The 72,089-nt window shown below is 47.1% G+C and overlaps 1 protein-coding gene across 2 annotated transcripts; it reads left to right on the top strand.

Annotated features, from left to right (window-relative positions):
- Window positions 1-42,904: 42,904 nt before the first annotated feature.
- On the top strand, window positions 42,905-48,097 carry KLHDC7A (kelch domain containing 7A). 2 transcript variants are annotated; one of them, XM_023219860.1, is made up of 2 exons: window positions 42,905-45,265; window positions 46,049-48,097. In XM_023219860.1, the coding sequence occupies exons 1-2, from the start codon at window positions 43,035-43,037 to the stop codon at window positions 46,092-46,094; spliced, it is 2,277 nt and encodes a 758-aa protein (XP_023075628.1). In that variant the 5' UTR covers window positions 42,905-43,034; the 3' UTR covers window positions 46,095-48,097. The 2 variants fall into 2 exon arrangements, with proteins under 2 accessions (XP_023075628.1, XP_023075627.1); XM_023219859.1 differs by having other exon boundaries at window positions 42,905-48,050.
- The last annotated feature ends 23,992 nt before the right edge of the window (window positions 48,098-72,089 follow it).

The following is a 72,089-nucleotide window of genomic DNA, read 5'->3' as shown; positions in this document are numbered from 1 at the left end:
GCTCAGACCCAGATCTGAGTGCTCCATCCGCTTCATCCTCCCAGAGGCAAAGAAGGCTGGAGGAGAACAACTGAGATCCACCCCCCCAGAGCAGCCAGTGAGGAGGAAGTTTCATTTGCTGGAATTGGAGCAGCGCCATCCACCTGCTTGAGGAGTTCCTAATAATGGCTGAGTTTCAATGAATTAGCAGTGACAATATTACAGATCCAAGGGTGCCCCTGGAACTGAGTGCATTAGCCAGAGATGGTATCCTGAGCATCTTTGCCTCGGGGCTGGGGAGAGGAGGCAAAAGGAGGGAGGGAGAAAAGACACTCCAAGGGTGGAGGTTTGTTACAAACTGGGGAGAGATCTGAAAAGGAATCACTGGGCACTGAGACGTTTATGCTAAGGGAAGCAGGACAGCAGAGAACCACACGCTCAGATTCCCAGCCTGCCACTTGACCTCAAACTGATATCCTCCATGTAGAATAAGATTAGCTAACAATAACAACAACGATGAAATAGTAATAATGACTGGCTTTTAGTGAGCAATTATTAGATGCCAGGTGCTGCTCTCAGTGCTTTCCATACGTTAACTAATTTAACCTTCACAACAGCTCTACAGGTGAGTACCTGCAGCTGTTATAAAACATGACTGCAGTCCAGGCACAGTGGCTCAAACCTGCAGTCCTAGCACTTTGGGAGGCTCACTTGAGCCCAGGAGGAGACTGAGGCTGCAGTGAGTCATGATTGCCCTATTGCACTCCAGCCTGGGCAATAGAGCAAGAAGCTCTCTCTAAATAAATAAATAAAACATGACTACAAGTCCTTTGTCCTTCAGTCCACTGGGAGATATGGTCTCTGTAATTTTCCCTTGAGTGTGGGCAGGCCTATAACTAGTTGAATACAGTGGAAAGTGATGTCATGTGACTTTCAAGGCTGGACAAGCAAAGGTAAAGCAGTTTCTGCCTTGTTTATGGGAGCACTGGCTTTTGGGGCCCTGAGTTTCCACATGAGAAGTCTCACTACTGTGAGGCCACCATGCTGTGAGGAAGCTCAAGCTACATGGGAGGCCCTATGTGAAGATGCTTCTGTCCACAGTCCCCCAGGTGAAACTGCAGACTACACAGAGCAGAGACAAGCCATCCCCACCATGCCCTATCCAAATTCCCATCCTGAAGAATCGTTAGCATGATAAAATGGGGGCTGTTCTATACCACAAAGTTTTGGGGTGGTTTTCTACACAGCAGTAGATAATCAGAACAGTATTATTGTCATCTCCATTTCCTGGTTGAGGAAGCTGCTGCACCACAAGTGATAAAGATGACATCAAGCCCAGGTCTGGTCCCAGAATCCATGGGCTTAAAAGCCCTCAATAAATGATAGTGGTTATAATTACTACAGCCCTGTCATTATTCATAATACTTTTGTGGCCTAATCACAGAACCTATGTTGACTCCAAAAACCCTCTTCGGCAGCCAGAGATAATTAAAAGTAATTACATTCTTTACTAAAAGTCTCTCAAGGTGACTCAAAAATGTAGTCCCCAACCTTATTAGTATCCCTTTCCCTCTCTCGTTCACCTCCCTCATAACCCACTCTCTCAGCACGCTTTTCAGATTTACTCCCCGCAAACCCTCCTCCCCCGCAGGCTGTGTCAGTCTCAGCTTCTCCTCCACCCAGCCCTCAACACCTTATTTCCCAGGTAGAAAGGATTCTTCTGCCTTAAAAAGGGGGTCCAGGACACATCGCCTGACAGTTCTAGAGTTCTCCACTACAAACAGGGGAAGTGTAGACAGCCTGGCAATGCTCCCACTTCTCACTTGGGCCATTTTTGTCCCCCTCCCCCATTCCTGGAAGCTCCCTGCCCTTTCTGGTAATTTCAGAAGCTCTGATTAATATTAGGAGTTCGGCCGGGCATGGTGGTTCATGCCTGTAATCCCAGCACTTTGGGAGGCCGAGGCAGGTGGATCACCTGAGGTCAGGAGTTCGAGACCAGCCTGGCCAGTATGATGAAACCTGTCTCTACTAAAAATGCAAAAATTAGCCAGGTGCGGTGGTACACCCCTGTAATCACAGCTACTCAGGAGGCTGAGGTGGGGGAATTGCTTGAATCCAGGAGGTGGAGGCCACAGTGAGCCGAGATGGTGCCACTGCACTCCAGCCTGGGAGACAGAGTGAGACCCCATCTCAAAAAAAAAAAAAAAAAGAAAAAGAAAACTAAGAGTTCCCCAGAAGCTCCCAGTTTTGGGTTAAAGAAGCCCCAGTATTCCAGGAAGGCAGTGGCTTTCGAAAGATGACATCTTTACCTGGATGTTCCCAGACGGATGAATGTTCAAATGTCCAAAATTGGAACTCCTCCCACCTCGTATCTGACCAACCTCTCCCATGTCCCATCTCAGGGATAACGGTACCCCTCCACCCAGTCAATAACAGCAGCATCCCAGAGTCATGCCAGGGGCCTCTTCCTAAGCCAAGGTCCTGTGGGTTCTCCACCCACACATCTCTCGGATTCTTCCCCAATGCTCTGTCCCCTCTGTCCCCAGCATCTGCTCACCCTTTCCACAGGTGCCCAAGCCAGGAACTCAGGTGTCCTCTTTCTCTCCTTCTCCATCACAATTCTGGTTGATTCTACACCCTTAAAATCCTCTCCTTCCAACCTCTTCTCTCCATCCTTGCTGTCCAATTATCTGGGCCCTCACCTTCTCTGGCAGGTCTCCCAGCCTCTGGTGTCTCCCCTCCTCTGAGCCTTGCTTCAGGCCACTGGAAGGTGAGCACCCTGCTTGTCAGTTTATTGTTGTCTTCCTGGTGACTAGGACAGCCTGCCGTGACGAAGCTGTGACTCTGCAGTCAGCTCTGGTCCCATCCCAAGCCTACCATAGAGAGGTTGTGGTTCCCATCCCTAGAGCAGCAGAATCTCCATTTCCATGTCTTCTGCATTTGTGGATGCAGAAGTGCCTCAGCCTTGATGCCACCCTGATTCCTGGGTCCTGGACATTGGGACCTTTCCCCAGAGTCCACTTCAGCTGCCTTTGCTCTTTGGGAGCTTGACGCACACCTCGACTGGCCACCCCAGTTCCAGCCCTCCTGAGTCCCCTCCTCCACAACAATCTAAATCAGTTACAGCTCACTGAGTTCACCACATGCCCCCAGGAAAAACTCCCAATCCTTTCTCTCCACTTGCTTAATGATAATCCCTTCTGTTGGCAAAGACTGTTGTTTACAGGTCTGTTTGGTGCACTGTTCTTTTTTTTTTTTTTTTTTTTTTTTTTTTTTTTTTTTTTTTTGAGACAGGGTCTCACTTTGCTGCCCAGACTGGAGTACAGTGGCACAATCATGACTCATGCAGCTTCCATCTCCTGGACTCAAGCAATTCTCCTGCCTCAGCTGTCTGAGTAGCTGGGACTACAGGTATGCATCACCATGACCAGCTAATGCTTTTTATTATTATTATTTTTAGTAGAGATGAGATCTTGCTAGTTGCCCAGGGTGGTCCCGAACTCCCAAACTCAAGTGAGCCTCCCACCTCAGCCTCTCATAGTGCTGGGATTACAGGCATGAGCCATCATGCCTGGACTCCCTTACTGTTTTTTTAAAGAGCATTTGTTGAGGCTCCTATATGCCAGGCACAGGGCAGGGTGTTTTCCCCATCATCTCCCTGAAATCCCCACCATTCCCCAGTGAGGTGGACATTCTGATCCCCATTTACTGAGGAGAGCACGGAGTTCCCTGGGAGATTCTGTGTTAATAGGAAAATAAGGGGCATGCATAGGCAATTGGCCAAAGAAGGACTAGAAATGCCCAATCAACATATGAAATGGCATAAATCCTGTGTAGTCAGTGCAGGGTGGCGAAAGGTGCTTTATGAAGTGGTTTAGTCTTTTCTTTTTTTTTTTTTTTTTTGAGATGGAGTCTCACTCTGTCACCCAGACTGGAGTGCAGTGGTACAATCTCGGCTCACTGCAACCTCTGCCTCTTGGGTTCAAGCGATTCTCCTGCCTCAGCCTCCCAAGTAGCTGGAACTACAGATGCCTGCCACCACGCCCGGCTAATTTTTGTATTTTTAGTACAGACGGGGTTTCACCATATGGGCCAGGCCGGTCTCGAACTGCTGACTTTGTGATCTGCCTGCCTCAGCCTCCCAAAGTGTTGGAATTACAGACGTGAGCCATTGTGCCCAGTCGAAGTGGTTTAGTCTTCAAACTTCGAGACAGAGAACCCTGGGCTCAAATCCCTGTTCACAGCACCATTTGGCTGTGCAATCTTGATCCATGTGTTTAACCCTTTGTACCCCGGTTTCCCCACCTATTAAACAGAGATAATAATAGTACCTCCATGGATACAGCACTGCTTTCTATATAAAACTCAATAAAGGATGACTTTAAAAATTGCATGTAACTGACACATCAGTAAATCTTCCATTAGCTGTTAGTCAGTAAACAATGTCAGCAATAATATCTTACCTTTTAGCCACCAGATTGATGGGAAAATTAACATTGTACAGCTCTGGAAAGGGCTCAAAGGGGAGTGGCATCCTCTTTCGCTGTTGGTAGACATGTAAATTGGCACCATATTTCTAGAGAACAAATTTGCCCATTTATATCAAAATTCTGTTATATACAGTTTGCATTGTTTATTGTCTGTTACCTCCTGGCACTTGGGACTGCTTTCCTCACGGCTGTGACCCTTGTGCCTAGGATCATGCTTAGCATGTAAACTATTCAATACATCTTGTTGAATGAATGAATGAATGAATGTGCCAAATTGACCTAAGACTTCTGCTCCTAAGGATCAATCCCAAACCAGTAGGCAAAGCAGTAGGTGTGAAATACTGAAGAGTATGATTTATAGTAGCAAAAAAAAAAAAAAAATGGGAACAGCCCCCTGTCCACCCACCCATGCTGGATGAACTACATGAGGGTACAGCCAAAAAGTCCTGTACAGTGGTCAAAAAGTGACATGTGTCTACATTCAGTGATACCCAAGTTTCTCTGCTACTGTCAATGAATAAAAGAAGCAAATGGCCAAGCAGAGTTTAATTTGATGCAATTTGTGTAAAAGTGTGTGTGTGTGTGTGCATGCGCAAAGGTGTGTTTGTATGTGTGTGTGAAGGTCTGGAATGGTGGTTACTTGTTTCTGGGTGATGGGACTCCAGGGAATAGTTTCTCTTTCTCATGCTTTTCTGCATCTTTTGATTTTTTTTAAAATGGAAAATATATAAACTTTGCAAACAAATAAACTAAAAACAAATTAAAGGACAGAAAATTAAAAGGAAAAGAGAAGGAAAGGGAACAGAGAAGAGAAAGGTGAGGTGCAGAGGCCAGGGTCTCGCAGCCTGAGAGGCGTGCATGCAGGTCTGGCCCTAGGCAAGCTTTCTTGTCCCCACCCTTCCCAACTCTTGCCTGCCTTTCTCTCTCCCTCCCTGGGGTGGGGTAGGGGGTGGGGCAGCAGGGCCAGGGGTGGTGGGCGCTGCTGCTGCTGTTATTCCTGCCATGGGAAAGGCAAGGGCATCATCTGTGGTGGAAATACAGCATCCACCTAATGCTCTACTTCCATCTCGTTTTTTAGAGGGAAGCGGCCAGCACCCCATAATCACCAGCATTATGGACAACTGAGGAAGGGACAGGACCTCTTGTCATAATGGCAACAGCAACAATAACGGTAGAGTGTAAGCATGACAGGCACTCTAACAGGCATTGCGTGCCCATTCTGTACCTGGCTGCAGGCTCTGCAGCATGCATTACCAGACCTAATGCTAACCAGAACCCTTGTCGAGTGGTACAGCTGTGGATATCTATTCAGTTCACTGCCATTGGCACAGCTAATAATGAAAACTCCCAGCATGCCTGTGTCTGTGATGGGCTTTATATCCTACCTACCCATAAAGTGCCTTAGATGAATTAACTTAGGCGATCATTACAACTACCTGTGAGATCCATACTATCATCCCCATTTTATAGATGAGGAAACTGAGGCACAGAGAGGTTTATTAATTTGCTCAAGGTTATCAAACTAATAAGAGGCAGACGTAAAAATCAAACCCAGGTTATCTGACTCCAGACTACAGAATCACGCCCTCTAGGCTGTACTGAATCTGAGGTTCAGGAACCGTAAACTGGCAACCAGGGTCTCACTGTCAGCAAAGCTGCAACGGATCAGAAACACCAGGCTCAGGGCCTCTTTGTGCCTCTGTTTCCCCAGTTTTCTCTGCAAGGCTGATTGCTCCCCTTACCCCACCTCCTGGTAGCACTCAATCTAATTAATGCTTGTGAAGCTGCAGGGCGGCTTATTTAACAGGTGTTCCCAGAGCACAAATGTTTTCATCTTTCCTCCTCAAACACTCTAGACAAGTAAGCACTTCCCAGCGCAGAAACGTGTATTAACTACCGTATGTTCTTATTTTCTGTATTCTTGATGGTTTGACATCTTAAGGGTCTTGCCCAGCTGGAGAAAGACCACCCTTCCCAGGGCCAGCTAATTCCTAGAGATGAATGTACCTTTCATATGCAAAGCAAAAAGTCCACCTCTTAAACAGAGATAGTAATGGTACCTCCATTATACACCTGATATGGTTTGGATCTGTGTCCCCACTCAAAACCTCACGTCGAACTGTAATCCCCAACGTTGTGGGTGGGGCCTGGTGGGAGGTGCTTGGATCATGGGGGTGGATTTCCACCTTTGGTGCTGTCCTCATGATAGACTTCTCACAAGATCTGGTTGTTTAAAAGTGTGGAGCACCCCCCGCCCCTCCCCTGCAACTTTCTTCCTTCTGCTCCAGCCGTGTAAGACGTGTCGGCTTTCCCCTCACCTTCCACCATGACTGAAGTTTTTCCCGAGGTCTCCCAAGAAGTCATTAAGCTTTCTGTAAAGCCCACAGAACCATGAGCCAATTAAGCCTCTTTTTTTTTTTTTTTTTTTTTTTTTTTTTTTGAGACGGAGTCTTGCTCTGTCACCCAGGCTGGAGTGCAGTGGCGCGATCTTGGCTCACTGCAAGCTCCACCTCCTGGGTTCACACCATTCTCCTGCCTCAGCCTCCCAAGTAGCTGGGACCACAGGCGCTCGCCACCGTGCCCAGCTAATTTTTTTGTATTTTGTATTTTCAGTGGAGACGAGGTTTCACCATGTTAGCCAGGATGGTCTCTATCTTCTGACCTTGTGATTCACCTGCCTCCACCTTCCAAAGTGCTGGGATTATAGGCGTGAGCCACCACACCCGGCCAAGCCTCTTTTTTTATAGATTACCCAGTCTCAGGTATTTCTTTATAGCAGTGTGAGAATGAACTAATAGAGTGCCCAAGCTCAGAGTTCTTCTGCAAGGAAATCTAGATTTGAACCCAGACCTCCCCAGCCCCAGGGCTTTTAGTGGCCAGGTTCTAAGCTCTCCACACCTGCTTGGATCAGCCTGCTTCTACTGGGGAACGGCCAAGGGGCATGCTGGGGAATGGCCACGTCTGGGTTCCCAGTGATGCTGAATCACTAAAGGGGTCCAGTGGGGGTGGGATTAAGATTCCACCTCATCCTCCCAGGTTTTTTTTTTTTTTTTTTTTTTTGAAACGGAGTCTCGCTTTGTCGCCCAGGCTGGAGTACAGTGGCACCATCTTGGCTCACTGCAAGCTCCACCTCCTGGGTTCACACCATTCTCCTGCCTCAGCCTCCCAGTAGCTGGGACTGCAGGCACGCACCACCACGCCCGGCTAATTTTTTGTATTTTTAGTAGAGACGGGGTTTCACCGTGTTAGCCAGGATGTTCTCGATTTCCTGACCTCGTGATCCGCCCACCTCGGCCTCCCAAAGTGCTAGGATTACAGGCATGAGCCACCGCACCAGGCTCCAGGTATTTTTTTAAGTCTTCCCCAGCCCTGAAGTTCTGGTCTTGGTCCCCAGGTCCAGGGAACATCCACGGTCAACCCAGTCTTGAGAGCGCTCCTGCCTCTGCATTCCTAAGCCACAACCCCCCCAGGGTGGGATTCATCTCTGGGAGTAAACTCCACATTCCCTACCTCCCTGAGACTGCCACCCATGCAAGGTAGAACCCACTGGGATCTGCTACAGCCTCCCTACTCACCACACTCCTCCTCGCACCTTGTGTTCTAGCCCAGCTCCCTCTCTCTCACCTCCGTGATTTTGCAAGGGCTGGCCATTCCCTCTGCTTGATACACTAAATCCCTGCTTCTCTTCTTTCTCTCCCCAGTGCTCACCTTTTCATCATTGTCTCTCACTTCTTAGCTTGTGACCCTGCAAGTCACCTCCCCCTGCTTCTTATCTGAGAAGCAGAATTAATAATAGAATTGTTGTGAAAATTAAGTGAGAAAATGCACGTAACATGCTTAGAACCCTGTTCGGCATATAGTCAGTGTTCATGAAAAGTTTGCTATTATGATGATTATTATCCATCTCATCCTTTAGGTCTGAGTTTACACATCACTTCCTCCAGGAAGCCCTCTCTGAATATCTTTCCCAAGTCAGTTATTTGCCCTGCTCTGTGCTCACACACATCTTGTGTAGGGCAAGAGGCTATCACTTGTCACACCAAAGTAACCCTTTACTCATCCCCGGACAGTGTCTGTCTGGTTTACTCTTATGTTCTAGGTGCCTAACACATTGCCTGCCACATTGTCATGAATAAATAGACACTTATGGGTAAGAAAATCAATGAACAACCAAAGCAGCAATAAGTCTCTGTACACCTGGGTCATTGGGCCACCAGTAGTTTCTCAACAGTGATGACAAGCGTTTTCATCTTCTCTGAGAACTTCCTTTCCCTCCCTGCCCCCTGGTGAACACCAGCCCAGAGTTTAGCATTCAAGGCGTGATTAGTGCTTTCTCCTCTCCCCAGCCTGCCTTTCAGAAGAGACGCCTCTCCCTCCCAATCAGTTCCCTCTGCTGCTGCACCTGGTGTTTCATCAAAGGACCCTGATTTCCCTCCCGCCGCTCAAATCCATCAGACACATTTTGGCTGCCAATAGGGGCTGACCCTCCCCACCAGGGCCAGGCCCTACCCTGGCATGGAAGCAAAACCTGGGCTCCATGGCCCCACCATTCCAGTCCCTCCTGAAACCATGTGCACTATTCACAGATACAGATAATCCACACAGGCAGATGGAAAACCAGGCAAAGATAATCCAAAACCAACCGAGGATCCAGAAGTCATTTCTATTTGGCTTTGAAGTGCATTCAGTTAAACTTATTTTTCCCCTATTATAGATTTAACTTCCTAATCCTCTTTTACTTCAGCTAATATTGAAATGAGTTTGCCTGCCCTATGCACACACTGTGTGTGTGTGTGTGTGTATGGTGGGGGTTGGGGGACCCCAGGATGCACCTGATGATTGCAAGGAATGCAATCAGAGATTTGAAGCTGATCAATGCAAGGAGCCAGGCCTGCTGGAATCCAAGGACCTGGGGTGCAGCAACCCCAGATACAGACTCTGAAGAAGCCAACAGTGGTCAGCAGGTCAGCCAGACCTCTGCCTCACTGTCTGCCATGGGAGGCCCTCTGGTTACACAGCAGCCCAGCCGCCAAAGAAACAAAGGGCAGCCCCTCTTCACCACCCCCAACACTTGCACACACACACACACACACATGCACACACACACACATGTACATGCACACACATACACACATGCACACACACACACAAGCACACATACACACATGTACATGCACACACATACACACATGCACACACACATGCACACACGCACACATGCACACACGCACACATGCACACATGTGTGCATAGATGCACGCACATGCACATACACACATGCACATACACTGCACCAGCATTTCCCAGGGTGGAAAAATTAATGTTTTTCTCAGAAAAAAAGAAGTCAAAAATCACTTCTCATTTACTTGGGGAAAGTTCTCAGAATCCTGATCTATGACAGAATTCCCTGCATTCCTGAGAGGAGAGGAAGCTCCCAGACATACCTCCACCCTTTCATCCTCCCAGCCACTGGGAACATCCCCTCTTTCTGGGTAGAAGGAGTGGGTTTGGATGCAAAAGCTCATCCCTGTCAAGCAGCTCACCTGGAGCACACCATGTAACCTCTCAGAGTCTCAGTGCCGTCTGAAACATGAATGCTAATGCCTCGCGTGTTACCTGATCAGGTGCCTGTGGGGAAGTGTAGACAATGGCGTTGAATATGGAGTCACTTGGGGATGCCATCTTAGTCGCCTACCACCGTGATAGCAGATGATGTTAGCTGAGTGCTTACTTAACACCAGGCCCCATTCACAGAGTTTTGCATAGATTAGCTCATTGAACGTTTCAACAACTTTACAACACAAGGGTTATTATTCTATCCTCTTTCTATGAATGCAGACACGAAGACTTAGAACACTTACTGAGCAGCCTCGGGTCCTCCAGAGCCAGGATTCAAACCTATGCCGAGTCCTGGACCACGATGAGATACAGCCATATCCACAGGCCCACAGTGCAGTGGGGATGCAGGGATGGAGAGATGGACAGGACCCATCTGCTCCTAAGGAATCCAGCCCTGTCTTTTGGGAATGAAAACAGCCAGGCTGCTTAGGCCAGCCAGGGAAGGACAGAATGCATGCAGCGACCCCAATGATAACCCCCATAATCCTGATGACCCAGACCTTAACAAGAAGGAGAAACCATCCAACTATAGACAGGCATGGGTATCTCAGCCCTTGCTTTATCCTTATTTCCATCTGCCTTGGACATTCCTTCAGTACTTTGACAAGCCTTCATTGGAGCCCTGCTGTGTGCCAGGCCCTGGGCACTATCAGGCTTCCTGACAATCACCTATCCCCTCCCTATCAGTGAAACCTAGAAAGCCCCAACTGAGGCAACCAACACTCCCTGAACGGTTGGTTAGACTTGCCTGACCCCTGCCTCCAGTCCTAAGCTAAGCTGGGGGTGTTCAAGGGATGTGGGCATCGGGTCCTTCCGTGGGGGCAGCCCTGGCTGCCCCTCTGCAATGCCCTTCTCATGAGGAGCCGGCAGCAGATTGAGGCACAAGGCTGTGCTGCAGAGAGCAGCTGGGGAGGGCTTCCTGGTGGTATGAGTTTAGTGCACAGAGGCATGAGGAGTAAATTCTGTCTCCACAGGAGCCCTAGAAGTCTCTCGTCAAAGTCATTCTTGACAAATAAGGGTCAAAGCCTTTTTTTCCAGAAGATGATTCTCGTTTCCTGATAACTTTGTTCCTCTTCAAATCCCTTGTCAAACAAGAAAACGGAGAGTTCAGGACAAGAAAGTCAAAAGATGTGTTGTAACATCGAATATACCGCCAGTTAATTAACTGCATAACCTTGAGTGAAAAGTCTTCTCGGGGCCTCAGTTTTCTCATCTGTGCAATCAGTTAGCAATGCCATGCTTCTTCCATGGCTGTGTCCAGGGCAGGCATGCTAAAGGGTCATTTATTCATCCAGCAACTTTTATCATCACAGAGTATGGCCTATGTAGCAGGTGGTGTCCTAGGTACTGGAAATACAGTAATTTACAAGATAAGGAAGTTCTCTGCTTTAAAAGAACTTGCATTCATGTTACTCGGATTCATTGAGTCTAAATGTGGCCTCAGAGTCCTTCTGAACACAGCCTTCAAGGCAGCCTCTACTAATTATATTAGCATGAGAGAGGATCTCTGTATCAGTCAAGGTTCTGTTGTTTCCTGACGTTTTCCTCTGAGGGTTCTCCAGAGAAACAGAACATTTCATATATAAAGAAAATGAGAGAGACGGATTTTAAGGAATTGGTTCACGCAGTTGTAGGGGCTGGCAAGTCTGAAATTTTTAGGGCAGGCTGAAAACTCAGGCAGGATTTCCACATTACAGCAGTTTGAGTCTTGAGGCAGAATTACTTCTTCTTCTTCTTCTTTTTTTTTTTTGAGATGGAGTCTTGTTCTCCTGCTCAGGCTGGAGTACAGTGATGTGATCTTGGCTCACTGCAACCTCTGCCTCCCAGGTTCAAACAATTCTTCTGCCTCAGCCAGCCTCCTAAGTAGCTGGGATTACAGATGTGTGCCACCATGCCTGGCTAATTTTTGTATTTTTAGTAGAGACAGGGTTTCACCATGTTGGCCAGGCTGATCTTAAACTCTCGACCTCAAGCAATCTGCCCACGTTGGCCTTCCAAAGTGCTGGGATTACAGGCGTGAGCCACCGTGCCCAGCCAGAATTAATTCTTTCCCAGGAAGCTTTGGTTTTGGTTCTTAAGACCCAGAAATTCAGAGACTCAATATAATGAAGTTTCATTCCTCTCTGATGTTATATGTCTGCTGCAGATTGGCAGATGGCTCTGTGCCTGAGTCACTCAGGAACCCAGATGGGTAGAGGGACTCTGAAGGATGCTGTTATCTCAACTTCTAGAGTCTTTGTGAACAGGTCAGAGAGAGTGTGAAGAATTCACACATGGTTTTAACTGATTGAATGAGAGCCACCTACAATTACTCCATTACTGAGGGTAACCTGTACTTAAAGTCAAATGGCTGCAGATGTTTATCACATCTACAAAACACCTTCACAGAAACATCTAGACTAGTGTTTGACCAGACAACTGAGCAGTGTAACCTGGCCAAGCTGACACATAAAATTGAACCATCACAGGCTTGTTTTCTCATCTGTAGGAATAACTTCTAAGCCAACATTCAGCATTGACAATCTAGGACTCGAAGTTTTCAGTTCTGTATAGATCTTGGGGAGAGTACCGTCTGCTGGCAGTGGGCTGAATCATTGAAGAGTCCGCTTGAGTCTCAACAAGAGAAGTTAGGAAAGTGTATTTCTGAGAGGACGATTTAGACAATCACTTCCACAGAACTCTCTCAGGATGCTTTGTTAAAATGATCTGTTATTATCAACCAAGAGCACTTTCTTCTTGTTGAACTCAGAACTTGGGAAGGTAAACCTGACAAAAACAAGCAATGGGGAAAGGATTCCCTATTTAATAGATGGTGCTGGGAAAACTGGCTAGCCATATGCAGAAAACAGAAATGGGACCCCTTCCTTACACCTTATACAAAAATTAACTCAAGATAAAGACTTAAATATAAAATCCAAAACCATAAAAACCCTAGAGGAAAACCTAGGCAATACCATTTGGGATGTAGACATGGGCAAAGATTTCATGACTAAAATATCAAAGCAATTGCAACAAAAGCCAAAATGGACAAATGGGATCTAATTAAACTATAGAGTTTCTGAACAGCAAAAGAAACGATCATCAGAGTGAACAGGCAACCTACAGAATGGGAGAAAATTTTTGCAAGCTACCCATCTGACAAAGGTCTAATATCCAGAATCTATAAGGAACTTAAACAAATTTACAAGAAAAAACAAGCCCATCAAAAAGTGGGCGAAGGATATGAACAGACACTTCTCAAAATAAGACATTTATGCGGCCAGCAAACGTGAAAAAAAATCAATGGTCATTAGAGAAATGCAAATCGAAACCCCAATGAGATACCATCTCACACCAGTCAGAATGGCGATTATTAAAAAGTCAGGAAACAACAGATGCTGGCAAGGTTGTGGAGAAATAGGAACACTTTTACACTGTTGGTGAGAGTGTAAATTAGTTCAACCATTGTGGAAGACAGTGTGGCAATTCCTCAAGGATCTAGAACCAGAAATACCATTTGACCCAGCAATCCCATTACTGAGTACATACTCAAAGGATTATAAATCATTTTACCATAAAGACAAATGCACACATATTTTAATTCCAGCACTATTTGCAATGGCAAAGACTTGGAACCAACCCAAATGCCCATCAATGATAAAGTGGATAAAGAAAATGTGGCACATAATATACCATGGAATACTATGCAGCTGTAAAAAAGAATGAGTTCATGTCCTTTGCAGGGACGTGGATGAAGCTAGAAGCCATCATTCTCAGCAAACAAACACAGGAACAGAAAACTGAACACCACATGTTCTCACTCATAAGTGGGAGTTGAACAATGAGAACACATGGACACAAGGAGGGGAACATCACACACGAGCCTGTTGGGGAGTGGGAGGCAAGGGAAGGGAGAGCATTAGGACAAATACCTAATGCTTTTGGGTCTTAAAACCTAGATGACGGGTTGATAGGTGCAGCAAACCACCATGGAACATGTATATCTATGTAACAAACCTGCACATTCTGCACATGTATCCCAGAATTTAAAGTAAATTTAAAAAAAAAAAAAAAAAAAGGTAAAACAAAAAGAACTTGAGAATATACAGTCCTTGGCCTTTTCAGAAAGCTCCATCTTAGAGAAAAAGGAACTTTCCTGGTCAGTGAAGTTCTCTCCACATTACCTACCCTTTCTACATTGGCATGTGACTTGCACTTCTTGGAGCCACTGAGGGAGGGGACAAGGAAAAAGCATAAGCCTCTGCCATGGACCAGGCCCTGTGCTAGGAATGTGTATTGATCAGGAATAGCCTAGGGACAGATCAACCCAGAAATCTCAGGGACTCAAGACAATAAAGTTTTATTTTTCTCTGATGTTATACGTCTGCTGCAGGTTGGCAGGTGGCTCTGTCCCAGAGTCACTCAGGGTCCCAGATGGATAGAGGGACCCTGAGTGATGCTGTTATCCCAACTTCTAGAGTCTTCATAGACAGGTGAGGAAGAGTGTGAAGAACTCACATATGCTTTTAAAAGCCTTGGTCTGGAAGTGGCACATATTATAGCTGTTTGCATACCATTGGCTAGAACTAGTCACATGACCCCACATGACTGCAAAGGGGTCTGGGAGATGTAGTCATCTGTATGCACAGGAAGGAGAGAAGAACCAGATCTGCTGAGCGTAATTCTTCTTTATTACAGTGCTTTTTAATCTGCAAATATTGCCTATTCTCATGCTTAACTCACAGCAACATTCAGCAGCAGATATTGTGCTTATTTAACAGATATGGAGTCTAGGGGCCTCTCCTATTATCCACATGCAGGAGCTTTAGTGTAGGGATATTCAAGGGCTACTTTTGGCAGCCCCAAGATCTTTTATAAATTCATTCCTGGTTCTCACCTCTATTCTTGGCCAGTGGTTCTCAGTCTGGGTGCTATGACACACCAGGAGGGTTCCCCAAGCTATTGGATATCAACTAAAGATATGATACCAAAAAATGCAAATTATTTGCTTTGTTAAAAAAACAAACAAACAAACAAGCACAGGCATTAGAGTGAGTTCAAGGTTAGCCCTAGAATAGCAACAGTCTCTGTGAGGGTACAAATGGAAAGAGTGTAAGAACAGGTGCAAAGACACATGGAAATATTTTTCCCTCAGGAATTTGCATCTCATCAGACAAAAGTCTTGGGAACCACTGCTCTTGGCTGCTGAGTTTTCTAGTCAAATGCCCCCTACCAAGCAGCAGAATTTGTATGTGACCATTTGAGGGGAGACAGCAACAGTCATTGCATTGGATAGACCTGTGGTCTTCCGGTCACACCCATGAGGGAGCAGTGTGGGGCAGAGAGGGGAGCATGACCCGAGATTCAGGCTCATCTCAATCAGAACCATGGCTCTGCTCAGCACTAAGCCTGTGACCTGGCTCACTGACCTCCTGAGCCTTGGTTTCCCCTACTGTGAAGTGAGAATAGTGCCCATCTCCCAGATTGTCGAGGGAACTGAACAGGAAAGTGCACAAGAATTTCCAAGCAGGTGCTTGGCTCTCTTTTTTACCCTCCCTTCCCCTGACAAATAGACATTTGGTGTGAGGCCCAGATGTATTGGTATATGCCACTACAAACCCAGAGGGAGCTGCCACATCCACCTTCACCTGCCAGGAGGTGTTTCAAATGCTATACTGTTGAGGGGGAAGGACATGAGTTAAATCCTCAAGTACAGGAGCTCAGTTAAATCAACTCATTCAGATTAATGAAGATTGTGTTGCCAAATGTTTACAAGAAACTTGAAGTAGCAAAGGAAATGTTTATGATACAATTTGAGAAGGAAAAAATAGGACACAATATGGTGTATACAAAATGGTATCAACTATGAAAAACAGAGTTCCTGGCCTAGGAAAAAGTCTAGAAAGATACACTCCATAATACAGTATGGGTCTACCAATGAGCATTATTCTTTTCTTTACATATTGCATTTAATTTTATGTTTATTTTTGTTGCAATTTCATTTTTTTTGTATTTTAATATCATTTAAAATATGATAGATTATAATGAGAAAGATCTCTTCTTATAATAATGTGAATATGGAATTCCCATAGGTACCAGTTGCACCAGTATGTCAGAGATCTGGCCGTTAGGTGTTGGGTGTGATTGGGGCAAGCAGGGTGTTGCATAGAATGAGAAGCAGCAAGCACTTTGGGGAGAGCAGAGTTGAACTTGAATCCTGTCCTACTCCTTTCTAGCTCTGTGACCTTGTGCAAGTCGCTTCAATTCTGAGTGCCAGGATGCTCGCAGGTCAAATGGGGATGAAAATTCTCACCTCCTTGATAACTCATATAAAGTCCCTAGCAAAAATCTTTGACACAAAGTGGAAGCCCATAGCAGGGGTCCAGTAGATGCTAATTCTTTTTCTTCTCTACATCCAGTGGGCATTCTGGGGTGGGTGGCTGACCACCACCCAGGTCGGGACACTGGGAACGGCTGCCAAAGCCTCTTGCCCAAGATCAACGGGAAAGAACTGACTTACAAACTCAGAATCCCTCATCCGTCTCTCCTTCCCCCCAGCCGAGATTGGTCCATGCATCCTGAGTGATTCCCCCACGACTCCAGATCTCCTGAAACTTGTCTGCAACTGTCTGTGCAAGTCACGAAGTATTGCTGTCGACAGATTCCTCTTCAAAGGGACCTTGAGTTAAGGAGCAGCTTCTTCCTTTGCTGAAAGCCTTTGAAGTCCAGACCTTGGTAAGCAGAGTGATTAGGCAAGATGGCCTTGACAGGTTCCTTTCAACCCAAGGGTCTGAGATTCTCTTCCCACTCCTTCATCACATGCTCTGAGAGGTAAAGTGGGTTGAGCTGGGCTGGTGCAAGCTGTTGCCATAACCCGGGATGCCCACCTCCCTCCTGTGTGCCCTCCAAGCACACAAGCAACTCCTCTTCTAGAAGCCCTCCTAGCCTCACCACTCTCCTTCCAGATTGGCTGGAACCCTCTCCCCCAACCCTATTCTGTATCCTTCTTAGTAGTGTAAGTGCCTTGCAAATGACTGTCACCACTCTGGATGCTGGGCTCCTTGAGGGCACAGATTGAGTCTTGTTCATCTTCATATTCCACCCAAGGCAGGGTCTGATGCAGGGCACTTGCTCAAGAGATGTTTGCTGAATTAATTAATCCCACTTGCCCCCAGAGATAAAGTCTCACCAATGAGGTTAGGCTTACCTGTGACTCCCTTAGAAGGAGCTAGCATGCACAGGCGTATAATCTCTGCACTAGGCATCCTGCTAAACCTTTTTATTACCCCTTTTTAATTCCCAAAAGTACTCTAGGAGGTAGACGTTATTGTCCCCATTTTACAAATGAAGAAACTGAGGCCAAGAGAACTTAATTGACTTACCAAACAAGTGACCGAGTGGCAACTCAGCCCCTGGCTGTGGCCCAAATATTGGGCTTCTGTTTTACATTTATTTCTTTATTTTGAGACACAGCCTGGCTCTGTTACCCAGGCTGGACTGCAGTGTGCCATCATAGCTCACTGCAGCCTCAACCTCTTGGTCTCAAGTGATCCTTTCCCCTCAGTCTCCTGAGTAGCTGGGACTACAGGTGCACAACATCAAGCCCAGCTGAATTTTGTTTTGGGTAGCGATGGGGTCTCACTATGTTACCCAGGCTGGCCTCAAACTCCTGGGTTTAAGTGATCCTCCCACCTCGACCTCCCAAAGTGCCGGGAGCCACGTTACAGGTGTGAGCCACCATGCTCAGTTAGATTGGCCTTTTCCACACTTTCTCTATCACCACCCTGTCAGAGGGTTAGAAGCAGTCTCCAAAAATTTCTTAATTATTTCCCTTTGAAGACATGCTATGGTCTAAAAATATATCTATTTTTAAACAACTTTATTGAGGCATAAATGGCATACCATAAAATTTGTGTAAGTGTACAATTCAATGACTTTTTAGTAAATTTTACAGAGGTTTAGCAATCACTACGATCTAATTTTAGACTATTTCCATCAACCTAAAAAGAAACCTTGTGCCTATTAGCAGTCACTGTCTGTTCCCACTCTCAGCCCCAGGCAAGCACTAATCTACTTTCTGCTCAATAAATTTGCCCTTATTTTTGTTTTGACTTTTCATGTAAAAATGGGAATAGCATAGAGCCTTTTGTATCTGGGTTTTTTTTTCTCACTTAAATATTGGACACTTGGGTTGTTGCCGCTTTGGGGCTATTAAAATATTGATGCTGCTGTGAATGATCACATACAAGTCTTTGAGTAAGCTTAAGTTTTCATTTCTTTCTTTTTTTTCTTTTTTTCTTTGAGATGGAGTTTTGTTCTTGTTGCCCAGGCTGGAGTGCAATGGAGGGATCTCAGCTCACTGCACCCTCCACCTGCCAGGTTAAAGTGATTCTCCTGCCTCAGCCTCCTGAGTAGCTGGGATTACAGGCGCCCAGCACACCCGGCTAATTTTGTACTTTTAGTAGAGATGGGATTTCTCCATGTTAGTCAGGCTGGACTCGAATTCCCGACCTCAGGTGATCCGCCCGCCTCAGCCTCCCAAAGTGCTAGGATTACAGGCGTGAGCCACTGCGCCCAGCCAAGTTTTCATTTCTTATGGCTGCAACCGGAAGATTACAATTGCTGTGTAATATGAAGTTATGCTTAACTTTTAAGAAATGGACAAACTATTTCCAAAGTGGCTGCACCATGGTCCATTCCCATCAGCAATATGTGAGTGTTCCAACTCCTCCTCTTCCTCACCAACACTTGGGATGGTCTTTTTTGTTTTATTATAGTCATTCTAATGGATGTGAAGAGTATTTCATTGTGATCTTAATTTGACCTTCTGTCATGACTAATGATGTTGAGCATCTTTTCATGTGTTTATTGGCCGTTTGAATATCTTCTATGGTGAAATATCTGTTATATTTTTTTGCCAATTTTTGTTTTTTGAGGCAGGGTCTCACTCTGTTGCTAAGGCTGGAGGGCAGTGGTGTGATTAGAGGTCACTGCAGCCTCGACCTTACAGACTCAAGTGATCCTCCCACCTTGGCCTCCCGAGTAGCTGGGACTATGGGTGTAATTCACTATGCCGGGCTAATTGTTGTATTTTTTGTAGATGAGGGTCTGTCCATGTTGCCCAGGCTGGTCTCAAACTCCTGGGCTCAAATGATCCTCTTTCCTCAGCCTCCCAAAGTCCTGGGATTACAGGTATAAGCCACCACACCCGATCCCTTTTTGCCCATTTTTAATTGAGTTATTTGTCTTTGTGTTGTTGAGTCGTAAGAGCATATTTCTCCTCGAGTCACATTATCATAATTGTTTTTGGGAGAAGACAAGAGGAGCTTATTTGGTAGGAAAACAGATCCAAGCATAAATCTTGGTTTTGCCACTTTCAGGGTCTGGGGTTTCCAGCAAGTACCTTAAGGACTTGCCAAGAAAGGGACAGCATGGCTACTCACTCCCTGGCTGTGGCTTCTGCCTTCTCTGCTGTTTCTGTCTTCTCTGCTTACATAGTAGTGATAATAACACTCTCTTGAAGGACCGTGGTGTATATCAATTGCGATCATGCAAATAAAGCATCAGACACACAGCAGGTCCTCATCTTTTATTTACTCAGCAAGTAGGTATTGAGCCCCGTGTTGTGCTGGGCATGACTGCTGGAGTTAGGTAGACTGAGGGAACAAGGCAAACAGCCAAGCCCCTGCCCTCGTGGAGCTCACATCCTAGAAAGGGAAACAAGACAATACGCAAACAATAAAGTAAATGTATGATATTACATCAGGAAGTGATAAGTACAAAATAAAGCAAGATGAGGGGATGGAGTGTGGCCAGGAGTGGCATGGAGCCCCCTTGGATAAGGTGGTTAGAATATATGAGTTAGAATACAGGTTTGTCTGAATGTAACAATGGTCCAGAACAACAAGGGCTTACATGAAATAGAAGTTCTTCTTTCTCACTTATCACCAGGACTGACTTGATAGCTCCACTTCTCAAGGTTAATCAGGCACCCTGGTTCCTTCTAGAGTGTGGTTCTGACTCCCCTAGAGCTCAGTCCACCTCCATGCCGCTTCGTCCACACCGCACAATGCAAGAGGGAGGAAGCCAGGCGGAGAGGCACACACTCTCCCTTCTGGAAGTGCCTGGAAGTTGCACACATGCCTTGCCCTCATATGCTATTGGCCAGCACTTAGTCACATGACTACATCTCACTGCAAGGGAGACTGGGAAATATACTCTTTATTCTGGTGCCCAGCCAGTCATCCAGCTAAAACTCAGCGGTTCTATCACCTAGAACTAAGAGGGAGAAGATATTTAAGGATATCAACTGTCTCTGCTATGGGTGGTCAGGGAAGATTCCTCAGAGTAGACAGATGAGCAAAAACCCAAGTGAAGTGAAGAGGGGAACCATGCAAGATTCTGGGGGAAGTGTATTCCACAGCAGAGGAAACAGTGGCTCCAATGTTCCTGAGTCAGGAGGAAGTGTGGAGTGTTGCAGGGAAAGCCAAGCTCAGTGCAACCCATGTTCCCCATGAGGCTGAGCAGGTGTTGAGGCATTGATTGAATCACTGTGTTGCTGCTGACTCTGGGTCAAGTCTTGCAATGTTTCTCCAGCCCCTGCCTGGACATATGTACACAGGCATACGCACGCGCACACGTACACATGGTCCCCTAGCCTCTTTCCTCTGCTGGTTCTTCCTCTCACACTAGGAGCCCAGCAGGGGGTTCAGCCTGTCAGGCTAAAATAGCCACAACTCTATCATCTTCAAAGGAACAGTATACTTTTCCATTAGTGGCGCACAGACATCCAGAACTGCTTTTTGCACAGCGGGAGATTCTCTCTGAGCGGTCGGTTTAGCCTGCAGCTCTTGGTCCTATCAGCATTCCTATGCAGAAGGAGGCTGTGGCATTCCCCGACCTTTCTGATGGGGCCTTGGGGATCGGGGGGCCCTCCTAGGGCACATTACATGGCATGGTGCCTTGCACACTGGAGATGTACAATAAAAGCAGCTCGGAGTTCTGTGAATCTTCCCCAGATACCTGCTTTGCCTGAAAGTCTCCTTTCTGCCTAGAAGTCCTTCTTCCCCTCAGGGATTGCATCTCTTGGTAGTTTAGAGCAAGGGCCCTAGATCAAGACTGCCTGGGTTCAAATCCCAGCCTGACCCCTTACCAGCTTTGTGTCACTGGGCAAAAACCTTAATTCCGTGTTTCTTCATCTTAATTCCATATGTTTCCATTTCTTCATCTGTTAGACTGACGATCTTAAGAATACGCAGCACAAGAGATTCTAGTGATGATTAAGTGCTTGGGTTGCTGCCTGGCACATGTATTAAGTGTTGAATGATAGTACTATTATGCTGATGAACTCTTTTTCTGAGACTGATCATGACAGAACCCCTCTCTGCCTCTGTACAAACCACACGGCGTGTGTGTTCATGTCTCCCTTTATTCATCATTCTACTTCAGGGCTTTTCATGACCTACTTAAACTTTGGTTTGCCTTCTGTCCTCAGCTTTTTCCACACTCCCTCTTTCTTTCTCTTCTCCAGCCACTCTGGCTCTCCTTTCTGCAGAAGTTATACTCCTACAGCAGGGCCTTTGCACATCCTTCTAAGTGGGAAGCTCTGTCTGAGAATAAGACATCTCATTTATAAAAATGACAGATATTTGTTAAGCTCTGACTTGCACTTGGTGTTTGATGCTAAATATATACATCTTCCATGTGTTCACTTGTGAGCTCCTCACGACAATCCTAATGAGATAGACGTGATTATTGCTGACTGTAGTGGAGGCTGTGGTGTTTCACGCTCCCACTCTCCCCCGTCAAAGTTAGATAACCCCCTTCAGGGCCAAGACGCCCATTTCTTCAGCTGTCAGGAATGTTGCTAGCTCACAGCTGAGTCCCTCCCCAGGCTTCCCTTCAGCTTGGGAAGATCCTACCCTAAAGGCTACATCCTTTCCTCCAGGAAGCCCATCTCTAATGACCAGTCTGATCAGGGGCACTGGTGCTCAGCCCTTTTGCTTCAGTTTGGGATAAGGCTGCATGGCCACCCTACCATCATGGCCCTCTGGGAGGCAGGCTGAGGCCTCTGTTAAGGCAGAGTCATAGTTCAACTCCTCCTTCTATCCAGTTCTACGTCCTTCAGTCCCCTGACAGCTTGATCCAAAAGGCATTTCCCTGTAAACTCTTTGCTTTCTAAAGGAATCCAATCTAGGAAATTGATGCCTCATGAAATTTAAGTAATTAGGCCAATGTGCCCAGTGGCACAAACTTAGAAAGTGGCAGAGCCAGAATTTGATCTCGGGTCATCTGGCCTCAGAGACAAAACACTAATCCACTGTACCAACAGCCTCCCTCCTTTCTTCCTCTCTGTCATGGCATCATAAAACCCACCCTAAGGACACTTCCCTCAAGTGTAAAAATATCCCATGAAGGTCTGTCTACCCCAGACTGTGAGCTCCATGCAGGCTGGACTGAAACCCATTTTGCCACAGCATCCCTGGTGCCCAGCATGTGATGTACAATGCATATTTATTGAATGAATGGATGAATGAATGAATCTCTCTCTCTGCTACATTTGTGATTTCCAAGAGCAAAGACTGTCTTTATCTCTGTGTCCCCAGTGCTCCACGAAGTGTCTTGCAAGGGAAGTCATCAATGTGCCCAGTGAGTGGAAACTAACCTGTCTTTCCGGCACGTTTACCAACCTGTGCCCACTCACACATATGTGTGACCGGCCGTTTCCCTAGTACCCAGGTATGTTTATGTCTCTACCTTGTTCATTCTGTTCACTGTTCCTAGAATTCCCTTCTGCTTTCTCCATCTGCTGGAAACCTCTTCACATCCTTCAAGACCGTGGATAAGCAAGTCCTCTTCAATCCTCTCCTCCTGGGCAGATTTTGGGCTCTGTCCTTTGCACCCCATGGCATGTTTGTATCACTGGTTGCGCCCTACAAAACGGTAGTGTGGCTTATTTCCTGCTAAACCATGGGCCTCCTGAGAGCAGGAGTCATGTCATATTCATTTCTACACCCCCAACCTGGAGGCCTGGCACCATGGGTTCTCAGAGCATGTGTAAGATGCAAGAGATGAATGAATGAACAATGTTACTGACTAACCCTTCTGAGCACTATGCAGGATCAGGCACACTTTTAAGGTATTAACAGAGAATTCTCAGGAGGCAGGTACTGTTCTTAGTCCCATTCTACAAAGGAGAAAACAGAGGCACAGGAATGTCTAGCAATTTATCAATGAATGAGAGAAGAATTCTCCCAACTTGAGGGGCTGCTGTGGGTATGAGTGTTGCCATCCTGAATGGCCTAGAGATTTGAGAGGAGTTAGAAGACACTAGTGTTGTTCTTCCTCTTCTCTCTCTGCAGGTCATTCTCTGTTCAGAGCAGCGAGGAGAGTCCCTGCCAACCAGGAGCATCCCACCCCAGGAGCGGCCCTGCAGAACAACACAGCTCTCTGATGTTTCTCAGGTTGAGACTCCAGTGGCCTCCCGACTGCTGGCACCAGAGCCTGCCTTTGTTTGTGGCGATAAGCAAATTCCTGAAGCATGCAGCAGGAGCAGCTTGCTCTTGGGTGGGAATTTGGAGCTGGCTGAAAGGCAGGGAAGGGTTCCCAGGGAACATGGCCCTTCTGGGACACCCAAGCAGCAGCTCACGTTCTGTCCTTGTGGAGGTGCCGAGGCCGGGAAAGCTACCAGAGCATCCATGCCTGGATGATTCACAGGCCCAGGTGTTCAGGGGCAAGGCCCTGCAGGCCAGGTTTTCAGAGTCTAAGCGGCTTCAGGGGAATCTATGTTTTCTGCTGAATGATGTGGGGTGAGAGGGGACCAGAACTTGGAGAGCGATTATGGAAATGGGATTCAGGAATTGGGATCGCCAAGTTGAGTCTCTGCTTCCTAGAAATATGAGCTTGACGTCCTACAGAATGGGAGAAAATGTTTGCAATATACCCATCTGACAAAGGGCTAATATCCAGAATCTACAAAGAACTCAAACAAATTTACAAGGAAAAACAAACAACCCCATCAAAGGATATGAACAAACACTTCTCAAAAGATGACATTTATGCAGCCAACAGACATATGAAAAAATGCTCATCATCACTGATCATCAGAGAAATGCAAATCCAAACCACAATGAGATACCATCTCAATCCAGTTAGAATGGCGATAATTAAAAAGGCAGGAAATAATAGATGCTGGGGAGGATGTGGATTAATAGGAACATTTTTACACTGTTGGTGGGAGGGTAAATTAGTTCAACCATTGTGGAAGACATTGTGGAGATTCCTCAAGGACCTACAACTAGAAATAGCATTTGACCCAGTGATCCCATTACTGGGTATATACCCATAGGATTATAAATCATGCTGCTATAAAGACACATGCACATGTATGTTTATTGCAGCACTATTCACAATAGCAAAGACTTGGAACCAACCCAGATGTCCATCAATGATAGATTGGATTAAGAAAATGTGGCACATACACACCATGGAATACTATGCAGCCATAAAAAAGATGAGTTCATGTCCTTTGCAGGTACATGGATGAAGCTGGAAACTACCATTCTAAGCAAACTATCACAAGAACACAAAATCAAACACCGCATGCTCTCACAGGGAAATGGGAGGTGAACAATGAGAACACTTGGACACAGGGTGGGGAACATCACACCCCGGGGTCTGTTGGGGGATAGGGGGCTGGGGAAGGGAGAGCATTAAGAGAAATACCTAATGTAAATGATGAGTTGATGGGTGCAGCAAACCAACATGGCACATGTGTAACAAACCTGCACGTTGCGCACATGTATCCCAGAATTTAAAGTAAAATAAATAAAAAAAAAGAAAAGAAACATGAGCCTGGGACAAAGGAGTAGAGTAAGCTAGGAGAAACAAAGTGTGAGCAGCTTCTCCCTCACCGCCATTGACCCTCAGGCTCCACGGGAACACTTCCACTTTCCCGTGCCAGGCCCAGAGGCGAGCTCCTCCCCAGATAGGGTGCCACGCAAGGGAGCAGTGACAGAATCTGGGGCCTCAGCTGGGCCCAAGTTCCTGCCCAGTCACTTTTGCTCAACACCCCCGTGTGAGCTTCTGATTGCTACTGCTCCACATTACTGTGGGCTTGGTGACTCAAAACAACACTCTCTTACAGTTAGTTCTGGAAATCGGACATCTGACGTGGCTCTCACTGGGCTAAAATCAAAGTGCCAGTAGGGCTGGGTTCCATTCTAGAAGCTCATAGGGAGAACCCATTTTCTGCCATTTTTTCCAGTTTATTGTGGCTGCCGGCATCCCTGGGCTCCTGGCCCCATCCTCTGTCTTCAGAGCCAGCAATGGCCAGCTGAGTCCGTTTCACATCTCATTACTCGGACAGACTCTCCTGCCCCTCCTTCCACTTTTAAGCACTCCTGTGACCACACTGAGCCCTGCCAAACAACCCAAGACAGCCTCCCTATTTTAAGGTCAGCTAATCAGAAACCTGTTTCCCACCTGAAGCCTTCGTTCCCCTTTTCTGTGTAGCTGGACACAGTGTAGTTTCCGGGCATTAAGACATGAACATCTTTGCAGGGTCGTTACTCTGCTACCTCACCCCTCACCCCAAATCTAGTGACTATTCTAGGGACACCTCCTGTGTTCCAGGGACCTTCACACAGCCTTCTCACTTCCTCCTCCCAACCACCCTGGCAGGTCAGGGATATTACACTAGACCATGTGTGATTTTCAGGGGCTCTGAGCACTTTTGCTTTGATTCATAAAAAGAAATTCTATTTTCTTACAGTGGTATAAACAAGTATAATCTAGGCTGGATTATATGATTTTTTAGTTTCTGATTTGGAAAAGAAATCAAGACATTCCACTGGCCCCTAAAAGTGCCTCAGCCCCAATCGTGTGCCCGCTGTGGTCAATGTTGGCCCTGGGAAGAGGCAATGTGACTGGCCCAGGCCAGCAAGAGGCAGAGCTAGGGCCATTCCCAGGGCCCCCGCCACTAGGACAGAGCTCACCTCACCAGCCACCTGCTAATCTTCAGCAGCAAAACAACTCTTGGCAGAATCAGACTCAGCCGTGGGGACACTGGAGGTCATTTGGCCCAAGTCCCTTATTTTTACAGATGAGGATCTAAGTGCTCAGAAATGGCATACTGCACTCTTAGGGACACACAGTGAGTCAATACTGTAGCCAGGACCAGGACCTGGTCTCCTGATTGTCCATCTAGCACTCTTCCCTGCCCTTAGCTCCTCCCCACTGCTCTGCACGCAAGCACACACACACACACCCTTCTCCCTGTCATATGCGTGCAGCGTCAATATTAACTTTGGTAACAGCTGTGTTGACTGTTCTCTACACCTGACCTATTTAGGATCTACCCAGTGCACTCATTTTACAGGGGAAACTGAGGCTGGTACGGCAACGGCCTAAGCCAAAGCCACTCAGCAGGTACAAGGAAAGTCAGGGCCCAGCCCAGTTCTCCCAACTCCCAATCTTCTGCTGCTTCTGGTTCTGCCGCACCCTTGCCCACGCAGGTGTTCTGTGCAGCCGATCACAGACGTCAGCACCAGCCTCCCTTTTACTTCACCAGCCGATGGAGGCAGAAGATTTTGTGACTGGAAGGTTCTGGAAGAGCAGTTTCCACGTCCTCCCTGTCCAGACTTGGCACAGTGGCTGCCTCAGACTCAGATCTGGAGCAAGAAAAGCCAGTTCCAGGAGGCTGCTCTGGGGCTACTTGGGGTCACCTTCCAGCCTTGACTTTAACCCTGCCATGGGGAGAGGCAGTGGCTGGGTGCCCAGGCTGGGTGAAGGGTTACTGGGCAGAGCCTGAGGTTCGGGCCTTGCAATGCAGAGGAGTGATGACCCTCCCCTAGGTACTTCTGGTTTTTATTCTATGTCATTTAGCCACTCTGAGCCTCATTTTTCCCACCTAAGAGTAATAATATCTACTTGTCCAGGCACAGTGGCTCATGCCTGTAAGCCCAGCATTTTGGGAGGCTAAGGTGGGAGGATTGCTTGAGGTCAGGAATTTGAGATCAGCCTGAGCAACATAGTGAGACCTCATTTTTACAAAAGAAAAAAAAACCAGGAACAAAGAAAGGAAAGAAAGAAAGAAGGAAAGAAAGAAAAGAAAGAAAGGAAGGAAGGAAGGAAGGAAGGAAGGAAGGAAGGAAGGAAGGAAGAAAAAAAGCCAGACATCGTAGTGCACACCTGTGGTCCCAGTTACTCAGAGGATAAGGCAGGAGGATTGTTTGAGCCCAGGAGTTCTAGTCTGCAGTGAGCCATGATCACACCACCACTGCAGTATGGGTAATAGAGTGCGATCCTGTTTCTAAATAATAGTAATAATAATAACAATACCTCTCAGGGTTGATGAGCATTAAATGAGGTACTTAGCACAGTGCATGGCACATAGTGAAGGTGAAATAAGTGTTCGTGACAATTTTCATTGTTAGAATTAATAGTGATTAGTTACAGGACATGAAGTAGCCGATGCTTGAACTGTCTCCAGAAGACCAAGAGGAACCGATGGCCTAGGAAAGGAATAGCACAGCCTCTTAGAGGAATGGTGTAGGAGCAGAAGCCAAGACCAGAGGGGAAGCAGAGGATGGGACACTGACTAGAGAACCCCCACATGGCCTCCAGCACCACAGAGAAGACCTCGATGGGGCCTCAAGGTGACAGAATCTTAGGTCTCCACCCACCGTCCTCTGCAGCTTCCCACTGGTAGAACACAAGTTCAAGATCTTGCATCACGGGAGAGAAATTTCCAATTCCCTACCCATTTTACAGATGGGGAAACTGAGACCCAGAGAACAGGACTCACTCGTCCAAAACCACAATGATTTCATGACAATGCCAGGACCCAAACCCTGGGTCCCCTGAGTTTTGAAGGAAATGATTGTTCACTTTGTTTTTGGAGATTTCAAGTCTTCAAATCACTCAGCTATCCTAAGAACAGTTTTTCTTTTCTTTTTGTTTTATTTCTAAGCCTTATCTGACATCTAACTCAACACAACCCACTTGACCCTGTAGCCCTGAGAACAGCTTTAAGAAAGAATGTTGTTCCCCTCCCTGTGTCCATGTGTTCTCATCGGGGGAGAGCATCAGGGAAAAGAGCTAATGCCTGCTGGGCTTAATACCTAGGTGATGGGTTGATAGGTGCAGCAAACCACTATGACACACGTTTACCTATGCAGCAAACCTGCACATCCTGCACATGTCCCCCAGAACTTAAAAACTTAGTATTTTTTTAAATAAAGAAAGAATGGATTGCTCAGCTCAGAGACTGCAGCCAGCTGCACTCCAACGGACAGCCCCTACTCCAGCCACATCACTTACCTTCCAGCAAATGCAGCTGCTTGTTCCTACCTCAGAGCCTTTGCCAGAGCTGTCCTCCCTTCCAGAAAGCCTGTCCTCAGGAATCTCTCTGCAAAGTCATGTCCCCTCCCTCCAGATGTAGCCCCAGCACCTCCTCTGTCCCCTCCACCTTCCAGCCTCCCTGATGGATCTTGGCCCTGATGACACCAGCTTATAGCCTCTTGGAAATTAAACGAAGGAACCTCTTTCTGTACTGCATTTATTTGCTCTTGTTGACAAGGCAATTTTTAAAGCGTCTCTCAGTCTATTCTCATTTATCCATTTATTTACTCAACAAATGTTTATTGGACACCAAGTGGGAGCCAGACCCTGTCACACACACTGCCTGCCCTCACGCCTGTCACCTCCCTCCTCTGCGGAGGGCAGCCACTGAGAAGGGAATGATGTAGGAATCTCACTGCAGCTGGGTCCAGGAGCTCTGCCTTTGTCTCAGGGTGTCTTCCCAGCCGACAACCTTGCAAGGTAAGAAAGGGTCTCTCCCATCATCACAGATGCTACCCAGAGGTGAGGACTGTGGTTTCAGAACCATCTTGAGTTCCCTACTGGGTGGCAGCAGGGCTCAGTGGACAGCACGTGGGCTCTAGAGTCAGACGGACCTGCTTCAAATCCCAGCTCTGCCACCTCCAAGCTGAGGAACTCGTACAAGGTCACTTCCCAATTGGGCCTCAGTTTCTCCTTTGTGAAACAGCACTGTGGCCTCCCAAATCATCAGTTTACTTTCGGTTTGGGGTCGCAGCCGAGGGGAGGCTCCAGCCTACAAGCACATGAGGGAGTGAGGACAGTTTGCAGAGAGCAGGAGCCTGAAGCTGACTTTTCAGTCCTATTTATTTAGAGATGGAGTCTCGCTCTGTTGCCCAAGCTGGAGTACAGTGGCACGATCTCAGCTCACTGCAACCTCCACTTCCCAGGTTCAAGCAATCCTCCTGTCTCAACCTCCCAAGTAGCTAGGATTACAGGTGCATGCCACCATGCCTGGCTAATTTTCATATTTTTAGTAGAGCCGGGGTTTCACCATATTTGTCAGGCTGGTCTCGAACTCCTGACCTCAGATGATCCACTTGCCTCTGCCTCCCAAAGTGCTGGGATTACAGACATGAGCCACCATGCCCAGCCTTCAGTCCCCTTTATGCTGACTGCGGGGCAAGTCACCTCTGTTGTCCCACCTTTGATGTGAGAAAGTTGGACCAGGGCTCTCCAAGGCCTATCTCAGCTCTGAGAAGCTCTGATTACTGGAAAAGCAAGCCAGCTGCCCAGAAACAGTGGAAGCCCAGGCTCTGCCCTGAAATGCTTGTGCTTCTCCTCTCCTCTAGGCTCTCAGGCAGTGGTGTGTTAGTCCGTTTTGTGTTGCTGCAAAGGAATACCTGAGGCTGAGTAATTCATAACGAAAAGAGGTTTATTTGGTTCACAGTTCTGTAGGGTGTACAAGCACGGCACCAGCATCTGCTCAGCTTCTGGTGAGGCCTCAGGAAGCTTCCAATCATGGCAGAAGGTGAAATGGGTGCAGGTGTGTCAGGTGGCGAGAGACAGAGCAAAGAGAGAGGTGGGAGGTGCCAGGCTCTTTTTTACACAATCAGATCTCTAGTGATCGAATAGAAAAAGAACTCACCCATTAACACCAAGCCATTCACGAGGGATCAACCCCCGTGATTCAGACACCTCCCACTAGGCCCCCTTGCAACACTGGAGGTCACATTTCAACATAAGATTTGGAAGGGACAGAACATCCAAGCATATCAGTGATGGAAATGGAAACACGGCACCTCCGAAGTTGGAGAATAAAATAAGCAGCCTTCACCCATTGCCAGTTAGACAGATGTGACTAAAACCATGTGGAAAACAGCCCCGCCTCCTTCCAGCACAGTGCCCAGAGCCAGAGTGCAGAGCTGGGACATGATCTTGCATGATGGAACCGGGGAAATCAGAACTCGGAATGCAGACCACAGAAAAGAATCACGCTCCTGCAGTATGGAGGGACAAAATAATGGGGTTACACCTGGGGGACACAGACAATGAAACACACAGCTTAAGCTCCTCTCTCTCCAAACCAGAACTGTTCACTCTGTCACTTCTTCATGGTTCTTGGTGACTGCTGATGAGGGGAGCGACTGAACTGGCATTATCTGGAATGTTCCAATCAAAGGAAGTCCTTCCCGGATTCTTATCTCCATCTTTCTTGTCTTAAATCCTACAATTCACTTAATCTCCATGTTGTTCCATCCCACTGGAAATTTCTGGCCACTTTACCACCTCATTCCCTTTCTAGTGCTTAGAGCTCTGCCTGCATGTAGACCTATGCGTTGTGGTCGCCAGCCCCAGAGCCCTTGCACCCGGTGGACTCTGCTTCCACTGCCTTTTCCCCACCTTGTCTCCCGGCCAAGTTCCTCAACTCAGCTCTAAGATCCTTTCCCCAAAGCCCTCGTTCTTTCCTCCTTGTTTCCACAGCGCCATCCATCATGGCTCATTATGATTTGCTCTGATGTTGTCCCCCCAGCTAGACTGTGAGTTTCTGGAAGGCTGGGAATGGGCCTGATAAGGCAGAGGGAAGGGTTCCACTGCAGATCTGAGGCTCAGCCTGACAGTTGGGTGAGTTTGAGCCTCTTGGAACCTCAGTGTTCCCATCTGCAAAGTGGGAACGATCACTTCTACCCAGTGGAATGTATATTAGTCCAGGAAATGAACACTAGCTTCTGCAACCAACAAACCCTGAAATCTCAGTGGCTTAACCCAATACCAGTTTATTGTCACAATTGCTGGTGAACTGGGTGGCCCTGGTCCATCTGGGACATGTGGCCTCCAAGATCACCATGGCAGGGAGAGAGTGGAGGGGGCAACACACTGGTTCTTTACTTCCTGGATTCAGAAGCAGCTGGGCACTTCTGCTTGCCCTTCCTAGGCAGTAATTTAACCACATGCCACCCTTGCAACTTCAGGGGAGACTGGAGAATATAGTTTTATTGGGTGCCCAAGAAAAGGAAACTCAACCAGGGCTTAGTGAACACATAGCCTTTCTCCACCACAGATTTGTTATAAAGATGAAATCACAAGGAATGCGACGTTCCTAGCTGAGTGCCCCTCACATAGTAAATGCTCAACAAAGCTGCTAATTCTCCATATGTTTCTTCATCCCCAGGCCCAGGCTCTAAGGAATCTGACCTCTAACAGAGGTAGTGTGAACGCTAGGAGCTGCCCTCCAGTCCCAGGCCCAGGCTTACCTGGCTGTCTCACCCTGTAGCCTCCCCTCCCTCCTCCAACTCTCTCCAGCCCTGGCTGGGGCAGCTCTCACCACCTTTTGCACCTGGGTGGCTGTCTCTTTTCGGAGCATTGATTTGCAATCGGCCAGCGCAGCTCTAATGGGTCTGCAAGGCCCCTGGCTGTGCTGTATTAACTCCATTCAGAGGCTCAGGGTTGTGGAACACAAACCTGCCCTGCCTCTCTGGAGCCAGCACAGGCTCTGGAGTCTCTGGGAGAGGCAAGAGTCGGATCAGTTCTGAGGGCTGCCTGCCGGGGCTCCATACCCAGCAATGCCCACTCTTACACCCTCCCACAGCCTCTCTCTGCTGGCTTGGGCAGAGAGCTGGGAGCCACAGCCACACTCAGCCAGGCTCTCAGCCCATCTGGGGCCCCCCTCCCCACTGAGGGTAGATAGTAGAGAGTCTCTCGCTTCTCTCCCTGTTGGGGGTCTCCTGAAAAGAGCACAGGACACAGGGGCCTAAAGGACAGTGTGGTCCTCACTGCACCTTAAGTCATTCCATCATCACTACAGCTTAGATCAAAGTAGGTCTTATTGGGCCCATTTTACAGATAAAGAAATTGAGGCTTGCAGATTGCAAAACAATGTTTTCTAAACACATTTGGCCAGACAACCCACCCACTTTTTTTTTTTTTGCATGGAGTAAACCCAAAGCACCCACTTCAAAGCATGCCAGTCATGGTGACCAATTTCTCACCCACAGCAGATCCAACACATGCTTCCCAGTGTGTTCCCTCCTTTGGCTCAGGGGTTCTGAACCAGGACCCCAAAGGCCTGGGGCCTTCCATCATTCGCATGTGAAATATTACCTGAATGTGCATCTTTTCAGCAAGGGTCCATCATTTCCAGTAGATCCTCAGAGGGGTCTGGGACCTGGCATAAGTGAAGAGCCCTTGCCCCAGCTTGAGCCCCTGTAGACAAGGCCCAGTTGTGATCTGGGGTTTTGCAAAAGTGACCTGAATGGCAGAGATTCAGGAAAGAGCTCCATGAGAGTGGGTGAAATGGCCCATGTTACAGCAGGGACGAGGGGACAGTAAATGGATGAGCTTGGCTGGAGCAGAACGGGTGTTTGGAAACAGTGACAAATGAGGCTGGGGCATCGAGGGGACCTCGGAGAATGGGCCAAGGCATTCAGATTTGATTGGAGAGACCACGGGGAGCCACTGGCCATCCTGGAGCCAGTGAGTGGCAGCTTGGGAATCAGGTTTGCAGGAAAGGCCAGCAGGGGTGTAGAGCAGTAATGTGCTATGAGGAAGGGGCTCCATTGGCAACTGGATCCAGGGAGATTCCTGCTGCTTTAGGGGCACAAGCAGGGCTGGTGACTGTCAGGAGTATTGCAAAGGATGCACTGGGAAGACAGCCCGGCTGGGAGCAAGGTCCTTGGATCTGAAGGCTCCTGGTTTGAATCCCAGGTCAGCTGTTTCCTAACTGCAACTTCAGGCAAGTAACTTATCCTGTCCTCTGTGCCTGGGTTTCTTCCTTATCAAACAAGGATAACTGTGCCTGCTTGGTGGTTGTGAACATTCACTGAAATGAGAGAAAATGAACCTGAAGAAGCCCTTAGCTAACAGCAAGGCACACTCATCAGCACTCAACAACAGTGGGGTCTATTACAACCTCTCAATCCATCCTGTAAACACTTACCAAATCCCTGCTAGGCACCAGGTGCCCTCCTGGGCATCCTAGCATGTTTGCTGACCATAACCCAATGAGATGGATGGCATCATGCCTACTTGACAGATAAGGAAACTGAGGCACAGTTTTTTTCATAATTAGTAATGACATCTGTTAGGTTTGATCCAGAAGCTCAAATGTTAAGAGGTCAGTGACAAAGGTGTGACCTCTCTCTGACCCAGGGTGAGAGAAAACGTGCCCTTGATGATTGATGTTCAAGGTCATACAATTGATTGATTCTTGGGATTGTGGGTGAATGGGGTGCTGATCCAGGCACTGACAGCATCTCACAAACTAACATGCCCAAGAATCACCGGGGATGAGATGCATGTGACGATTCTGACCTTTTGAGGCTGGGGCGGGTATCAAGACCCTGCATGCTAACCGGCTCCTAAGTGATGCTTCTTTTTCCTTTCCTTTTTTCTTTTTCTTTTTTTCTTTTCTTTTTTTTTTTTTTCAGACAAAGTCTCGCTGTGTCACCTAGGCTGGAATGCAATGGCACAATCTCAGCTCACTGCAACCTCTGCCTCCCAGGTTCAAGCGATTCTCCTGCCACAGCCTCCTGAGCAGTTGGGATTACAGGCATAGGCCACTATGTTCAGCTAATTTTTGTATTAGTAGAGATGAGGTTTCAGTATGTTGGCCAGGCTGGTCTCAAACTCCTGACCTCAAGTGGTCTGCCCACCTCAGCCTCCCAAAGTGCTGCGATTACAGGCGTGAGCCACCATGCTTGGCCAGTGACGCTTTTTTGAGTAGCAAGGATTTCCAAAGAATGGATTTGGGATCCACACACTTGATTCTGGACAAGAGACTGAGCCTCAATTTCCTCATCTGTAGAATGGGTACATCTTATCAATCTTGCAGGGCTGCTGTGAAGATTAAAGGAGATGATGTCTGCAGCCTTAGCTCTTAGTAAATATTGGCCAGCATTTACTATTAGTAAATATCAGTAAATAGTAATTAGTAAATTAGTAAATACTAGCTAGTAAATAGTAATTAGTAAATAGTAAATTAGTAATTAGTAAATAGTACTAGTAATTAGTAAATACTGGCCCGTATTTACTAATAGTAAATTAGTATTACCAATTACTAGTGCTAATTTACTATTACTCATTACTAAATAACAAGCTAATTATTAGAAAATACTGGCCAGTATTTATTAGTTACTATTAATATTAGTGAATACTAATATTGGGGTATGGCAAAGGAGGAGAGAGAAGAATACTAAAACAATTTAGTAACACTAATTTGCTATTAGTAAATACTGGCCCGCATTTACTAATATTAGTAATTAGTAATTACTATTATTCATATTTATGTTACTATTACTATTGGCTCTGAGCGCTCTGTGAAAGTCTGTCTCGGTATGCAGGGAGATAGAAGGTCATTCCCACATGTTCAAACCTCAGGATGCTCCCTTTGCTCTGCAACTCCTTCCACCCCAGGAGAAAAAAAATCAGGATGCATTCTGCCATCTCAAACAGCACCCACGAATCGTTTCACATTCAATTTCCCCATCAAATTCACAGGCACGAAGCTCATGCTATTATTCCATTTCCTAATGATCTGTGTGGTGGCAATCGTAAGTAGGACATTTCTTCATGCCCTTGGCACTCCCAAATCTTTGAAACTCCATTTCTAGGCCAGACCCCCTTCCTGGCAGCTGCAGTATGCCTCTCCCCCTCCAAAATCCTGACACCACCTGCCCCTGGTTTCTGTTTATCCAGAACATAAAGGAGCAAGAGTAACGTGTCTCTCTGGGGAACAATACTGGTTCTCCCCTGGATTCCAAGGAGGTGAACTTCAGCAGCAGGCAGCAGGGCAAGCTGGATGGAAGTAGGTTCCAAGGTCAAAGAGAAAACTGTGTGAGCACCCCCTGCATGCCATTCACAGGCTGCGAGCTTGGGCGAGGAGGTCACGTTGCCTCCAGGAAGCCTCAGTGTCCTCTCCTGTAAGATGGGGATGATAGCCACACAGGATAGCAGAATCAAAGTGACTGGTCAATTGCTGAGCCCTTAATAACTGTGACAGCTATTTGTTGAGGTTGTGTGAATGGATGGCGTGATGAGATGCCCTGGAATGAGCTCCTATCCAGTCTCAGCAGGTGGTATTCCTCATGGACGGTCCACTGCTGTACCGGTTTGGCCTCACCTTTGCAGCCTCAGAATCCCGACTGAGTTAACATCATCAGAGTAGCTACTCCTGCACCAGCATCTCCCTAGACAGAACAAAACAGGGGCCTGGGGGAGGCAGAGGCGGAGAGCTATTCAATACATTCACCACCATGTAATGCATGGGACTGATCTAACTGAATAAGGCAGGGTGTGGAGGACCCTCGCAATGCCAAGCATCGGCTTATAGTTCATAAGTAGTGGGGAGGTCTGAAGGGGTCCTGGGGGAGTGCCAGCCAGGCTGCTGGGGTTGGGTCAGTGCCTATTTATCAACTGGAATGAAAACTTTTCAGCATTTTAACAACCAGTATGGATGGTGCACCACACCCTAGCTGGGGCTGCAGCACTGGGATGTGAAAAACCCCAAGACACATCCAGGAGAGTTTATCAAGAGAGGCCCCCTGTGTGAGTGATAAAGACTACACCTAATCCCAGCACTTTGGGAGGCCAAGACGGGTGGATCACTTGAGGTCAGGAGTTCAAGACCAGCCTGGCCAACATGATGAAACCCCATCTCTACTAAAAATACAAAAAATTGCTGAGTGTGGTGGCACCTGCCTGTAATCCCAGCTACTCGGGAGGCTGAGGCAGGAGAATCACTTGAACCCAGGAGGCAGAGGTTGCAATGAGCCCAGATCATGCAGCTGCACTCCAGCCTGGGCAACAGAGCAAGACTCTGTCTCAAAAAAAAAAAAGAAAAGTCTATGCCACATACTTACTGAGCACCTTTTGAATGAGTAGGAATTAATCTTTTACCTCCTCCAACACCCAGACCCAGCCAGGTGCCCTGTATTCTAGTCACAGCTAGACTGGACTCTCTCTGTCTCTCTCTCTCTCTCTCGGCCTCAGTCTCCCCATTGGTCAAACCAGAATCCAGTTATCACTGAACCCTCCTGGACTCAAAAGGTGAGATGTGTGGGTATGCGTGTGGGTGTGGATATCTACTTGTACTTGTGTACACGTGCACGAGTGCATGTGTGTATATGTGTGTACAAGGCCACCCACCTCTCTCTCTGACATCTACACCCCTCAGGATCTATCTCTCCTCTCCCCAGGTGCTCACACCCATGTCCTCTCAGCCTCTTGCCCTCCACTCAAGGCCTTACCTGACACACCTACCTGGAGTCTGACCTCACCTTGGAAAACGCAGCCCCTTAGAACAAGCTGACTGGCGAGGGGACTGGCACGATGGAACACAAAGCTAATCACACAGAGATGGGCCTCTTTATTTGCATGGCACGCATTTGTCTCTGACTGTTTTATCCACCCCCTGAGCCAACCGAGGAGTTCTCAATTTATCCTGCCCGCACAGAGAGACCAGATTGGTGGCAGGCACGCACATTCACAGAAGCCCAATATAGACTTCCAATTATCTTTTAATTTCGCTCCTGTCTTTATTTGTTCATTTCACTTTTTCCAAACAGGGACTTAAAAAAAAAAAAAGCTATAATTTATGGAGTTTGAAGTCAACTAGCAGGAGCGTCATGTTCACCTGCCGGATGGAATGAGACCTCAGGGTAGAGACTAAAGCTCACTTCCCAGCTGCCCTGCAAGGAAGACGTCTGCCTGTCAGGGGCCACAAAATTCCTGTTCTTGTCTGTTCTTCTGTCTCTCTGTATTAACTGTATTTTCATCTCTCTCTCTCTCTCTTTTTTTTTTTTTGAGATAAGATCTTGCTCTGTTGCCCAGGCAAAAGTATGATGGTGCAATCAAGGCTTACTGCAGCCTTGACCTCTTGGGCTCAAGCGATCCTCCCACCTCAGCCTCCCGAGTAGCTGCAACTACAGGCATATGCCACTGTGCTCGGCTAGTTTTTTAAATGTTTTTATAGAGATGGGGTCTCACTCTGTTGCGCAGGCTGGTCTTGAACTCCTGGGCTCAAGTGATCCTCCCACTTCAGCATCCCAAAGTAATCGGATTACAAGCATGAGCCACCACGCCCAGCCTATTTTCCTATTTTCTATATCCTTGATGTTTCACATCTAGGGCCTCTCTGACCAGGAGAGACTGCCCCTCCCAGGGTGAGCTAGTTCCTAGAAATAGCAAGTGGCTTACCCGAGAGTGTATCTCTCACATGCAAACCAATCTCCAGAGCACATATCCCCCAACCACCTCCTTCATCAGATTCCCAAGGCCTCTCTTACTCTGGGCCAGTATTCCCCATCTCTAATCTCCCCAGGCCCAGGTACCAGACAACTAAAGACAGCCAGCCCTGAGCCTGCTGAAAGTATTCCAACTAGCCAGTCTGAATCCTGCTTACCCTGCCTCTCTCTCTCCTTCCTGCAAAAACCATCATAAAGCCTCACTCACCCACGCTTCTGCCTCACTCCCTCTTGCCTTGATTGACCCAGTGCTTCCCAACGTGGTCCTGCCTGGTGCCCCCTTCTCTTGGGACCAGTGAGTAAAAAACCACCTTTCAGTGGCAGTCACCTCCTGATCTGTGGGCCTCGCCAGAGCTGAATAATAACACAACCTCCATTTTTACACACTGTCAGATGACTGTGTTCACTGAGAACTAGAATGCAGGGCAGACAGCAGGAAGCCTCATTTAATGAAGGCATCTTCTATGCTCAGCTGTTTCACAGGCATTACTTCTGCCCTCAAACAAGGGAAGGTCACAGGAAGTGCCAAGCCAGGGATCAAATCGGGGACATCTGGCCCCACCCCTCACCCTGCACCCAGCCCCAAGCTCCAACCTGGAGGTCTCCAGGCTTTGTTGTTCTCACGTTTCCCCGTGCTATTTCCGCCATTCCCAACACATCAAATGCCATCTCCACACCATCCCCTCCTAGCCTGGTGCGGGGACTCCTGTTCCAAACTCCCACAGAAGTTCTCCCAAACCAGCATCCGCACCCTCACCATCTCCCCGCCTGGTGTCTCCTAGACCACAGTCTTCATAGGCACAGGAGCCAAGGCGGTCTCCTTAACCTATGACATCCCAACACATGGCCTGGTACATGGTAGGCATCTTGTAAATGTTTTTTGAATCAATAAATCAATCAGTCTGTGCCTCTTCCTTTCTTTATCAATACCCAATTCCAAACACTGCTTTCTGGAATCCTTTTTCCTGACCTCTATTCTGATAAACCACCTCATTCATCTCTCCTTTGTGATGTATGGCAGCTTGATCATATCTCAGGCTTATGCCCTGTCTTCTGGACCAGGGACATAATAAGTTCCCCCGGGGCTTGGACTGTCTTCTGCTCACAGTGATCCTCCCACCTCCCCACACCCCAAGGCTGATTCGGGCACATCCAGTGCCTAGGAGCTTTTCAAATGGAAATGCTGATTGTTTGACTTGAAGAGTTTAAGCTGGAGCCACAGAGAGAGGGCTCTGGGAAACAACAGAGCATTTATCAGAATAAATGGGAAGCAGCAGTCAGAGGGGCTGAGACCCTTCGAACTTGGTGGTATCTGAGAGGACAATGCGAGGTCACATCTCACCAAGGGGGCATTTCATATGTCTCCCCTTCTCCAAGGGTGAAGACATATGACATATGACAGCCACCAGTAGGACAGGCTGAGGACACCTGACTTCCTAAGAGGTCACATCTGCTGGATGAAGTCAGGCAGGTCTGTAAAACTCTGGACTCTGCAAACAAGGTTTTGAGGCCCCATTTACAAGACAGTTGACATAATCTTGGAGGTCCAGTTACCCCTGCTGTCAAATGGGGATAACATTCATGTCTGTCCCCAAACGGGCTGTGAGCATGAGATGGGATGAGCTTCATACCCCTACCAGTGGAATGGTAGCCTGGCCCCTCATCAGCCTCAACAAAGCATTTTTAACCCATGGAAAAATCATTTGTATTGCCCCAAATACCTCATTCTCTAGGTTCTAGATGAAGACAATGGGCTGTGCAGCAAGAAACATTATAAATCAGGATTTGTCACTCTCAGTCCATTGGCATTGTCTCTCTTAGCCTTAATTTCCTGATCTGTAAAATGGGGGCAATGATAACTACCTCTCCAGATTACTGGGAAAATTAAATAAGTTTACTTATAGAAAGCACCCAGGACTTCATTCCCATTCTGTTACCCACCTTGAGTATGTAACCAAGAGGAACTGATTATGTAACTTGAAAGGAATTGCTCACCCACCACCCAAGAATGAACAGGAATTTTCAGCAGACAAGTAGAAAAGCTAACTTATTTTTAATTCCTAGACTCACTGAAAGCTCCCGAGATGATTGTTAAAAATGGAGGTTTCCTGGGACCCACCCAGCCCACTGAATCAGGACATCTAGAAGGTAAAGCTTAAAAATTTGCATCCCTGGCTTGGCGTGGTGGCTCATATCTGTAATCCCAGCACTTTGGGACGCCAAGGCAGGTGGATCACCTGAGGTCAGGAGTTTGAAGCCAGCCTGACTAACATGGTGAAACCCCATCTCTGCTGAAAATACAAAAATTAGCTGGGCGTGGTGGTGTGTACCTGTAGTCCCAGCTACTCGGGAGGCTGAGACAGGAGAATTGCTTGAACCTGGGAGACAGAGGCTACAGCAAGCCAAGATCGTGCCACTGCACTCTAGCCTGGGTGACAGAGTGAGACTTTGTCTCAAAAACAAACAAACAAACAAACAAAAAACAAGGCCGGGCACGGTGGCTCAAGCCTGTAATCCGAGCACTTTGGGAAGCCAAGACGGGCGGATCACGAGGTCAGGAGATCGAGACCATCCTGGCTAACATGGTGAAACCCCATCTCTACTAAAAAAATACAAAAAACTAGCCGGGCGAGGTGGTAGGCGCCTATAGTCCCAGGTACTTGGGAGGCTGAGGCAGGAGAATGGCATAAACCCGGGAGGCGGAGCTTGCAGTGAGCTGAGATCCGGCCACTGCACTCCAGCCCCGGCAACAGAGCGAGACTCCGTCTCAAAAAAAAAAAAAAAAAAAAACCAAACCACAACAAAAAGAACCAGCCTGGTCAACATGGTGAAATCCCATCTCTACTAAAAATACAAAAATTAGCTGGGAGTGGTAGTACATGCCTGTAATCCCACCTACATGGGAGGCTGAGGCAAGAGAATCATTTGAACCCTGGAGGCAGAGGTTGCAGTAAGCCAAGATGGTGCCATTGCACTCCAGCCTGGGCGACACTCTGTCTCTAAAAAGAAAGAGAAAAAGAAAGAAAGGGAGAAAGGGAGAGAGAGAGAGTAAGTTAAAAAGGAGGGAAGGAAGGTAAGAAGGAAGGAAGGAAGGAAGGAAGGAAGGAAGGAAGGAAGGAAGGAAGGAAGGAAGGAAGGAAGGAAAGCTGCATCTCTAACAAGCACCCCTCATGATCCTTGTGCACATTGCATTGATAGGCACTCTTTTGACCAGGATGGAAAGAAAGGGAATTCAGGGGACCCCTCTTGACAGTCACCAGTGGGACAGGCTGAGGACACCTGACTTCCTAAGAGGTCACATCTGCTGGATGAAGTCAGGCCTGTAAAACTCTGGACTCTGCAAACAAGGCTTTGAGTCCCCATTTACAAGCCAGCTGACATAATATTGGAGGTCCAGTTACCTCTGCTGTCAAATGGGGATAACAATCGTGTCTCTCCCCAAAGCAGCTGTGAGCATGAGATGAGATGAAATGAGCTTCATCCCGAGAGTCCACCCCAATCCACTCAGTGTAAAGACAATCCCTGTTGGCTACTGTCCCAAATCATGCAGAGCCCCACATAGGTTTAGGGTCCACAGCTGAGCCAGCTACAGCCTGTCCTCAAGGACTTGGAATGCAGCAGGAGACCAAATCTTGCACACAATGCAATTTATGATAAGGCAGCTGTGGCCAAGGCTAAAAGAGGAGCATCAGAGAACACGAAACCCAAAGGAAGAAAAGGTGATCTTGGACGGATGAAGGCACCAGGAAAGAAGACCCAGACACAGCCTTTCACCCAACTCTGATGGGACAGAGGGATGTCCCCCAGCCCTTCCCTGCAAGAAGTCACCCTGAGCCCGGTTTGCTAGGCAGTGATCAGGAGATGAATTTGGAAGAGTAAACCGAAGCTGGTACATAGAGGGTTGTGAACGTCGGCATAGGGAGTCAGGATTGTCTCCTAGAGTCACAGCCTTTAAAGCCAAATTCCTCCCATGTGTGTGCTTCCTATGGCCCACAGAGTGGTTTTCAGTTTCATTTTTGAATCAGATGCCAAGATTTTAAAATTGAGAGTGATGATGTCACTACCGGGATTCTAAGCTTCCCTGAAACAGTGGGAGGGTGAGGCAATGCTGTGCTACTGACCTGATACCATCGGGGTGGGGCGGACAGGGGTCCTCACTTGTTCACTTTACCTGCCAGCCCCCATAGGCAGCAAGAGTTTGAGACCCCTGCACAGGACCTTGGGGACTCTTTGAGGACCTTGGTGAGGAAAAGGGTAGAATTAGTTCTGTGCTTTGGAAGGTCCTCTGATGACACTTGATACTAGCGATGTTGGTGCCAATGATAAGAAAGAGGAAGAGGAGGGAGAAGGGGAGAATAGTTCACATTTAGTAAGCTTTCATGACGGGGGGGCTCTGCCCCAGTGTTTATTTCTAGTAGCCCATTTAGTTCTCACCACAACCTGATGAGGTACGTATGCTGTCATCCTCCTTTTTCAGACGAAGCAAAGAGTGGTGAGATCTCTTGCCTAAGGTCATATAGTTGGTAAGTAGCAGAGCCAGGTAGTCTGGGTCCAGGACCCACAGCACCGGTGATAGGGGAGGGAAGATGGTGAGGGGGGTCTGGGAGATGCGAGTCTTCCCTCAGTCTTTCACCATAGGAGATTGTCTGGTTTTAAAAGAGAAGATGCATCCACATCTAACCCTGATCTGAGCACTAATGTAATGTCTTTCCCCACTGTTCTCAGAAAGGCTGTTTTCTCTTAATAAACTTGTCAGGCAGGGAAGGAGGGCAGAGGCACTCAAGGGCTGGGTCAGGTGGCTTGGCTGCATGCCCTGGCTCCAGACTCCACTGCCACGTTCCTGTCCCCTGCTTGGCCAGCATAAAGCTGACCCCACTGCAAGGACCAGCAGACCTCATAAGAATGACCCCATCCACGCCTACTGGGGCTCCACCTGTCCACGAGTCAACACACCCAAGCCTCCGAGCCCAGTGGATTTGCAAAAGAGAAAATAAAGCACACACATAAAGAATAACCAACCCCGTGCATTTCCTGGCATCGGGTGACTGTTTGGTTAAGAGCTTCCTCCTTCTTTGTATGCCCACTGGATACTCCTAACATCCCCTAGCTGCTGGCCACAGAGCTGGCTCAGGTGGCCGATCACAAGCTCAGCCCCTGGGCAGGCCCCCCACCCCCACCACCAGGGAAGCATCAAAGGAGGCCAGCCACTGGCATCTGCCAGCTCTGGGCCCCAGCAGCCACCCTCTGCAGCTCAAAGTCACCTTTGCTCTGACTCCTTTCCTCGGCTGACCAGCCAAAGCCAGCCCAGAACTCCCTCCCCTCCGCTCGGCAGGACCCAGGAACTGGTCCCTACTGGGCAATTATTAATCACATTCTTGGCATTCCTCAGCCCCAGGTTGGCTGGAGAAGCATGTTCCCCAGAGGAGCAGAGGCCCAGGACTGGCATTTGGATATGCAGCTGACGGGCAAGGTGGTGCTGTCGGCTGCTGCCCTACTCCTGGTGACTGTGGCCTACCGGCTGTACAAGTCAAGGCCTGCCCCAGCCCAGAGGTGGGGTGGGAATGCCCAGGCGGAAGCCAAGGAGGAAGCAGAGGGCTCAGGGCAGCCAGCTGCACAGGAGGCTTCTCCCGGGGCTCTGCAGAGGGGGCCAAGACGCCGGAGGAGCAGCAAGGGATCTGAAGCACCACAGGGCTGCAGCTGGGAGAATCCAAGAGGCCCCTGTGTCCTGGTCACGGGGGCCACTTCCACAGAGAGGAAGCCCCAGAGAAAAGGCTCAGGTGAGGAGCGGGGCGGGCAGGGCTCGGACTCTGAGCAGGTGCCTCCTAGCTGCCGCGGCCAGGAAGCCAGAACAGCTGTTGGCGGTAACCCTGACCCTCCCCATCTCCCCCGCTTGGGCAGTGAACCGCACAGCTCCCCAGCTGGACTCCTTGCAGCAGCCGAGGGCACCTGTGCCGGTGGTGAGCCTGCTCCATGGCAGGACAGCAAACCCCCTGAGCATCCAGGGCTAGGGCAACTGGAACCTCCCCACTGCCACCACGTGGCTCCCTTGCAAGGCAGCAGTGACATGAACCAGAGCTGGGTCTTCACCCGTGTGACAGGGGTCAGCAGAGAAGAGCCTGGGGCTCTCCAGGCTGCCTCCGATGTTGGCCTGACCCTGCATCAGCAGGAGGGAGCCCCCAACGCCTCCTATACCTTCTCGTCCATAGCCCGGGTCCGAATGGAGGAGAATTTCATACAGAAGGTGGAGGGGGTTGAGCCCAGGCTCAAGGGCAAGGTGTATGATTACTACGTGGAATCTACGTCTCAGGCCATCTTCCAGGGCAGGCTGGCTCCCAGGACAGCAGCCCTGACTGAGGTTCCATCTCCTAGGCCACCGCCAGGGTCCGTGGGAACAGGGGCAGCCTCGGGAGGCCAAGCCGGTGACACAAAGGGTGCAGCCGAAAGAGCCGCTTCCCCACAGCCAGGGCCGTCGCCCTCCAACCGAGGTTTTAGCCGGAAGGAGAGCCTCCTGCAGATAGCGGAGAACCCAGAGTTGCAGCTGCAGCCAGATGGCTTCCAGCTTCCTGCTCCACCCTGCCCAGACCCGGGCGCCCTGCCGGACTCAGGCAGAAGCAGCCGGGAGCCCCATGTGCACCTGGTGGCCGGGGCTAATTTCTTCCATGTACCGCTCACCCCTGCTTCAGCCCCACAGGTCCGCCTGGATCTGGGCAATTGCTATGAGGTGCTGACCTTGGCCAAGAGGCAGAACCTGGAGGCCCTGAAGGAGGCGGCCTACAAGGTGATGAGCGAAAACTACCTCCAGGTGCTGCGCAGCCCGGACATCTACGGGTGCCTGAGCGGGGCAGAGCGCGAGCTGATCTTGCAGCGCCGGCTCCAAGGCCGCCAGTACCTGGTGGTGGCTGACGTGTGCCCCAAGGAAGACTCGGGCGGCCTCTGTTGCTATGACGATGAGCAGGATGTCTGGCGCCCGCTGGCTCGCCTGCCCCCCGAGGCCGTGTCCCGGGGCTGTGCCATCTGCAGTCTTTTCAATTATCTCTTTGTGGTGTCCGGCTGCCAGGGCCCCGGGCACCAGCCCTCCAGCCGCGTCTTCTGCTACAACCCGCTTACGGGGATCTGGAGCGAGGTGTGCCCGCTGAACCAGGCCCGGCCGCACTGCCGGCTGGTGGCCCTGGACGGGCACCTGTACGCCATCGGCGGAGAGTGTCTGAACTCGGTGGAGCGATATGACCCCCGCCTGGACCGCTGGGACTTTGCCCCGCCGCTCCCCAGTGACACGTTCGCCCTGGCGCACACGGCCACGGCGTGTGCCAAGGAGATCTTCGTCACCGGCGGCTCGCTGCGCTTCCTGCTGCTCCGCTTCTCGGCGCAGGAGCAGCGATGGTGGGCCTGCCCCACCGGGGGCAGCAAGGACCGCACGGCCGAGATGGTGGCGGTCAATGGCTTTCTCTACCGCTTTGACCTCAACCGCAGCTTGGGTATCGCCGTGTACCGCTGCAGCGCCAGCACCCGGCTCTGGTACGAGTGTGCCACGTACCGGACGCCTTACCCGGATGCCTTCCAGTGCACGGTGGTGGACAACCTCATCTACTGCGTGGGCCGCCGGAGCACCCTCTGCTTCCTAGCAGACTCTGTCTCACCCAGGTTTGTGCCCAAGGAGCTACAGAGCTTCCCGGCCCCACAGGGCACCCTCCTGCCCACTGTCCTGACCTTGCCCACCCCCGATTTGCCTCAGACCAGGGTCTAGCAGTCCCTCAACTGAGCTCCTCATGCAAAGCTGGGGGCCACAGGGCTCCACCGCCAGCCATCTCTGTAGACCGTTTCTAGGCAATCACCAGGCAACCCAGGAATGTGGCCATCAAGAGGTGAATTCCAGACCTTTCTCCTCCCCTGGCTGGGGAGAGAGGGATCTTAGATGAGTCTTACCCTTCGTGGGCTGCAGAGGCCCCACTGCAGAAAAGAGGACCAGGAGCTTGTGTTCCAAGGCAGAAGGCATTCATGTCTTCAGGGATGACCGCCCTCGCTTCAACTCTGAATTCTTGTGGGGATACACCAGGACCCCACAAAAGCTTAGGGGGCATAGCCTTATTGCAATCACAATTCTAGGAGCCAGTTGACCCCAGCAGCCCTCCCCTGGTTGCCCTGGAGAGGGGTTGGCTCTCTGAGCCATCAGTGCCCGCTGGTAAACATCAGCCACTGGGCCCCACCTCCACAGTTCCCAGAAGCACGGGGACACACAGGTGGGAAAGATGGAGGTAGGTGACTTGGGCAGGACTAGGAAGGAGCCCAGGGAGCCCCAGGGGCCCTGGCCAGAGGGAGTGGTGGTTTGAAAAGTAGAACAGCTGAAGCTGGGGCCAGCCTAGGAGATTCTTGCTTGCCAGAAAATGTACCAAAGCCCACCTTACTTTTCTCCTTATTGGAAGAAAGAGAAGCACCCATTGTACAAAGCTATCTTCTGGTGAAGGTCTGCTGAGGATACACGGAGGTCTCAGCAAAGGGAAGAAACTATGTGATCCAAGCACCACCCTGCTCCTTGGCCCTGCCCATGTTTACTGACCATTGCACGCATTCCCAGATCTGTAGCCATCTTCTAGTCTGGAAGCTGGGATAGCCACCACCAGTCAGCACTTCAGGGTGACAGCATAATTGCCCTCCTTTGCCAGGTACCGTCACCTGGTTTGCCTCATTCACATTTTCAGGTCCATGACCAAGTCGAGGAACTAGAAGATTCTAGTGAAGCATCCAGAGACTGGATCTCCTTTCACATCGGGTTTGATAAACTCCGAATGAAGAAGACCCCCAGCCTCAGGAAGGCACCTGTCCTTCCAGGAGGGAAGGGAGAGAGCCTGACCCAGTGTATTGCCACAGCCCTTTTTCCACCTCTGAGGGAGACAGTGAAAGATGGGAAGGCAGTGATGCTCTTGGTCCCAGCCAGAAGCCAGGGGAGATGGGAGGTACACCAGAGCAGAGCCTGACAAGGAAGAAAATAAGGATGCTTTGGACCTCAGTGTCCTTGTCTTGAAAATGGGAAGGACAATTCATGTCCGTATCTGCCCTGGGAATAAATGAGAGCCCCCAAGAGAAAGCGCCTCCCAGTTTCCCAGGTGGTCCCAACTAGAGCCTGTGTCCACTGATGCTGTTGGGGTCCAGGCTGTGGGTCTTGTTGGAAGAAGCAGGACTGGAACAAAAGATGAAAAAGAGGTTGGCATGGATGTAAGAGGAGAGCTTGCATTGGACCACCAAAGGCCACCATCCCTAGTCTGGGCTTGGGCGCCAGGCTCTGCCAATGGCAGCTCAGAGGCCACAGGATGCCATTGCCCACGCCCCCGCCCCTCTTCCCTGGTCTGGGCCTCGAAAGATGAAGCAGCTGAATTTATTCCTAAATCAGAGACCAGGAAGGGAAAGTCAGCTGGGGTCATGGCTGCCTTCTGGGGAGAGTGACCCCCGTCCACAGGCAAGGTCTCACGTTCAAGCTCAGTGTCAACACTAGCCATGAACCTCCAAGGGACCTGTGGGCTGGGGGAGAATGGCTTCAGTGACAAGACTCAAAGAAGGCACTAGCATTGTGCTGCTGGACTGGGGGAAGGACTTGCTTGAGAGGAGAACTCTACATAGGAGCTGGGGGAAGGTGGACCCAGATCTAACCTTCAACCCCTAGTGAAGGGCCAGGCAGAGGACGAGGCAACACCCAAGCTAGGTAAAGTTCTGGAAAGGTTCCAAGCCCAGGAGGAACAAGGACCACTCTGGAGAAACATTCCGAAGCCCATTGCATACCTGTGTTAGAGACTAGGGGAGTGATTCCAGGGATAAGACGGACCAATGTGTTCCAGGCTCCAACCCATGGTGGGTGTGGTCTTCGTAATGAGAGGGGGAGCTGAGATTGGGGCCTGGGCTGGGAAGAGAAGTACACAGTCCATCTGATCCACCTCTCTTTTGGTTCCACTGGCAAAATCATTCATCAGTCATCGTATCTTCTCCTGGCCAGCCCTCACAATGGCTTCATAAGTGTTGCAACACAGTGTCCCAGGCTGTCACTACCTGTGGATTACAGCCAATGTGCTGGCCTGGGGCTCTAGAGCTGGGCTTCAGGAAGAATGTGGTCAGGGCCATCAGGGTGGAACAAGGTAGCTCAAGACCTTGGAAAGACCCCCTGAGGGCACAATGGTCCTTGCTTAAAGTTTAAGATGACACTTTAAAAATAAATTCTCTCCTAATGATGGCTTGAGTCCTGCCACTCAATGGGAGCATCAGCAGAACCTGTAGCATCTTATTTGGAATTGACATTCTCTATTGTAATTTTGTTCCTGTTCATTTTTAAGTTTTCTTTTTGTTTCACTGGAAAGGAAAGATGATGCTCAGTTTTAAACATTAAAAGTATACAAGTTGCTTTGTTACAATAAAACTAAATATGTACACACACCAAAAAAAATGGTCATAATGTGTTCTTTCACTCCTGAAATAAACATTTACAGAATATTTGGGCTGGGCAGTGTTCTAGGTGCTGGAGATGCAGCAGATCCCTGCCTTAATGGAGCTCACATTCTAGCAAAGGAAAATGGACACTTTTAAAAAGAAATACATTGAACCTAGTACCTAGGCTGCATATACACTAAGGAGAAAACCAAGGCAGGGACATGGGATGGTGAGTGCTGGAGGAAAGTGGTTGCTCTTTTAAATCATGTGATCAGGCCTCCCTGATAGGATGACATTTGAACAGGGACTTGAATGGAAATCTGGGAGATGCATAGACCAGGACTGGCTCAGGGAACCAGAAGGGTGGCCTTGCTGCCAGAAGGACTTTGCTGTGCCCACCAGGGAGAGCAGGGCTGCTTCCAAGGAGCACTGTCTTGGGGGTAGAAAGAAGGACAGGGGCCCAGCTATTCTAGCTTAGCCTTTGGTGTAAAGGAAAAATTTCAATTACACCTACATTTACAACATATAGGAGCGAGAGCCAGCGTCCTTACCAAAATGTTGCAGACCGTATACTCAGGGGTGCAGCTGAGATGACTTCATGGGGCCAGAGTCTCAGATTTCTACTTTACTTAATAGCCTGGGGTCTGTTGGCCTCCTGCCCTTAGCCTCAGAGTAACATCTGTGTCACTTGGCTTCTTGCTTTTCCAATAGGAATTCTTTCTTCTTCAGAAAAACAAACAAACAAAAAATTAAATTTGGGTCGCTTTCCACTTTAAACCAACCATGCCCATTACAGAAAAAAAAAATAGAGAAAGGTATTAAAAATCTCCCCAATTTTGCCACTCAAAGACACCCCCTACTGTGCTGTGTGTCCCTCTGGTCTTTTTCTTCTGTGCAAAGTTTTTGTTTGGCTTGATTTTTGCCTAGGTGTGATTATGCTAAATATACAACTCAGTTTCTTCCTTTTTTCACTTAGCATTTTATAATAAGCATTTTCCCATGTTATTACAAATCCTGGGTAAACATCATTTCAATAGTTGCACAATATTCCATGGAGTGAATGTACCAAGGTTTATTTAAACATCTCCCCTCCTGTTGGGCCTGTCTGTAGATTTTTGTTTTCTGTTGGGTTCTCTTTCTATCATAAATAAAACGTCCTTTGTTTTCTTATTCCTCCCTATCTGGGGCCTTCATCAATATTTACAAGACAATGCCAGTCTAGGTCCCATCTGCAATAGTAGAGTTGTTGAAACAACCATAGAAGCCACAGCATTTGCCTAGGGCTGAGGCCTGTCCCCTCTGTGACTATAGGACAGAGCTGTCCTTGGAAGCGCACGGGGAGAGAGGCAAGGCTGGCTGGAGGGGCCATCCAGGGGCACCACGTTCACTGGGCCCCTGCTCTCCTCTGCATGTTTTATATGCATCTCCTCACTGATCCTCACAACAACCCTATTTTACGGGTGAGAAAGCTGAGGCTCAGAGAATTTAACGGAATTTGCCTTCATGGCAAAATCCAAAGACCTTCTGTTTTCGTTAAAAGTGCTTGAATCCGAGGCCAGGCAGAGTAGCTCATGTCTGTAATCCCAACACTTTGGGAATCGAGGTAGGAGCATCAGTTGAGGTCAGGAGTTCAAGACCAGCCTGACCAATATGGTGAAACCCCGTCTCTACTAAAAATACAAAAATTAGTTGGGCATGGTGGTGCACGCCTGTAATCCCAGCTACTCAAGAGACTGAGGCAAGAGAATCACTTGAACCCGGGAGGCGGAAGTTGTAGTGAGCCAAGGTCGAGCCACTGTGCTCCAGCTTGGGTGACAAAGTGAGACTCTGTCTAAAAAAAAAAAAAGTGCTTGAATCCAGCCTTACTACCTTGCATGCTATACTCTCTCCACTCCTCTGAGGCAGTGGAGGCCAGGACCCAGCATCAGGCTTGCCTCCAACCCTGTCTCCACCCACACCAATCAACTGTGCTCCATCTTTGAACTTTGAACTTGAAGGACGTTTTCTTAAATTCTCTGATCCTCAATACCTGCATCTGTAAAATGGGTTTGCCACTGCCAGCCTCAAGAGGATATTGTGATAACTAACAAAATAATACAGGGAAAGCTCCCAGCCCAGGAACTGCTCTAAAGTACGTCTTGTACTACTTGCAGTCCATGCCTGTAATTCCAGCACTTTAGGAGGCCCAGGTAGAAGGATTGCTTGAGCCCAGGAGTTGAAGACCAGCCTGGGTAATGTGGCAAAATCCCATCTCTACAAAAGATACAAAAATTAGGCAGGCGTGATGGTGTGTGTCTGTGGTCCCCACTACGTGGGAGGCTGAAGTGGGAGGATCACTTGAGCCTGGGAAGCAGAGGTTGCCTTGAGCTGAGATCATGCCACTGCACTCGAGCCTGGGTGGCAGAGTGAGACCCTGTCTCAAAAAATATATAAAAATAAAAGTAAAATAAAAATAAACATTTGTTAAAGTAGGTCTTGGAAGAACAGTCATCTCCTGCAGCGGGGCTGCCCTAAGCCAGCTCAGAGGAGGTTTTCTTTTACCTCCCCCACCAGCTCCTGCTCTCTTTTGTCCTGGCCCTGGAGGAGGAAGGTGGAGAATTAAGCTGCAGCAGCGTCTTCGTGTCTCAGAAGGTCTGGGGCAGGGGATGCTTAACATTAAAGTTACTTATATTTTAGACCATCCAGATTTTGAGACTGTGAGCCTCTACTCTGCTCTTCCAGGGTAGTTCAGGATTGACTGACTGGCTGATTTGAGTTTCCTCAGGCTGAAAGCATTAAGCAATTTCCAGGGGGTGTCAGTCAGGGCTACAGAGCTTCAGAAGCTGCTCAGAGGCCCCTGGGAACCCTGAGAAGGTGCGAAATGGAGGGGGCTCCCTTCTTTCACAGATTGGGAGGAATCACCACTTGGGGGAACTAGGAGTATGCTGGGCTGTGTCTGAGCTGCAAATACTTAAAGGCCACAGAGAGAGGCAGCCAGCACTTCCCATCTTTGTAATCCTTACTGGAAAGGGCCTTGTGGCCCTAAGGTGCCTTTCAGATCCCCCTGAAGCTGTGGCTTCAGCCAGGAGCAGCCCCTTGGCTGGGGCAGAAGGTGGAGGATGAAACATAAAGGGAGGAGGTACCTTCAGGGAGCGAGAAGAAAGGATAGCCTTGAGGAAAGTCTCCACAAACAGCTCTGAGCCTAGAGTTTTTTGAAAAGTGAGATATGGGTCAAAAAAACCAAAAATGAAAAAGCGATCAAATTTGCGTTGCCTTTTTGTGTGCAGGGAGGAGACGCAAATTTTATACCATAATAAACAGAGTCCCTCTCACCAGGCTCTGTGCAAATACTTTACTGCCATTCCCTCACTCTTCCCTCACTACATCACTGTCTCACAGAGCGATTATCTTCCTGACATAGAGGAGGAAATAGAGACAGAACCCTGCACAAAAATTAATACCAATTGATTTAATGATTATTAGTAATTATAACACCTACCTTTTTATCACTAAAAAAAACTGGAAGAGAGACATGTAATCATTGTCAATACATTTATAAAACCCTCACAAGGCTAATAGGAGCTTTACTTATATTGTCTCTGGCCAATTTCTCCCTTTCCCATCAATTTCTCTACATCTTGAATCTGGTCATGACTTGTTTTGCCCGCCATGGGGCAGTAACAAATTTGACATAAGCAGAGGCTTGAAAATTGCTAGGGCATTGGATGTGCTGTCTCGTGGCTCTTAGAAATCACAAGACTGCGGCCAGGTGAACAAGCCCAGCCTAGGCTGTAGGATGATGAGAGATCCACAGACCAGTGACCCCAGTTACTCCAGTCAACAGCCAGCCAAACCCCCAACCAGTGAGTGAGGCCACTGACCACCAACTGACCAACCACAGATACCTGAAAGAACCCAACCAAGCCTGGCAGAAGAACCACCTGGCTGAACCCAGCCCCAGTGGCCAATCCACAGGCTCGTGAGAGAAATAGATAGCTGTGGTTTTAAGCCAGTCAATTTTGGAATGGTTTGCAACACCACAACAGGTAAGTGACACAACAATCCTGTGATATATTATCACTTTGCAGTTGAGGAAACTAGAGTTCAAGAAAGTGAAATCTCATTCACAGGGTCATACGCCTATAAGACAGAAGAGCTGGGAGACCCACCTTACACCCCCACCGCCCAGGTCTGCCTCACTCCAAATCCTCGGTTCTTCCTTATTCAGCTATAGGGCCCTGGCTCTGGTCTAGCCAGACTAGGGCACTGGGGGCCCTCTGAGTGCCTGCCTGGCCATGGTGCTTTGTGCTAGCCCTCAGCTAGGTCTTTTCCATGACCCAGGAACCAGTGTCTGCATGGGGAAAGCTCTGAGCCGCCTCAGAGGAGGATCTTTACTAAAAGATCAAGAGATCAGCTCCTTGAAAAGCAATCACTGACACCTATTGAGCACAGCCACTCTATCAGCCAGCTATCTTGGGACAGAGCACCTGCACTCTGCCCCCAAGAGCCTCCCCGCTGCTGAAAGGTGCTCTGCTGCCATTACCTGAGGATTGTTGCTACCTAGAGGATCCCTGAACCAATTACTGACAGGAGTTGGTGTGTAAATACCCCAGCTCCCTCAACCCTGGGGTGAGATAGCTCCTAGGTTCATGTTCTGCACTCTCTCCCAGATTTCCTAGTAGGACTGAGCCTCAGTTTCCACTGGCAGTACCTACCTTGACAACATCCCTTTAATAACGTCACTCCAGTCTTCCTGGCTGGTGCTCCTACCTACTCCTCCTACCTTTATGAGACCACAGAGGAGCTGCACCCATCTTTCCTCTCCAACCTGCCCTCCTGTATCTTCTTGAGGACTTCATACCACAGACAGCCCTACACTGGCACCAACAATCCTCCACTAGCTCCTGGACGATTCCAAGCAGCATTCAGATGGGCTCTGACATCTTTAATCTTAAAAGAAAAGCCACTTCCACATGACTTGCTTGGTAGTACAATAAATAAAAACCATGAATATACTTTAGAAGGTTAAAACCACCATACAGATATAACGTATCTTATTTGCAATGAGTGTCAAAGTGATGTGGTTTCTTTGTGTTCTTGAAAACAGTTTATTCTCTAAAGATTTTTGGTTCTTTCTCCTGCAATCATGTTTATATGATCACATTCAGCAATCTTCACTTTGTAGATAAAATGAGGGTCAGCTTTAACCTGGCCTCAATTTGAATCAGAATACATTCTGAGTGAATTCTTTTAACAACAAAACAAAAACTCCTGTTACAGAATCAGATTTGAGGGAGCCGGTATCAGGCACCACCCACACCCTGAGGTCAAGTGTTTAGCTTCTTCAGTTGTACCCAGAAACATTTAAACCCATATCTGGTACCTTTTGACCACTTGCTTTCAGTTCCTAAATTTGGTCTCTCTCCCCTGGTTGATGCAGTGGGGTGGATGGTGGAAGATGGTGACAAATTAGGACAATATCAACCTCAAAAATCCCGGGCAAGTAATGTCTTTAGTACAAATTGTCTTTTTTAAAAAACATATTTTTTATTGTGGTATAATACATATAACACAAAACATACCACTGTAACCACTTTCAAAGCATGCCATTCAGTGGCATTAAGTGCATTCATAACAGTGCATCTATTTGTGTTATAGGTGATTATAAAAGACACACAAACATTTATTGTAGAATATGCAGTTGGAAAAATCTAGAGAAGCCCAAGGAGACAGTAGAAATCACTTCCTCTCAGAAATACTTTATTATTGTTTTGACTTCTTTATTTCCAGTTTATTACCCATATTTTTAAAAACAAAAAATGGGATCTTATGCATCACATAAAATTTACCATTTTGCCATTTTTAAGTGTACACTTCAGTGGCAAGAAGGACCTCCACGTGGTCATGCAACCACTGTCATTATCCATCTTCTTTTTCATCATCCCAGGCTGAAACTCTGCACACATTAAAGGATACCCCCTCTGTCCCCCGCTCCCTCCTTACGTGAAAGTTGTCTTTAACTTTGCAAAGCATCCGTCGGGAGGATGAGGAAGTTCTTTGCTCAGTCAGCACAGTGCCTTAAGCACAAAGACAGACTTGCTTTCATTCATTCTGGAAAGTTCTGCAAACAACACAGCACCCAGCTCAGTGGGATGCTCCGGGGCAAGAGAGTCCTCCCTCTCCAGACGACATGATGAATAACTTTCTTCTCTAAGTCACCAGCGCCCCCTCCTCATTGCCGTGGGGAAAGACAAAAGGAACATCACCCTCTCTGTTCTCCAGGTACTCCCTCCATCCTCTCGCTACATGAATTACTTTTGGTGCTGTGACAAAAATATAGATTGGAAATGATAGAGGTATAAAATATGGGGATGATTGGCCGGGCGCAGTGGCTCATGCCTGTAATCCCAGCACTTTGGGAGGCTGAGGTGGGCGGATCACAAGGTCAGGAGATCGAGACCATCCTGGTTAACATGGTGAAACCCTGTCTCTACTAAAAATATAAAAAAATTAGCCAGGCATGGTGGCAGGTACCTGTAGTCCCAGCTACTTGGGAGGCTGAGGCAGGAGCATGGCGTAAACCCAGGAGGTGGAGCTTGCAGTGAGCCAAGATCGCACCACTGCACTCCAGCCTGGGTGACAGAGCGAGACTCTGTCTCAAAAAAAAAAAAAAAAAACATGAGGATGACTTTGTTTCATTGTGGGTCCTAATTATGCAATGACAGGCACTTTAGGGTACGTAGAACTGAGTAACTGTGATCACGGAGTAAGAATCGCTTCAAGGTTGTTTGACACCCAGAACAGGGACTGTACTTAAGAAGCATCAAGTTGCTGTTAACCACAGGGATGAATGGGAGTATGGAGGATTGGAAGACCAAGGCTTACATGCAAAGTGGGCATCAGGGAAGGTTTCCAAAGGCAACAAGGTCCACAAAGGGAGTGACAAGGCTAGCACATCTGCCTGTCAAATTAACAGGCATGGGTTCCACCCTTCATCCATCAGATGTTCATTAAACCGGTACTACTTGCAAGGTGCCAGGGGAACTGTTGTGAATGGCTGAGCCCGTTGTGCTAGGGAATGCTGAAAAATAAACAGGTGAACAATTACAGAAAATGATGGGAGATTGGCACAGATTCTGTTCAGGAATCAAATGTAATGCTAGGGTGGAGAGTGACAGCGGGGGCACACTTAAGATAGTTCTCAAGGTGGCTTCCCCACACAGGTGGCATATCAGCTGGGATGTGAACAGTGAGGAGGGCTTGGCCAAGAGGGAGGAAGTGTGGCGTGGGGGAAAGGAAGGGAGGGAATATGAGAGACAGAGAGAGGCACAAGAGGAAGAGCACTCTAGGGGTGGGAACACCAAGAGCAAAGGCCCTGTGTCCTAGCCCAAGTGAAGGCCAATGTGGCCAGAGAGGGGATAGGAGACCAGGTTACACAGGTGTTGTCAGCCAAGATAAGAAGGGTGAATTTTATTCCTAGTCTACTGAGAATACTTCAACACATGTTGTTTACTTAATTTTTACAATAAATGTCATATTTTACAATAGTTTTAAACGTACAGGAAAGTTTCAAGGATAATACATCCCACATACCTGACACCCAGTTTCCCCTGTCGCTGGCGTCCTCAACCCCTGTTGGAGTTCTGGTACTGGTTCATGGCCTGTTAGGAACCGGACCACACAGCAAGAGGTAAGCAGTGGGTGAGTGAGCATTACTTCCTGATCTCTGCCTCTTGTCAGATCAGCAGCAGCACTGGATTCTCGTAGGAGCGTGATCCCTATCGTGAACTGTGCATTGGAGGGATCTGAGTTGCATGCTCCTTATGGGAATCTAATGCCTGGTGATCTGAGGTGAAACAGTTTCATCCTGAAACCATCCCCTGCCACCCCAGTTCACGAAAAAATTGTCTTCCATGAAACTGGTCCCTGGTGCCAAAAAGGTTGGGGACCACTGCCCTATTGTTAGCATGTTACATTAACATGGTTCACTTGTCACAGCTAAGAAGCCAGCATTGACACATTACGATTAACTAAGGTCCATACTTGATTCAGATTTTCCTTTTGTCTGATGTCCTTTGTGCTCCAGTGTTCCATCCAAGACACTGTATTACTTTTAGTTGTCATGTCTTCTTAAGCTTCTCTTGGTAGTGATGGTTTTGATATAGGGCAGGCAAACCCCAAAATTGGGGCTTATCCTGGGAAGGTTCTTGGCTTCACCCAGGGAAGAATTCAAGGGCAAACCGATGGTGATAATCAGCAACTTTAATTGAAGCAGCAGTGCACAGAAGCAGCAGAGGGAATGCTCTTTGCAGAGCAGGGCTACGTCATAGGCAGTGCACCAACAGTAGCAGCTCAGAAGCAGTTCTGTGCTCATATTTATACCCACTTTTAATTACTTGCAAATTATGGGGTGGTTTGGAAGGGCACAGTGGCTCATGCCTATAATCCCAGCTGAGGTTAGCGGATTACTTGAAGTCAGGAGTTCCAGACCAGCCTGGGCAACATGGCAAAACCACGTCTCTACTAAAAATACAAAAATTAGCTGGGCATGCCTGTAATCCCAGCTACTGGCAGGCTGAGGTGGGAGGATAACTTGAACCCAGGAGGCAGAGGTTGCAGTGAGCCAAGATCACGCCATTGCACTCCAGCCTGGGCGATAGAACAAGACTCCACCTCAAAAAAGAAAATGGGGGCTGGGCGCAGTGGCTCACACCTGTAATCCCAGCACTTCGGGGGGCCAACATGGGTGGATCACGAGGTCAGGAGATTGAGACCATCCTGGCTAATGCAGTGAAACCCCATCTCTACTAAAAAAAATACAAAAACTTAGCTGGGCCTGGTGGTAGGCACCTGTAGTCCCGGCTACTCAGGAGGCTGAGGCAGGAGAATGGTGTGAACCCAGGAGGCAGAGCTTGCAGTGAGCTGAGATCGTGTCACTGCACTCCAGCCTGGGCGACAGAGCAAGACTCCGTTTCATAAAAAAGAAAAGAAAAGAAAAAGAAAATGGGGTGGTTTATGCAGACATTTCAAGGGAAAGGGTGGCAACTTTCAGGTTGTTAGGTTGTTGCCATGGAAATGGGGGCAGGGATTGCTATAACCATGGTAGACTGACAAGGCACACTGATGGGCATGTCTTACAGAAAGCTGCTTCCACCCTGACCTGTTTTAGCTAGTCCTCAATTTAGTCCAGTGTCCAGGCCCCACCTCTAGAGTTAAATCTCATTTCCTACCTCAGTTTTTCAGAGCTTCCTAGGTTTTGGTGTTCTTGACAGTTTCAGGACTACTGGTCAAGTGTTTTGTAGACTGTCTTTTCATTGTGGTTTTGGCTGATTTTTTCTCATGGATTTGTGGGCTTCTTTTTTTTTTTTTTTTTTTTTTTTTTGAGACGGAGTCTTGCTCTGTCGCCCAGGCTGGAGTGCAGTGGCCGGATCTCAGCTCACTGCAAGCTCCGCCTCCCGGGTTCCTGCCATTCTCCTGCCTCAGCCTCCCGAGTAGCTGGGACCACAGGCGCCACCACCGCGCCCGGCTAGTTTTTTGTATTTTTAGTAGAGACGGGGTTTCACGGTGTTAGCCAGGATGGTCTCGATCTCCTGACCTCGTGATCCGCCCGTCTCGGCCTCCCAAAGTGCTGGGATTACAGGCTTGAGCCACCGCGCCCGGCGATTTGTGGGCTTCTTAACTGGGTTTATGGGTTTTAGGAGGAAAACCACAGAGGTAAAGTGCCCTTCTCCTCATATGATATTAAGAGTACCTGCTACTAACACAACTTATTACTATTGATGTGGACCTTGATCTCCTGGCTGAAGTGGTGTTTGTCACATTTCTCTGCTATAAAGCTATTCTTTTTTTTCCCTTTCCATGCTCTACCCTAGAGAAGGAAGTCACTGTTTGCAGCCCACAACTTACGGGGTGGAGTGTCATCTGCCTCCTTGATGCAGGGAGTATCTACATAAATTATTTGTAACTCTTCTGTGTGGCAGATTCATCTATTCTTCCTTATTTATTTACTTATTCAATCATCAATTTATGTCAATACAGACTCATAGATATTTCCTTTATACTTTGAGGTGTAGTGCAATACTACATTGTTTATTTCCTTAATCAGATTATCCCAGTTTGGGCCATGAGGAGCTCTTTCAGTTGACGCCTCTGTCCTTTTGGTACACCCTCACTGATTTCTTTTTAGCATTTTCTTACTCTCTGACAGTACAAGATGTTCCAAACTAATCTTGTGTATTTCCTACCCAGTCTTAGAACCAGACATTTCTCCAGTGAGCAGTGGTTTTTTTTTAGAGAAGGATATTGAAAACCAAACTCTGGACACTGGGTCTTCAGAGGTTTTGGCACACACTAGTGGTCTAGGGAAGAAAACACATTTATTTTTCTTTCTCTTGTTAGGCCCCTAGTTGAGATACTCTCCTGAAAACAAAAGTCAGATTAACAAAAGAAAAACAAACTGAAGTTTATTAATGCATGCTGTACCCATCACGTGGCTTCAGTTCAAAAGTATTTCTCTCTTAAGGCAGTGGCTTAGGAGTTGTGCCTAAATAGTATTTTAACAAAGACCCATAAATCCTATGTTGGAGAGAAATATTTTGATTTCCTTCAGTGGCATTGTCTAGTTTCAGTTTTAAATGTGTCCTCTGGCTGCCATGGAGAGAATGTATTGGGGGCTGGCCAGAGGGGAAGTCGGGATACCAGCGAGAAGAATACAGAGGTCATCCAGGCAAGAGGCAATGGCCTTGATGCCACAAGGACACAGGGGCAGGCAAAGGTGAGTCCAAGTAGTGGCAGCATACCTACCAGATGGCTCCTGCTGCCCGGCCTGCCTCTGCCCCAACCCCTCCAATACATCTGTTTTGTATCAATTATCCTGAATTTATTTCTGTTGCTTACAACCGGGAGCTCTATCCTACAGAGTTTAGCAACCCTCACCTTTGACCTCTACAGTGCGCTCCTAGAAGATAGAGTCTGGGTGTGGTTTATTCCACCATCCCCAGCTCTTGCACAGAGCCCAGCACAGGGGCTGTTCTCAGGAGATGCTTGATGAGCTGGATTTGTGCTGTTCGATGAACAAAACAGTTGGCTATGCAATGGAGCCCCCTACACAGGGCTACAGGGGGCACCATGGTAACCTACTTAAGGAAATAAACTGTTTGTAAGATATTTCCCCACATTCATTTGCATGGAAACAATTAGTGAGCTAATTAAAATGGAGTCTTATCTGTTCATTAAAGTAGGCCCAGCAGGACCTCCAGTTGGCAAGACTTTGTTGGCAAAAAGTTTTTGAGTTTCTCCGGGTGGTAGAAAAGAAGCCATTTCATCTCTCAACAAATGCTTAATAATTCAGGTGATGCTGAATCTGGCTGGCCCTCGGTTCCATGGGTTCCCATTAGTGAGGTTGACAAGCACTTGTCAACACCTCCATGTCCCATCTCAAATGAGTAACAATTTGTAATCCTTCTCCCAGCCTGGCCTGGCTGGAGTTTGTCTTGCTCCATAAAAAAAGAGTTTGGGCCAGGCGCGGTGGCTCACGCCTGTAATCCCAGCACTTTGGGTGGCCAAGGTGGGTGGATCACCTGAGGTCAGGAGTTCAAGAGCAGCCTGGCAAACATAGTGAAACCCTGCCTCTACTAAAAATAAAAAATTAGCTGGGTGTGGTGGCGCGTGCCTGTAGTTGCTACTGGGAAGCCTGAGGCAGGAGAATCGCTTGAACTTGGGAGGCAGAGGTTGCAGTGAGCCGAATTCCCGTCACTGCACTCCAGCCTGGGTGACAGAGTGAGACTCTGTCTCAAAAAAATAAAAGAAAGATAGAAGAGTTTGTTGCTCAAATTAATAGTATAAACAAGATTTCAGAAGGGAATGTTTAACCTACTTAAGAGAACACACTGTTTTCAAGCAATTAGTACCATTTGCACACAATGAATGAGCTAATTGCAGATAAGCCTTATTTCTCCAGTTAAGGGGGATCCAGCAGGACCAGTGCTTGGCAACACTTTGCCAACAGTTAGTTTGTATCACCACATGTTCTTGAAAGGAATAATGTAGCAATTCACCAAAAGCAGTCCCCTATCTTCAGATATTTGGGTAATTTTCATTAATTCTCACTAGGCCTTAATTTTGGCATCTACAAAGTGGGGGTAATGCCTATCTCATAGGATTACTCTGAGGAGTTAATGAGTAAGTTTATGTCCATAAATGGGAGCTAGATTCACTATGGCCTTCCCCCAAATTTGATCAAATGAGGAGATAGACTCTAGGCTTAGCTGCGGCTGGGGAGGACCAGGCATCCTGCTGACTGATTTAGCCAACACCGTATTCGCGGAATGAGAACGACGTAGCCTTGAACCTGGTGTATTAGTCGGTTTTCATGCTGCTGATAAAGACGTACCTGAGACTGGAAAGAAAGAGAGATTTAATTGGACTTACAGTTCCACATGGCTGGGGAGGTCTCAGATTCACAGCGGGAGGTGAAAGGCACTTCTTACATGGCAGCAGCAAGAGAAAATGAGGAGGAAAGAAAAACAGAAACCCCTGATAAACCCATCAGATCTCAAGAGAGTTATTCACTATCATGAGAATAGCACAGGAAAGACATATCCCCATGATTCAGTTACCTCCCCCTGGGTCCCTCCCACAACACGTGAGAATTCTGGGAGATACAATTCAAGTTGAGATTTGGGTGGGGACACAGCTAAACCATATTACCTGGGCTCTGCTACCAACTAGCTGGGCAACAGGGAGCCAAACTTCTCTAAATTTCAAGTGTCTTCTGACAAATAAGCTGGGTACATTTGCTTTGTGGTTTTAAGCTTTAAAAAAATTTTTTTCTTTGCTTGTTTATATTCTGCTGGAGAGGAAAAACTTTCCCTCTACCCTCTTTGGTTCAGTGACTGGAAGCCTACAAATTAAAGTAACAAAAAAGATAGACTCACAAGAGGAATTATACCATTTTTATTAATATTTATGTACCCAGGAGTTCACAGAGAATTGAAACTCAAAGAAGTGGTTAGACTCAGGGACTTATATACTCTTTTAAGAGAGGAAAAAAGGTTGGGGTTCAAGGGATAAGAAGTTATGGGAAGTAACTAGAAAATATATGGGGGAACTAACGGAAGATAAAGGCTATTTGAGTGAAGTCTGTTTACGGCAAACTCATCTGGGTGTCAACTCCCAGTCTTTGATGGTAAGAGTCCTCCTCTCTCCTGGAACAGGGTATGAGGGAACCCATTACTCAAAGAGAAATTTGTGTCCTGCTTTTAGGCAGATGAGGGGAGGCCAGAGAACTCTTCCTTCATCTGTTGATTCTCAGGTATCTTCAGCTCAAATAATCCTTAGGCCAAAGTGCCAGGTTTTGGAGTGGCATATCCTTTTTTTTTTTTTTTGGTGGACATGGGGTCTCACTCTGTTGCCCAGGGTTCAGTGCAATCATGGCTCACTGCAGCTTCCAACTCCTGGGCTCAAGTGATCCTCCTGCCTCAGCCTCCCAAGTATCTGGGACTACAGACATGTACTGCCATGCCTGGCTAATTTTAACGTTTTGTAGAGACCAGGGTCTTGCTATGTTGCCCAGGCTGGTCTCAAACTCTTGGCCTCAAGCAATCCTCCTGCCTCAGCCTCCCAAAATGCTGGGATTATAGGCATGAACCATCATGTCCAGTCTTGGAGTGGCATATTCTGATCTCCTTCAATTTCAAGTGGGACTACAACATATATAGCCCAGAGTTTTACTGGGTTGAGGGGGTCTGGCCCAGAGACGGAGTCCCCCAGCTGAGTTTCTCCCTTGACTAGGGGGTGGGACCTTGAAGCAATGCCTCCGGGAATCCAGATGGGAAAACACTCTTCTCTCCTTCATTCATTTCACTAATACTCACTGAGCACCCAGCCAGCTTCAGATCCTGTTTCAAGCACAGAACAAATAAATAAATGAAGAAGACCATTTTGGATAGTGAGAAATGCTATGAAGACAATAAAACAGGGACACAATAGATAGAGTCTTCAATTGGGGTTCCCGAGAACAGACTCTGAGAAAAGGATTTGAGTGCAAAATAATTCATGAAGGAGGTGATTTTGATAGAGGCAGGAGGCAGGAGGCAAGGAAATACTGGGTAAAAGAGGGCAGTTCCCTGGCAAAGGCCCCAACCTCAAGCTTGAAAACCCATAGCCCTGAATGGGAACAGAAATTTAGTGCCCAAATGTTGCCTTTTGTCCTGCCATGTCCCCCTACCCTGTACCCATATAATCCCCAAACCCCAGGTTCCACAAGCAGACAAACAGATGAACAGAAGAGCAAAGGAACAGAAGAGTGGCACAGAAGAGAAGGAGAAAGGAGAAGGGACATCTGAACATTGAGAGAAGTTTGACTGGGGACAGTCAGAGAGGAAATTGATCATAAGATGGCCAAACTCCATGGGAAGATCTTCCCACTTCATCCCCTTTCTAGGTCCCCATCCATCCAGCTGAGAGCCACCTCCATCACCCAATAAAATCCCTATATTCACCATCATTCAAGTCCACACGTGACCTGATTCTTTCTGGACGCTGGACAAGGACCCAGGTAGCAAGAGGGCACTGAGCTGGTTAACACTTAAGCCACCTGTGGATGGCAGAGCTAAAAGACCCCTGTAGACTACCCACTGGGGCTTCAAAATTAACTGGCATCCATCCCTAGATGCTAACCTGGGGCCGGAGCCCAAAAGCACTCGCTCTGGTTCCTGCACCTGCCTGTCTGCGTGCTCTCCTTCCCATAAGGGGTTTGTGCATGTGCTTGAACAGACAAGCCTCACCCCTGCTGCACATCCTGCGAGGTGGCTCAGGGAACTCTCCCATTTCAATTCCAAGAAACATGGAGAGTGGAGTGTGAAGTAAAACAAGGAATGGAAAAAAATCAGTAAAGGGTGTGCATGAGACTCAATCCTGTTGGGGAAATCAGGGAGCCAGTGCAAAGCATACCTAAGTTATCCCACTGGAGAAGAGAGGGGATTGGGGTATTTAATCACCGGCTCCCATCAGTCACTGTTTGAGAGACGTTCTTGGGCAAGAGGGGAGGAGGCAGGAATTCCATGATGCTTCTTCCTGCTGCAGGTGAGCACCCAGAGAAAGCCCTCAGGCAGAGTCAAAGGTATTAAGACCGAGGGACTATACACAGCGTAGGGTCCCTGCAGAAAGTGTAGGGAAGAGAGGTGCCAGTTTCAGTGGTGTGCAACTGCTAATGTTTCTCTCCACTGGAATTATTTTTCTCAGGGGTGAAGCAGAAGGGATGAGCCATGAGATAATGGCTGTTTATTTTCTCTTTTTCTTTTGAAGTAATTTCAGGTTTATAGGACAGTGGCAAGAATAGTCCCAAAACCTTTTCTTCTGAACTTTTTTCTCTTTGAGCAGATTGGTGACAGGATGCTTCAACGCTCTCAAATTCTTTAGTATTTACTTATTCCCAGCAAATAAGGACATTCTGCCACATAACCACAATACAACCATCAAAATCTGGAAATTAATATTGATATGTTACAACCACGCAACCTGCCAACCCCAGCTATCTCAATAATGTCCTTTGTAGCAAACTAATCCAATGAGGGTCCTACATTGAACACATCGCTGGAAGTCATTTCAGTCTCCTTCAATCTGGAGAAACTCCACTGACTTTCATGACCTTGACACTTTCAGTGATTTCCAGCTAGATATTTTGTAGAACATCCCTCCATTTGGGTTTGCCTAATGTTCCTCTATAATTAGATTCAAGTTTTGCATTTTGGCAGGACTTATCACAAAAGTGCTGCTGTGTTCTTCTCATTGCATCCTGTCAGGTGACATGCAATTTTGAGGTATCCCATTACTGGTGGCACTGATCACTTGATTGAGGCAGCATCTGCCAGCTTTCTGCATGTAAAGTTACCCTTTTTCCCTATATAATTAATACGTATTTTATGGTGAGGTATTTTGAGACTATGTAAGTAACCTGTGCCTCATCAAACTTTCACCTAATGGTTTTAGTAGCCATTGATATTTCTTGGCAGAAATTAGTTATTAATGTGATGGTTGCCAAATGGTGATTTTCTAATTTTATCATTCCTTCTACACTTATTAGTTGGCCTTCCACAGTAATACCTTTCTCTTCCCCCCATTATCTATTTATCTATGTATATCCATGCAGACTCATGCACTTCTCTTTTATTCAAGGATTATAATCTCCTTTAACATGATTTTTGTTGAGGTTCAAATTGTTTCAGATCTGGCCAGCGTGCACCCCTTTAAGCTAGATTCTGTATAGCTTTGTTCTGTAGGGGAAAAAAGAACCACATAGGAACATGGTTAAAGATGATGTCTAGGCCGGTCACGGTGGCTCACACCTGTAATCCCAGCACTTTCGGAGACTGAGGTGGCCGGATCACTAGGTCAGGAGATCGAGACCATCTTGGCTAACACGGTGAAACCCTGTCTCTACTAAAAATACAAAAATATTAGCCAGGCATGGTGGCGGGTGCCTGTATTCCCAGCTACTCAGGAGGCTGAGGTAGGAGAATGGCATGAGCTCAGGAGGTGGAGCTTGCAGTGAGCTGAGATCACTGCATTCCAGCCTGGGAGACAGAGCGAGACTCCATCTCAAAAAAAAAACATGAAGTCTAGCTTCCGCCTGATCCCACAGAGAGTTCTGCCGCACACTGCCTGACTCCAGCCAGTTACGCGAGGGATGGCTTCAATCATTCCAGGACATTCCTCCTAAGAGGTAGCAATTTGCACAGGACCTAGGGGATGGGCAATCTACCATAAAAAGGAAGCCAGGGATCTGGATGTGGCACCAACAGCGCCTGCTACAAGTCCATTTTCTCTAAGTTTGAATAGAACAAATATTTATATTTGGTTCAACTAAGTTTTTCTCTAAAGAGCCAGATAGTCAACATTCTAGGCTTTGAAGGCTATATGCTCTCTCTCACAATTGCTTAACTCTGTCCTTCTAGCACTTAGGCAAGCATGGACAATATGTAAGTGAACGGGCTTTGTGTTTCTATAAAACTTTATTTACAAAGCAGGCAGAGGGCCAGATTTGGCCCATGGGCTATATTTCACAGGTCCTTGCAGCCTCTTCTGTCAGGTTATAAGTCCAAACAAATTTAGGCACTTTACCATGATCAATCTATGGACACTCCCTCTAAAACACCAAGTTTCACCTGTGCCAGTCCTCCCATTGTTTTTCAAGCCCTAAGTAGAGCCACCAAACAGAGTGGATGAAATCAATTTTCTCCCAGTTTGGGACCTGGAACTGGATTAAGGAGGAAATTGGTCAGTCAAGGGCTCACACCCTCTAAGGACCCTGAACACATTACTGGAATCTTAAGGAGATGGTGAAAATTGAACAGAGAAGTTTCAAAAGATGACAACATCACACGCGAAAGAATGAATTTGGATACCTGCCTCATGTTATACACAAACATTCACACAAAATGAATCAAAAACTTAAATGTAAGACTAAAACTATAACATTCTGATAAGAAAACAAAGGCGTGAATCTTTCCCACCTTGGATTAAGAAATGGTTTCTTGGCCAGGCACGGTGGCTCACGCCTGTATTCCCAGCACTTTGGGAGGCCGAGGCAGGCAGATCACGAGGTCAGGAGAGCAAAACCATCCTGGCTAACACAGTGAAACCCTGTCTCTACTGAAAGTACGAAAAATTAGCCAGGTGTGGTAGTGGGTACCTGTAGTCCCAGCTACTCGGGAGGCTGAGGCAGGAGAATGGCATGAACCTGGGAGGCAGAGCTTGCAGTGAGGGGAGATTGCACCAATGCACTCCAGCCTGGGCGACAGAGCGAGAATCTGTCTGAAAAAAAAAAGAAAGAAAGAAAGAAATGGTTTCTTAAATATGACACCTAAAACACAAGCAACCAAAGAAAAAATAGATAAACTCAACTTCATCAAAATTTAAAACTTCTATGCATCAAGCAACACTGTGGTGGTGAATTCTATGTGTCAACATGGCAAGGCTACCATATTCTGTTACTTATGCAAAACACTAGTCTAGATGCTATTGTGAAGGTATTTTGTAGATGTAGTTAACATCTACAATCAGTTGACTTTACATAAAGGAGATTAAACCTCCATAACATAGGTGAGCCTTGACCAATCACTTGAATGCCTTAAGAACAAAACCTGAGGAATATGAATGAAAAATGAAATTCTACCTTAAGATGACATCATTAATTCTGTCTGTGTTTCCAGCCTGCTGGCTTGCCTTATGAATCCCATACTTGCCAGTTCCCACAATTCCTTAAAATAAATCTTTTTATGTTACTTCTATTGTTTCTGTTTCTCTGGAAAACCCTGACTGGTTCAGACACTATCAAGAAAGTAGGTTGGGCACAGTGGCTCACGCCTGTAAACCCAGCACTCTGAGATGCCAAGATAGGCAGATCTCCTGAGATCAGAAGTTCACAACCAGTCTGCACAACATGGTAAAACCCCATCTCTACTAAAAAGACAAAAATTAGCTGGGTGTGGTGGCACACACCTGTAATCCCAGCTACCTGGGAGGCTGAGGTGGAAGAATCACTTGAACCTGGGAGGTAGAGGTTGCAGTGAGCTGAGATTGTGCCACTGCACTCCAGCCTGGGTGACAGAGTGAGAACTTGCCTCAGAAAAAAGCAAAAAGAGGCTGGGTGTGGTGACTCACACCTGTAATCCCAGCACTTTGGGAGGCCAAGGCAGGTGGATCACCTGAGGTCAGGAGATTGAGACCACCCTGGCCAACATGGTGCAACCTTGTCTCTACTAAAAATACAAAAATTTGCTGGGCATGGTGGCGTGCACCTGTAGTCCCAGCTACTTGGGAGGCCGAGGCAGGAGAATCACTCGAACCTGGGAGCCGGAGGTTGCAGTGAGCTAAAATCGTGCCACTGCACTCCAGCCTGGTGACAGAGTGAGCCTCTGTCAAAAAAGAAAAAGAAAGAAAGGAAAGAAGGAAGGAAGGAAGGAAGGAAGGAGACAGGGAGAAAGGGAGGGAGGAAAGAAAGAAAGAGAGAGAGAGACAGAAAGAAAGAGAGAAAGAAAGAAAGAAAGAAAGAAAGAAAGAAAGAAAGAAAGAAAGAAAGAAAGAAAGAAAGAAAGAGAAAGAAAGAAAAAGAAAGGAGGGAGGGAAGGAGGGAGGGAGGAAGGAAGGAAGGAGAAAGAACCAAGAAACTAAAAAGATAATCAACACAATAATAAGAGAAAATATTTACAAATCATATATCTGATAAGAGTCTACTATCCAGAATATATAACAAATTCCTGTAACTCAATAGTAAAATAAAATTGAAAAGTGGGCAAACATTTTGAATAGACATATCTGCAAAGAAAATATTCAAATGGCCCATAAGCACACAAAAAGATGCTCAGCATCATTAGTCATTAGGAAAATGCAAACCGAAGCCACAAGACACTACTTCACATCCCCTGGGATGGCTACAATTTCAAAATAAAAAATAACAAGTGTAGGCAAGGATGTCAAAAAATCGGAACTCATAAATTTCTGGTGGGGGCGTAAAATGCAGTAGCCACTGTGGAAAATAGTTTGAAAGTACATCAGAAAGTTAAATAGAGTTGCCATATGATCCAGCAATTCCACTCCCAGGTATATACCCAAGAGAATGGAAAACATATGTTCACACAAAAACTTATGCACGAGTGTTCATAGCAACATTATTCATAACAGCCAAAAAGTGGAAACAGCCCAGATGTCTATCAAGTGATAAATGGATAAACAAAATGTGGCATAGCCATAAAAAGTAACGAAGTACTGATATACACTACAACATGGATAAACCTTGAAAATATTATGCAAAATGTAAGGAGCTACACAAAAGACCACATATTGCATGATTCCATTTATACAAAATGTCCAGAATAGGAAAAATGCATAGATACACAGAGCAGATGAGTGGTTGCCAAGGGCTAGAGAGAAGGGGAAATGAAAGGTGACTGCTAATGTGTACAGAGTTTCTTTCTGGGATGATAAAAAATGTTCTAGAATTAAATAGTGATGATAGTTGCACAACTCTGTGAATATACACCAAAATTTGCTGAATTGCACACTTTAAAATAGTAAATTTGATGGTGTGTTTGTCCGTTTTCACACTGCTATAAAGATACTACCTGAGGCTGGATAATTTATAAACAAATGAGATTTAATTGATTCAGTTCTGCATGGCTGGGGAGACCTCAGGAAACTTACAATCATGATGGAAGGTGAAGGGGAAGCAGGCATGTCTTACATGGTGGCAGGTGAGAGAGAGAGAGAAGGAGGAAGTGCCACTTCTAAAACCATCAGATCTCACAAGAACTCACTCACTATCATGAGAATGGCATGGGGGAAACCAACCCCATGATCCAACCACTTCCTACCAGGTCCCTCTCTCAACAAGCAGGGATTATAATTCAGATTACAACTCAAGATGAGATTTGGGTGGGGACACAGAGTCAAACCGTATCAGATGGTATGTGAATATCTTAATTTCTAAAAAAGACATGATAGAGGCTTAGTTTAGCCGACAAGCATTATTAATTGCTCGTCCCAGTAGCTCATGCTGGCCCTAGCAGTAGTAGAATCCTCAATTTTTATCTGAATTTATGGCCATCTGGGATAAAGAGCTCCTTTCCCATAGCCTGTAGCTAGATGTGGCCAAATTCTGGCCTAGAAAAATTGCTGGCCTTCCCTCCCTAAGCAGGGAGGAAACCTGCCTTTTTCCACCCTTTCCCTTTCATATTGGCCAGAACATGCCATGATACTTGGTACTCAAGCAACTGTCCTGGACCATGAATTGACATCCAAACACAGTGTTAGCAAGACAGAAGGAATGTTGGTCCCAGATATTGATGAACTGCCATGTTCTGTTCACTACCTACCTTAGACTTCTTTTATGGTAGAGAGAAATACACATATTTTCTATTGAAAGAAGAAAGAAAAGATGACACTGTTTATTTCACTCATGCATCTGCAATTTGCTCATGCAGCAGTTCATATCTGCACTAGTCAGCATCAGCTGGATTGGCTTGAAGGCTGGGGGCTAGAATCACCTGTGAGTGAACAAGACTGGAAGATGATAGTGACTGTTGGCTGGGATCTTAGCTGGGGCTGCCAGAGGGAACACTTATATACACCCTGTCTGTGTGACCTGGACTTCCTCACAACATGGTGACTGAGGTTCTTTTGTTGTTGTTGTTTGTTTATTTGTTTTTGAGACAAGATCTGTTGCCCAGGCTGGAGTGCAGTGGTGCAATCACAGCAATCACAGCTTACTGCAGCCTCAACCTCCCTGGGCTCAAGTAATCCGCCCACCTCTGCTTCCCAAGCAGTTGAGACTATAGGTACACAATACCATACCTGACTATTTTGGGTTTTTTGTTTCTTTGTTTGTTTTTTGTTTTCTTTCCTTGGTAGGGGCGGGGTTTCACTATGTGACCTTAACTGTCTCAAACTCCTGAGTTCAAGTGATTCTCTCACTTTGGCCTCCAAACTTCCTAGGATTACAGGCTTTGAGCCACTGTACCTGGCTAAGTGACTGAGTTTTTAAAGGGAGAGGCAGAAAAATCCCCGGGCAGAAGTTGTATCACCTTTTATGACCTGACTCCAGAAGTCATGCATTTTCACTGCATTCTGTTCTTTAGATACAAATCCCTAGGTCTTGGTTGTTAGTGTTGTTCAAATAATCTATATCTTTACTGATTTTTTGTCTACTTATTTTATCAATTCCTGATATAGGAAGAGTATGAGCTTTCTTATTGCTGCTATAACAGACTGCCACAAAACTTGCAGCTTAAAGCAACATAAACGTATCATCGTACAATTCCGTAGGTCAGAACAGTTTGACCTGGGTCTTAGTGGGCTAACATCCAGGTGTTGGCAGGACTGCTTTCCCTTCTGGTGGCTCTGGGAAATTACCTATTGTCTTGCCTCTTCCAGCTTCCAGAAGCTGCCTGCACTCCTTGGTTTGTGGTCCCTTTCAGCATCTTCAAAGCCAACAATGGCAGATTGAGTCTATCTCACATTGCATCACTTGATCTCTTCTTCTTCCCTCTTCCTCATTCCACTTTTGAGGATCCCTGGGATTACATGAGGCCAATTCAAGCTAGGGTAATTTCCCTATTTTGATGTCAGCTATTAGGTTGGTGCAAAACAATGACAAAACCAGCAATTACTTTTGCACCAACCTAATAATTATCAATCTTAATTCTAGCTGCAACCTTAATTCTCCCTCACTGTGTAAGGTAACAAATTCACGGGTTCCAGGGAGTAAGACATGATCATCCTTGGGGACCATTATTCTGCTTACCACAGGAATGTTGAAATCTTTGACCATAATTACATAGTTGTATTTCTTCTTGCAATTCTATTAGTTTTTGCTGCATGAATTTTAAGTCCTATTATCAGTTGCATAAAGATTTAGGACTATCATATCTTCTTTATGAATTGATCCCTTTTTCATGATGATGTATTTCTCTCATATTTCTTGTCCTGAAATCTCCTTTGGCTGATATTAATATAGCCACTTTGACTTTCTTTTGATTAATGTTAGCATGATATACCTCTTTCATCCTTCCACTTTTTACTCGTGTCTTTATATTTAAAATAGGTTTTGACTGGGCGTGGTGGCTCATGCCAAAACCTATCAGTAACACTAACCTATCGTAGCATTTGGGGGGCCGAGGCAGGAGGATCACTTGAGCTCAGGAGTTTGAAACCAACCTGGGCAACATAGTGAGACCTCATCTCTACTAAAAATAAAAAAATAGGCTTCTTCACAAGAGATGCCAGCTCACACCAGTCAGAATGTCTATTAAAAAATCAAAAAATAACAGACATTGGTAAGCCTGTGTAGAAAAGGCAACACGTGTACACTGTTGGCGGGAAAGTAAATTAGTTCAGCCCCCGTGGAAAGCAGTTTAGAGATTTCTCAAAGAACTGAAAATAAAGCTACCATATTCAACCCAGCACTCCCACTACTGGGAACCTACCCAGAAGAAAAGAAATCGTTCTACCAAAAGGCATCAGCACTCATATGTTTATTGCAGCACTATTCACAATAGCAAAGTCATGGAATCAACCTAGGTGCCCATCAATGGTGGACTAGACAAAGAAAACATGGCACATATACAGAATACTATGCAGCCATGAAAAAGAATAAAATTGTGTCCTTTGCAGCAACCTGGATGTAGCTAGAGGCCATTATCCTAAGTGGATTAATGCAAGAACAGAAAATCGAATACCACATGTTCTCACTTATAAGGGGGAGCTAAACAGTGGGTACACCCAGGCACAAAGATGGAAATAATAGACCCTGGTAGCTTCAAAAGAAAGAAGGATAGTGGCAAGGATTGAAAAACTACAACTGGGTACTATGTTCATTATTTAGGTGGTGGGTTCAATAGAAGCCCAAGCCCCAGAGTTACGCAGGCACCCACTGAATCTAAAATAAAATAAATTTCTTGAAGACAGCATTTGATTAGGCCTTGCACCCTTTCTTATTCAAACTGAAAGTCTCTGACTTTTAATCAGTATCATTAGACCCTTTATATTTAAAGTAATTAACATTATGGTTGGGTTTGAATATTCCATCTTGCTGTTTGTTTTCCACTGATTTCATCTGTTATTTCTTCCTTATTTCCTCTTTTCCCACCTTCTTTTGCATTCATGTTTTATTATTTCCTTTTATCCCCATTCTTGGCTTATTAACTATATTTCCTTTTTGGTACTGTTTTGTTTTTCAGAGGTTGCTCTTGAGTTTACAATATACATCTTTAACTTGCTGCTGTTAAAAAATATTACTTCACACATGGGGTAAAAATTATAAACAGTGTTCTTTTATCCCACTCTCCCATCTTTTGTGCTGGTGTAATCATACATTTTATTTCTGTAGATGTTACAAACTCAAAAATACGTTGTTATTTTTACTTTAGCCAGTAATATTTTAAAGAGATTTAAAAATTATAAAAATATATATTTTATACTCATCCATGTATTTACCATTTCTGGCATTTTTTATTCCTCTGCATAGACCCAGTTTCTATCTGGTGTCATTTTTCTTCTGCCTGAAGAAACTACTTTTACA

The sequence above is a fragment of the Piliocolobus tephrosceles genome, chromosome 1, assembly GCF_002776525.5.
Source record: "Piliocolobus tephrosceles isolate RC106 chromosome 1, ASM277652v3, whole genome shotgun sequence".
NCBI lineage: Eukaryota > Metazoa > Chordata > Mammalia > Primates > Cercopithecidae > Piliocolobus > Piliocolobus tephrosceles.
Note: the sequence above shows the minus strand (reverse complement) of the source record. Positions and strands in the feature narration are given on the sequence as shown.

Excerpts from the sequence above, each read along its gene's own strand:
- KLHDC7A (XM_023219859.1), top strand. The coding sequence starts at position 43,035 with ATGTTCCCCAGAGGAGCAGAGGCCCAGGACTGGCATTTGGATATGCAG.